The 72089-nt window shown below is 44.9% G+C and overlaps 1 pseudogene; it reads left to right on the top strand.

Moving 5' to 3' along the window:
- The first annotated feature begins 53562 nt into the window (after nucleotides 1-53562).
- Nucleotides 53563-60636, top strand: LOC147726852 (small ribosomal subunit protein uS8 pseudogene; annotated as a pseudogene).
- The last annotated feature ends 11453 nt before the right edge of the window (nucleotides 60637-72089 follow it).

The following is a 72089-nucleotide window of genomic DNA, read 5'->3' as shown; positions in this document are numbered from 1 at the left end:
TAGCGATGCAGGTTTGCATCAATTTTACAGCCGCAATGCAGGGACTTAGTTGGAGCGGGGTACCATGGATGTCGGTGACGCAGTGTTCGGGACTCACAATGTGTTGATTCTACAGCCACATAGAGGTGGTGCTGCGCCGATTCTTCAGATGGACTACAGGTGCTGTATCCATTCTTCAGCCGCACAGCGGTCTGCATCGGATAAATAGGTTCTGGGAGTCAGTGCATGGATTTTCTCACCAGATTCGCTTCCAAGAGCCCTTGAACTGGATTTGGCATCACTTGGCAAGTCAACATAAAAGCCCAGATACTTGTAGGTGAAGTCTTTAATGGCCCTGAGACTTCTTAACAGGAGGCAAGCATTCATAAGCCCTTAGAGAACCTTGGAAACTGAATGTAGAAAGCAAAGTCCAGTCCTTTCACTCCCAGGACAGAAGACCCTTTCTGCCTTTGAAGTAGGCAAACTTTGCAGTGCACAAGACTCTGCCTTGCCCTGACCTGGCTCCAGACACACTACAGGTTGGTGGAGACAGCTTTGTGTAAGGACAGCCACAGCCCTATTCAGGTGTCAGTGACAACTCCTCCCACCACTCTAGCTCAGGAAGGCCCATCATCTGGTAATGGCCTATCAAGATATACAAGGCACACCTCAGCTCCCTTTGTGTGACTGTCTAGAGTCAATGCACAAGAGCCCATCTATCAACCAAACTCAGACGTGGTTTTTGCAGACAGGCAGAATCACGGAATGGGAGAGGAAGACAGTGCCCACTTTCTAAAAGTGGCCTTTTCAAATATGCAATTTAAAAAACAACTTCACCAAAAGATGTATTTTTAAATTATGAGTTCAGAGACCCCAACCTCCAAACCTCTATCTGGCCCCAATTGGAAGATACACTTGTCAGATGTTACTAGGCTGCTCCAATGATAACCTATGGGAGAGATAGACCTTGCTGTAGCGAAAAACTAAATTAGCAGTATTTCCCTACCAGGACATGTAAAAAACAACAGTAAATGTCCTACCCTTTAAATAATTTTCAACCTTCCTATTAGGCTACCGTGGACCTACCTTAGGGTGACTTACATGTAGTAAAAGGGAGCGAAGGTTTGGGCATGACAAGTGGTAGCACTTGCCAGGTCGGTGTGGCAGTTTACAACTGCATTCACAGACACTGAAGAGGCAGGCCTGAGACATGTTTGTAGGGATACTCCTGTGGGTGGCACAATCAGTGCTGCAGGCCCCTAGTAGCATTTGATTTACATGCCCTTGACACACCTGGTGCACCGGACTAGTGACTTATTAGGTAATCAAATATGCCAATCATGGATAAACCAATCACATATACAATTTGCATAGGGAGCTCTTGCACATTAGCATCAGTCAGCAATGGTAAAGTGCCCAGAGTTATAAAACTAGCAAAAACTAAATGCAACACACAACCAAAAACAGGTCAGAAGTAAAAAGACAGGGAAAAACATACCAAAGATGCCAGGTATAACTCAAACCAAATCTGATATATTTCACTTTGATCCTGTACCATCCTCTCTTCTCCCCCAGCGTTACCTTCTTAACATATTTTTATTCAGTCTATTTTCTCTGGCTCTTTCCCTCAAACAATGTCATTCTGTGACTTCCTAAAAAACCTTCTCTTGATCTTTCAGTGCCCTCTAATATTTATTCTATATCACTTCTCTCTTTCCTTTCTAAACTTCCCAAATAGACTGTCCATCACAAACTATCTGCTTTCTTTACTCTGAGTCCTTGCTTCTTTGTCTACAGTCAAATATTTGTCCTAACTATTCAATAGAAACTGTACTTGTGGAGAAGTGTGGCTCAATGCTTAGAGCGGCAGACCTTGATGCAGAACGCTGGCCAGGGACCAGGGATCGATTCCCGCCTCGGCGGGTTTTGGGCTTAAATTCCTCTGACCGGATATTCTCGCCTCAGTGCCGATTCTAAGCATGGGTCCCACGCTGCAACTCTGGGCATTAGCTTGCTTAGTCTCCACAAAGGCCCCCTGATACACAAGGGATGCCTGGTTTCACCATGGGATGCCCAGGAGTGGACACCCCACAAGGAAAAGCCAGGAGGGGTTCCCTTGTGGTAGGAGTACAAGCGCTGGGATGCCTCCGGGTCACTGTTCGCGCTATACAAATACGCCACATTTACATTTACTTCTTTGTGCCTTTAACCACCATCTTTCCACTCGCTCTCTACTCCATAATACCCTCTCTTCTTGTTCTCTTGGACCTATTTATTCCTGTCAACCAGTTCCCCTTGCTCTACACTGTGTCTTCTCTCACTACTTCGAACACACCTTTTTCATTGTTCTCTTCCTATCACTCTGATTTTACATACCTATTTTTGGCCTAATTCTTCCTCACTGCAGTCTTCCCCTTCTAGATTGGTTTTCCTAGGGTATAAATTATTGTGTCATTCTGTTTTCTATGTATACCTCTTTTTTCTCTATGATCAACTCATTGTTTAATCTTTATTTGACTGTTCCCTCGTTTTTCAACTCCTTTTCATCTTATATGCTTTTTTTCATGATACCAAGGCTTTCCTATTTTCAGTTTCTATTATTGTTAAATTCTGGGAGTTTTTTTTCAGTTTTTCCAGTGATATCAATACCTTAACAAACCAGTGAGTATCAGTGGTTACACATTTTTGAGCCATTAAAACCAACAGAAACAATGTTTTTCCAGTGTTTATGGAACAATTTGCTTTTATTATTGCTTTCTGTCTGCATTGACAGTGCATGGTATATAGACAGTGCACGTACAGTGTATATGAGGTTCAAATATATTTTTACAAATCAAGCTTTTTATAGTACACCATACAATTCTCCTCCTGTAAGTCTTTGGTTATGCAATATCGCTCTTTCCTTCCCATGTAAACTTTTATTTGTGAAAAGGTCCTCTCAACATTGACACTGACATAGCGTTCTATGCCAATACTGGTGCACTTGAAAATTGCGATTCTCTGGATCAGATTCAGCAAAAAATACATTGAACTGGGCACATATGCCCTCAGAGTTAATGAAGTGGTCAAAAATTAAGCAGGTGTTCTCAAAGTACTGAGAAAATTCACCTTTACTGAAGGGATCTAGAACTTGTGCAGAGAACTACAGTGGGGCTTCAATGACTTCAAATGAAGGGACATTTCAGTGCATTGTTGCAAGCTATTTCTATTTCTGCATTGTAAAATACATTGCCTGAATTGCTCCTGAACATTTCTTTCCCTACCAAGTGGCAAGCATTCTAACAAGGAACATGTTGCAGTGCAAAAGTCACTAAAAGTGTTTCCCAGCATAATCTCAAGGAGAAAATGTGGCTGATGTATGAAAGGGTTTCTCCCATTCTCTGTCTGTGGGTAAATGTGATGATACATATTGGAAAACTTCTTATGAAACCAGCCCTTTTAACTATCAGTGAAAGAATCAAACGTAGCCAAAATATCAAATATGATTTTAATATTTCCTGACTCTCTACAGTTTATAAAAGTAATAAATAAGATCTAAAACATGCTTCTAACCCTGCATCTTTAGACCAAAGACAAAAAAACTGAAAAAAGCAAAAGGAAAAAGAAACAATATTTTAGTTACATTCCCAAAACAACAATTTTAGCCCAGTCTTTCTTGCTGCTGCCTTATATAACAAAGTTACATTGTATTGGTCTCTTTAGGAAGAAATAAAAAGGACTATTTCACTCTCCTTTTCCTTTCTTGGGTTTAATTTCAAATCAAATCAAATCAAAGATAGCTTTATTCGGTATTTGTTAAAATGACCATAAAAGCACATAAAAGAATTTAAAAGTTATTTCATCCACAAAATACAATGGTACAATTTGATACATTATTTTACATAAAAACATTACAAAATGGGACAATTTAACCTTCTTTAAAAAAAACTTGAAAAATCCAGGATAATTAATATATACTATTGAGTATCTTGATATACAGTACAATCATACAATCATTATGCCATCGAGCCTCTACATCTTACTACGTACTTCAAACATTTAATGGCTGCGACCATGGTAAGTTCATCTTGTAACATATATAGTCTGATCAAGGCTGGTTTACATTGTCTCAATCCCCACATCTTTAGGAGGGGCAACAGGTGCCTCTTTCTTCCCCACTCGTAGTATTTGCAAAAAAAGATGCAGTGGATGTTTGACTGAGTAGATGAATCATCACAAGGACAATTTATTAACGTGGCAGACCAGTCATTTGGAGCGGGAAAGGATATCAACCTGTAAAAACAATCAGTCCTCATCCTTGTTAGTAGCATTCTAGGGTAACTGGAAAGTACCGTGGCCAGGTATGGATGTAGACCTGGACCGTGTAGAATGCAACGATGAGCAATGATCGTAGACTTATTTCCATCCAGATACCACCGCCTATCTTCTAACAGCTCAAGGCAAATTTCCTTTAAAACTTTTTTCGACATTAGTGCACATGAGCTGGGGGTTACATAAAGTTCTGGGTGGCCAATGGAAGTTACAAATTTTTTAACATAATGAAGCCAGGTAAACTTCCTGGCCGCTGATTGATTCATACAATCTTGAATCACTTCCCTGCTAAAAGCTGTGTCCTTGGAGGTCCATATCTTATGCCTTAACATGACTGGTCTTATCTTGATTAGGTCTGTGATATGAACCCGATCTAGTTCTTTATGACATATGGTTGTAGAGATTGATCTTGGGACAGCTAACAAATACCTAAAAAAGGCATTTTCCGCTAATTGGATTTGTGTGCAATCTGCCGTGCCCCAAATACCAGCACCATAGGTCGCAGTAGAGACACATTTGGCTGCATAGATCTTAAGCAGAGTGTCTATGGGTTTTCCGCCCAATCTCTTAGAGAATTGTTTTACTGCGCCAATGGTGCGGGAGAAGGCCAGGTTGCGTGTAGTGATGGCTGTAGTCCAAGTTCCTCTATTATTAAAAGTGATGCCTAAATATGAAAAAGTTTTGGTCAAGCCTATCTTTGTCTGATTGACGAAGGTTTTGCAGTCTGTTTTGGAATTATTTTTTGACGTGCAACACATGGTAAAGGTTTTTCCCACGTTTATCTTCAAACCTCTAGAGCCCATAAAAGTTGAAAAGCCGGTTAATGCCTTTTGGAGGCCCACCTGGGTACGTGACATTATTACGGCATCATCGGCATAGAGTAGTATTGGTACCGCCGAGCCGTTAATTTTAGGGTAGTCAACTTCCAAATTATTCAAAAAGTCTGCCACTTCGTTAATATACAGATTAAAAAGAAAAGGTGCAAGGATGCAACCCTGTCGAACGCCCTTTTCGATAGGAAACTTCTTGGTGCATTCTCCATTTTTACCGTAGCGGACCGTTGCTCCTGCATCTCTGTAAAGTTCCTTTATAAAATTCAACACAAGTGGGTCTATCCCCATCTTGGTCAGGGTATTCCATAACACTTTGTAGTTTAAGCAATCGAAAGCCGAGCTTAAATCGACAAACGTCATGTATAAATTCCCTTTTTTAACCACCATATATTTACTAGTTACTAATGCCAGGTTGAGTCCCTGCTCGACTGTGCCCAGCCCACTCTTGAACCCATATTGGAATTTAGAAAGAACCTCTTCAGTTTTGGCCCAAGATTGTAATTTGGTAAGTAGAACTCTCCCTTCCACCTTCATCAAGGAGTCGAGCAGAGAGATTGGCCTATAGCATTTAGGGTCCTGTCTATCTCCTTTTTTGAAGATAGGAATTACAATGGCTTCCTGCCATGTGGTTGGAAAGCCTGTTTGGCTATAGGCATTTAAAACATTTGTGAAGTGCGGGGCCCAAAGATCCATGTTTTCTTTAAATAAGTCAATAGGGATACCATCTGGCCCTGGGGCTTTGGAATTGGCGCTCTCTCGAATGGCCTGCTCAACCCCTAGTGGGGAAAAGACTATGTTCAGTGGAAAGGTGTCTATAGTGTGTGATTCTTCAGACTGCGGGCAGTGGCGATATGTGAATATCGCAGGGCAGTTTATCGTAGGTAATTAATCATTTTTGTATAATGCCGTAAAATAACTCACCCTCACGTCCTCGGTTATGGCTACCTCCAAAGAGTCAGTCTTTCTCTCTGCAAAGAACGGGGCATTGACTTCTCTCCAAAACGAAATATTGTCCCGAAGGGCGCTAGCCTTTATTAACGCCTCCCAGGCAAGATCTTTGAGTTCTTTTTTCCTATTTAGGAGTGCCTGTTTGTAGTCCAGCCTGGCTGTTCTGACTAACTTAATATCTTTCGGCAGGGTCTTTACAGCCTGTAGGAGAGCTTTATGGGCTCTAGTGCAGGCAGAATTGAACCAGCCGTTGGATCTAACCAATTCACCATCTTTTCGTTTCCTGGTCAGTTTATCATTAATAGTGGCCACTATCTCATCATAGGCCGCTCTGATCTTATGGGGTTTGGGATATTGTTCCAGACATGTCATGAAGTGCTCACGGACTTCCATGATTACCTCCTTTAAAAAATTTTTAGGGTCGATCTTAGCCCATTTAATGGCGTACCCATTTCTTCTGGTCAGGGAAATTGAATGACGATAAAGTGTTTCAGACAGTCTTGGTGCATGGCTATCATGGTTGCCCGCATCCAGACTGATACTAATTGGAAAGTGGTCACTCATTACTAGATCTTCTATTTTAAAACCCTGTACAGATCCCTGATAGCTGTTAGACAGCAACATAAAATCTATAATGGTATCTGACCCTCGACCATGGAAGGTTGGTTGAAAATCAACCATAGGTTCACAAAGTTCGGTAGCATAACCTAGGTCCCAGTCATGCATTAATTGGTTTAGCAAATTACCAAAAATGGTGTGTTCAAAGTGCGTGCTGGGTTCTCCTTTTAAATTTGTTATGCCACAAATGTCTAAGCCACTATGGAGGCATAAGTGGCAGTTAAAGTCTCCCACTATCAGGATACAATCGGCCTCTCCCGTTCCCCTGTTTAAGATATGGGTTAGATCTTCTATAATTGCTTTGGTTTCTTCTTTCATGATGTTATTGTATAAATTCATCAGAAGAATGCTCGGCCTTTTCCCTTTAACATAAAAACCCTGCAGGGATTTACACTCTCTATTGTTGACTCATTCTCAAATCTCTTCACTGTCAAGTTTGCCAGATTAGAGACATACGTACAGAGGCCTCCAGAGCCCCTACCTCGATTGCCCTGAATAGACGGAGTAAAGAGGGTACTGAAACCTTCTATATGGGACTCCTCCTGATCCCAACACTCCTGGAGACATATTATATCAAATTTATCGACAAAGGATAGGAATGTTTGGTCCTTCGATTTCTTGGAGAGACCCGCAATGTTCCACGATGTTAAGGCCACACTGGCTCTCCTCGCTGTTTGTGTTAGATCGTTTTCCAGTGAATGTGAGCTCATGCTATTGTCTGCACTATGCCCTATCGTATCTAGAGTTCCTATGTTTGTTTCATCATGGAAGGCTGTGTCATTTTCCTCATTGGCGTCTATAACATCGGGCCCCACAGATGTGGAGCCCGTGGCTAGTTGGTATGAAGAAGATGATGCTAGTGATGCTGCTAGTGATGCTGGTACCCGAAGGAGGGCAAGATTGGTATTTGGCAGGGTTAAGCTAGTGTGACAAGGAGAGTATTGTTTGTTGCACGGGTTAGATGCTCTTCCTGAAGTTGAAGAAGCAGGAAAGATTCTATGGTCCTGTTTTACCCCGATTGGATTCCCTAGTGGGCAGTCGACCATATCTAGGCAATCGTATCTATTTCTTGTTGAAATTCCCCTCCAACCTTCCAAGTTAAACTGTTCTCTTCTAGGAAACCAAGACCGAGCTTCCCAGTCTCTAAACCTATTCCTGTTCCTGTTCCAGCGGCCCGCTTGGTTCCAGGACCAATCCGGACCTTCCTCCCAGCTTGGGATTTCTCCATATTCAAAGATGTTCGATGGTGGATAAAAAAAGGAGAGGCGATGGACATCAATCCCTCCCTTTTTTGCCAGGGTAGGCCAGGAGCAAATATAATCAACCGTGGCGGGATCGTCACAATTTATTATGACACAATCACCCTGTATGCTTTTTCTTAATTCACCAATCCACGGTACTCTTCGTACCGAGGAGATTCTACTGGAATTTTGTGGTTGAAGATGTCTATTTTTGCTCAACCACTGCAGCACCTTATTTCGAAGGGACCAGGAGGGTTCGTCTGTGTTTTCAGGCAGCTCTGGGACCCCAGTGAGAATGACAGTATATGGGGTCGCCTCAGGTGGTAAATGTGTGGGACTCCTGAGCCTCACTCCCTTCTTTCTAGCACCCGAAGGCTGCAGAGCCAGCCCTTTAGGAGGTATGAGTGGTGTGACTTTCAACTTGGCTGTCTGAGTTAGATCTTTTGACAAACCAGGGGTAGCCTGGGGGATGTCTTGAGTTATATTGGGCTTTGCCTGCCCCGCTCCCGACGGAGCCTGGGTGGTATCTTGTATTATTTTCCGCTCTGGTTGCGCATTTGCAACTTTTGCGGCTTGTATCGGTTTAGCGCTGGAGTCAAATTGAACTAATTGGGCTGGTGTAGTGATAACTTTGGGTCCCCCCCCCCCCCCCTGCATTGGATGGGCCTAATGGGTTCTGGGTGAAAGGTGGTGTATTCAGCTTCGCTAGTTGTTTTTCAATGTTCATTAGGCTTCGTTCCACTGGCTGTAAACGGCGTTTAAGAAGCTCACCCACACTCTTTAGTAGTTGAGTGTTAGATACGCATACTTTACATGTGCCCCCCACCACCCCCATGGTGTTTAGGTTTTCGGGCAGTCCAGAAATATTAATTAGAGGGATGTTGCTAACATTTAGAGGACACTGGATGGGCTGGTTTAAGCCCAGTGTGTGAATGTTTGGGGAAGATATAGATTTATTTGAGTTGGAATTAATCTTCTTTTTCTTCACCCGTTTTGCTATGGCGCCCTCCCTACTCCCCTTGGCATTTTTTTACTGAGGTTCTACTTGAGTTTGACATTGATGTAGATCAGGTATTTTTTCTAAATCGTCAGTTAAATGCGAGTCAGGGGACAACTGAGTGGCAGAGAGATCCACAGTGCTGGGAACAGTGTGGATCTCTGCTATAGTTTCAGATGGCAATAACAGCGGGGTGATCGGCCCTTGCTGAGTCGGGGTTTGGGCAGAAGCGAGAGGACCCATAGATGACCTTCTCGCTATTGCCAACTCTTGGGATACCCTATGCTCCAACATAATTATACTCTGGTCTATCGCCTCGTTTGTCCTAGTGATAAAAAGATCTATTGGGCCTGTTATCTGTGCAGCGCTCAGCGCCGTTTTACTTCTGGTCCCTCTGGTCATGACTAAACACAGGAGATGATAGATAGAGTTATGCTGTTGCAAAGTAACAAAAATAGAAGGGATATCAGGCTTTCAGACAGCAAAAAAGCGATCTGGGATGGAAAATGCAAATAACGTGGCCCAGTCCAGTCTTGCCAGTCTATAACGGGCTAAAACGGGCCCGCCCTTGGCCTGGGCTTCGCCCGGCATCCCGCGAGACGGTGGTAGTGACGCTTTTAAGCGCCTCCTGGCGCTGACAGGTGAGGTGGCTCACCGCTAGGGCTTCTGGAGATTGTAGTCCGCCCCTCGCCGGTCTCCGCTCTGCGGCCCCGCTCCAGATGGACAAAGACCGTCAGGGCAGCGGGAGACAAGCGGGTGGGTCCGCGCTACGCGCAGAGGGTCAATAAAAGATTTGTGGCTTCTGGCAACAACAAGGGCAAAGAAGAGTTAGTTTGTGGTAGTTCAGGTGTTTATCAGTGCTGATATGTTTACACTGGTGAGGGCTATTTCCCTTTCGGTGGGGTTTTATTAGGTATGATAGGTTTAAACCTAAAACAGGGTAGCCTAATGGTACCATTACCACCTGTGTATTATCCATAAACTAATGGATATCACCTCACATCTTACATGTCAACCAGTCTAAAAGTAAATTGTTTTCTTTCTTGCTCTCTTCTCATTCTACCCTCCCCCTTTTTTTATCTATTCCCCCTATGTCTTTCTCTTAAACATCAACATAATTTTTGATTCCAATATCTCCCCTGCACCTTGCATATTTGTACTGCTTCACACTCTTGTCGCATTCAACTTTATAACCTTTGCAAGACTTGCCTAGTCCTGACACTCCAGGCCACAAACACTCTCAGTCTTACATTTGTTTTATCTTCAATGGACTTTTCTTCTACCCTATTGATTGCCTTGCCAGCATAATAATTCAATTTGCTTCTCAAAATCTGTCTTTCCCTCTTCCTTCTTTCTAACTCCCTTCCCCTCCGTGCTGTTCAGTGCCCCCCCCCATCTTTCGGTGTTCACTCCCTTACTGTTTCTAATTCTGCTACCTATGTGCTAACAGCGTGCCCCCCATATATTACTTGTCCGACTGATCTATATTCTTTCTCACTCTCTAGGCTCTGTCTTGCTTCTCACTTCGTCTCTGGGCATCCCCTTGGATGAAATCTTTTGCACGTATTGCTCCTAATCTGGGAACCTTCCTGCTCATACCTCCCGGATAGGCGTACATCTCTTATCCACACAGCCATTTAGCCTCTTCTATTAATGTCTCCTGCCTGGGAGTCCAGGCAAAATGCAGCAAGGTTCAGTGATGCGTCCTGTTTTGCCTTTCCTGTTTGGGACTGGAGCGACTGAGGCCTGATGCTCGACAGTCATGCCATACTGATATAAGTCCCAAACCCATTCCCTGCTTCAGTTCACCTGCCCTAATAAATCACTTTCTTTCATTATCTTTTTCTTTACACTGCACTATCCTACTAACAACACTCCTGGTCCAAAAGCACACTAAGCCCACCACGTTGTTATCAACAGGTTATTATTTTGTCTCCATGAAGTTCCTCCTCTGGCCACCGGTATCCATTGTGCACCCTTGAGCTCTTCTCTCACTCCTGGATCGTGCCCTGCAGACTCTTTATTCAGGCCGTCAGCTGTTAGTCTGTTGCTCCTATTTGGAAACTTAGAAGCATTTATCCTAGCTTCCTATAACTGCTGCACACCATTGGACTGCTCCTGTCCAAGTTCTGGGTGATCACTAGCAACAAACATTTGGCCGCTCCTCTTCCACTTCCGATGGTCTCTACCAAGCAACATCTGATGTCTGCATAGTACTGGCATTGTCCATAACAAAGGGATTAATGGTATGGCATCATCTGGCTGAGCATGGCTGTCCTGATTTGTAATGTGTCCTCTTTGGGAACCAGCGGTTTCAACACGGGTGTTACCACACAGGTAGGTAACAATGTGTTCATTACAACGACCTCATTGTTACAACGCGTGGCTTTACGCAAGTTTGATTGCAACATCAGGGAATGTGTTGGATATTAAATCCAACACATTCCCTGCTGTTGCGCTAACTGGAGTAGGAATAGTCATTTATACTATTCCTAAATCCAGCGCGCCATCTAGCGCAAGTCGTAGAAACGACTTGCGATGTAAAGCCATGCGTGGTAACAAAGTGGTCTTTTCTGAAAAATCAGCACGAACTGCACCACGCAGCATGTCAGCTGCCATTGCTTCTCAAGTTCATTTTGCTGTCACTCTAGTAGATTTTCTACTCGAGCAGCAGCTTTCTCACCACGAACCATCACGACTGTCCATGACCACCGGCTTTGAGAAAATCTCACTGGGTGACCCCCCCTAATGTCGGAAAATTGTGCTGGGGGACTCCAATTCTCACTCGTGCTCACCATCCTTCCATTGGCAAGCCACACATGAGGAAAAACTCTGTCACACAGCAGTTGGCAGAATTTGGCCAGAACTCCATGTTGCATGCATGGATTGGGCAAAACTCTGCTAACTCTGCTGGCCGAGCGGAATTTATCACCCACCTCTAGTAAACAGAAATAAACATGCAAGAAGGATAAAACTCCTGGAAGAAGTGGCCAAATGCTTGCTAGAACTACCACACCTTCATGTACTTTCATAGGAAGGTGAAGCTCCATCTACCTAGCATGGTGCACTTCACCAGTGGGTTCTAGTTCTAGCCCTGAGAAGCATGCAGGCAATTTACTACAAATATTACCTGCAACAAACACAAATGCATACATTGTCCCATACCTTGCAAAACATCTATATAACTTGTCCTTACAAGTACAAAACTGCCACGATCTGCAAATGTGGGACACGTGTGTTGCTTTCTGATTCACTAATTGGGGCTCTTTTGTTCTGGTGCCTAGGCTTATTTTCTGTCCCTGTGTGAGTGGGTGAACTAAAAATGTTTTACTGGATTTTCTCCATATCACAAGATTAAAAACAGGGGGGATCGAGCAATCGAACGTACTTTCTTTTCTGTCAACATGTTTCAGAGCTCGCATACTGCCCCTATGGGGCCAGACTCCTTCCTCAGGACTGCAGGTATCGCTAATCAAATATTGAGAAAGAGTCCCACGTTCTTTGGGCATGTTATGTAAGTCCATTCAATATCTCCTTTGTTTTCTCGTAAAATGGGGCAAGGACATTAGAAATGCCCCTTCTGTATGGAACAGGCTCGCCTTGAGCAGAAAGTGTTAAAGTTTCCCTCCTTCCAAAGACAGATGCTTCTTTTGGTGGCAGCAGATCAAACTTTCTCAATTACACGACAGGTATAAATCAGGCAGCGTCAGTGGAAGCTTTGCCTTCTGATAGAACAGGTACATCATGGCAGTGTCCTTCTCTCAGAACACAGCAACTGCAGTCTTCCCTTCCCCGAAGAGCATGACCTGCATACAAGTGTGGAATGCTCACCGAACATGTACAGTTAAGACAGAAGTGGTGATATGTAGGTCACAGAGAGATCTCTGGAGCGGGTGCTTAACTCACTAAGAAGCATATATAGGCGGGTGAGTTAGGTAATCTGTGAGCTCTGACGCAATCCTCACTTATGTGATATTCCACATCAGCATCCTCATGGTAGGCTGCTGTCACTCGGACACCGGCGGTTGGTGTGGCTTCTTAGGTTTTCATGTATTGAGAAATAGCCCTGATGCCGTAGGCCATTGTAATTTGGAGCAGACTTGATAACTATGCTCTAGAAAGGCACCCAGGTGTAAACCTCTTCCAAAAGGCTCTGAGTGTGCGGACACCTGATGCTGTGCAATCCTAACCTCAGCCCTGCAGCTGTCCAAGGTGCTGAAGGCCACGCTGAGTCTCCGCTCAGTGTGCTTTCCCCATGGCGCGAGTCCTGTGCAGGCCTCGCAGTCACATGACACAAACATGATTTATCGCCTTGAAGTTCGGTGCTGCTCGAAGGGAGGGCACCAGAGGCCCACCGAACACACAATCTGCTACGCGTCGGTACTAGCCTCGGCAACGGGAGGTCAGCTGTGAAAGTGGTACATATTCTACGACCCATCCATTCCCCTTACGCCCTGGCCCGGCGCACACATCAGAATCCAAAGAAAACAGCTTCTCGTTAGGTTGACTGGAGCGGCAATGGATAATGTTAGGAGTGATCTATCCTCGCGCACAGGGGACATCTGCTCCCTGCGAGCCCGAGCATTCCAAACGCGCTCAGTGGTGTATGTACAGGGCGCCCCTCCCCCACCCTCTGTGCATGACAGCGGGAGTCATGTAACGCTGTCAGTAACGTGATAACACGGCACAACCCAAGCTCGTCTGTTCGTGGCTCCTGCTCGCGAGGCTGTACAACAGGAGTTAACGCGAGAGTGTCGAGAGATTCAGAAATAGCCTGCCCTGCCTGCATGGTGGGACACATTAAGCTCGTGCTCAGCCGTGCGCGTTTGCAGCCGAGCGAACGGGGGAACTTTACCTCCCGCTCGCCCGGGAGCTGCTGCTGACTAAATCATGAGGCTGCAGCGACCGGTGGCGGGGCGGGGAGGGGGATTCCGATGCTGATTAAGTCATGAGGCAGCACCTACCGGTGGGAGTGAAGATAGCGAGGGGTGGGGATTCCTTCGCGGGTCATTAGAGGCGGCCAAAGGGGTCTGGCAGGAGGCTTTCGCCTCCTCCGGATGAAAAGTGCAGTGCGGCCTTTCATGGTCGAAACTGAGTGCATGTGGACTATAAATGGATGCTGGTTCCTCGTTCCACTTCCTTTATATGTCAATGCGCCTCACGTGACAGCTACCTTTACGAGTAATGAGGGAGCTGTTTTAAGGCACAGCACGAGCATGTGAAGGGTTCGCCAGCAGGTGCCCTTATCAAGCAGAGACGTAAAACACCTTATCTCAAGTACGGTGAAGCAATCAAGACCACCCAACTCATCTTCACCAGTAATGAAGGCCCCTTTTATACATATTTCCCAGCACTTCCGGCCCCTCTGGTTCAGGGTTGAGCAGCACAACACATGAAGCACAGACTGACCCCTGGAGGTGGGGGAGGCAGGTTTTAGTTGTTGCAAGAGACGCCGTTTTTGACCGCTATGGGAACGAGTCAACCCAAGCACAGACATTTCAGGCCAAGCGTGGAGTCCAGACTATTTCAGGTTATGTCTCTGGATTTCAAACTCCCCAGCCCGCGCGCAGGTCCGGCTGCATCCGACAGCATTAAGGTGGCTGCTCACAGCTGCTTGCAGTGTGTGTGTGTTCAGAGCACGTGGCGGTGAGCGCAGAGAAGCTGGCGAGGGGAGTGTTTCTCGCCCAAGGCAGGTGCCGCTGAAAGGAGCGGTGTAAAACTTTGCGCCCACGAGGCGCTAGCGCCGTGAGTTCGCTGCGGTAGCGGGCAGGAGGGGCTCTGAGCCCAGGCACAGCGGAGCGCACAGCCCAGCAGCAGGAGCATCTGGCAGCCGGCTCTGAGCGCAGGGTGCCGGTAGCGGAGGGCGCCGGAGAGGCCTCCACGGCGGGGCTGCTGCACCCCTCCCGGTGCGCCGGGCTCACCACGCCGCTGCGGGGCTCTCTCCGCTTCTGCTGCTGTTCCAAGCCCCGCAGCAGCCCAAGCAGCGGACGCAGCCGCGGGAGGCGGAAGAGGCGGAGGGGCAGCCGAGCTGTAGCGGCGGCGCAGAGAGCCAGGATGGAGCCACCCTCGGGGTCCGAGACGCCCCCCTCCGCCTTCCAAGCCCGGCTCTGGAGGAACCTGCAGATGGGAAAGTCCCACAAGGGCAACGACGGACCGGAGCGCCGCACTGCGGACTCCCCACCGGTCCCGGCGACTGTGAAAGGGGTCCCCGGGTCCCTGCCCTTGCCCGGCCTGCCCCCGGGTCTTAACCCGCAGCTGCTGCGCCGCAGGAGGAACCACGTCCTGGACCGAGTCTTCTCCTCCTCTCAGCCCAACCTGTGCTGCTCGGGGCCCGAGCCCCTGGAGGGGGGAGGCGGGGGCACCCTGCGCCGCCTTTTCAGGGAGCACCTGCTGCCCCATGGCCGGTCCAAGACTCCGCCGCCCCCGAGGGAGTCGCCCGGAGTGCATTCTTCCACCCCGCCTGGAGGAGGCAGCACGGAGTCCATCGAGCCTCAGCGAGCCCCACAGCAGCCCCGCAAAAGCCCCGGAGGAGGGCACCTGGCTCACCAGAAGAGCTCCTCCCTGCCCGGGACACAGTGCCTACGGGAGCTGCTGGAGCCGGCACCCGCGATCAGTACCAAGGACAGCGCCCAGGGGAGCCAAGCCATAGCGGTGAGTGCAGTGGGCCGTGGCGCTGCCCCGGTCAGAGCCTCCCCGGACATGTGTGTAGTTGTGCGCCTGTCGGAGCTGTCCAGCCCACACCACCTGCCTACAGAGTGGTCTGACTCCTGTCCCACGCACACACTTCCGGGAGCTGCCATTACCCTTCTACATCTAGCTACACATTGTAATTGTATTGTATTGTCATTGCATTTATATAGGCCCGCGTACCTTCCACTTTTCAAACACAAAAGCATCAGTTTCAGAATAGATCAATATGCTCTTCACAATATTTTAGAGACAGCTCCGACAGCGTTCAGATGCAGCGCAGCAAGATGTTCACCACGCGGGTACTTTGTGAGCACGTGCAGATTATCCCATTAAACAATAAACTCCTCCCGCTTGTAAAAGTAATTACTTTATTGTAGGATGCAGTCCGGCCACATTGCTTTTTTTTATAACCAACCAGAACTTTTTAACATTGCTTTTCCGAATTACCAACAGTTTATAGTGTCAAGAATCCAATATTAATTACATTTTTCTACAGCTGAATTGAGGCGAGGTATGTCCCCCCCTTTACACAATTTATTATAAATGACCCCTCAACATGGCGCTTGATTGGTGCAAGTAAACTACAAGAACACGGCCCACAGGAGGCTCTGCAAACGTTAATTGACTCTTATCTTTATTTTCTTAAATATGTTGAAAGTAAGTGTTGGAGCAAAGTGTGAAGCGGCGGTGGAAAGTTAGATGACGTTAAAAGGCTCATAGTAGGAGGTTCCCTTCTGTGGTGGGACAGATTTCAGGAGGCCGCTCACGCTCACATTACTTGAACGGCTTGGGTTTGTTTACATTGTTGTGTTTGCATTTACCCGTGCGCTCTGCTGTTCTGCGGTTGCTGGTGGTCCTTGGCTCGTTTTACGGGTTCGGTGAATGCTGATGGCTTTTAGAGGCGGTTGGATCGACAGGCTGCTGGGTTTGTGTATTGGCATGCACAAGGCTCTCTTCACAGGGGCTAGCATTCTTAACATGTTTTGCTGGAGGTTCGGGGAAGCCCCTCGCCGTGCTTGCGTGCTTCTGCCTTACAGTGGCTTTCCTGACGGCCGCGGGGCACGGCTGGAAGGGAATGTGCAGCGGACGCGACATATACGGTGCCGGCGCTGCAGGGCTGGCATCCGTGCGCCCCAGACAGACACTGGACCCTCTTAGTTTTCCTCTTTTCACTTTCTCCCGCTGCTCAGTGATAGCTACAGGCTCCGGGACGCAACCAGATGGCCACAGTTGTTTTCAAACAGTGCGCGCAGTTCCAGAGGGAGTGGATTTTGACGAGCTTTTCATTACTATAAGTGGTGTGTAAGTCACAAAGCGGTGTCACAAGCCGAATGTCTGTTTTGGTTGTTGTTCATTTAGATGACATAGTTGTGTGTCTGAACTGTGTGTACTTGTTAACCTTCTGCAGTAAATCGCTATGTTGTCGATATGCGCAGCTGCCCTCAAAGTTGTATCACATGCATATAATCACAGTTTGAATATGTGTGTTTTCATTTCGACAGAGGGTGGACTTACATTGTTGTGCTCACATTATCGCCTGCTTGGCACAGCTTCTCGTGGCAATCTGTTCTTCCACGCATACAAACATGACAAAGCCCAGCAGTGAGCAGTTTGCAGTCCAGAGTTTTATTGTGATGATGCATTTGTGAACCCAGGAGGATAAAGAAGATTCCGGGGGAGGGGGGGAGTCTAGGGGGAGGGGGGGGGGGAGTCTAGGGGGCAGATCACGAGAGGGGCACCCAGCCACATGCAGAAGGAGGCAGTGGCGAAACGATGTGCCCCCCCGAAGAATGTTTAGGGGCCCCCTGAAGCTCCCACATGTCACGGATATTGAGTCCTGGGGTGAAGGGGAAGAGGGGAAGAGGGGCTGAAGGCGAGGGGCCCACGACTCCGCAGGGGCTCCAGGGGCCGGAGTTACTCCCTGGTAGAAGGACCATTCTCCAAGGTGTCCAGGGGTCTTCTAGCGCCTCCTTTGGAGGATAGCGCCAAGAAGGTGTATGGTGCAGTGTGTAGGGTGCATTCATGAAAAGTAAATCAAACGGGCAAGGTGTGGGCTGAACAGCCCAACTGAAATACTGAACCGTACTATTATATCGTTCCAGTAACAGGCCTGATGCGCTCTCCAGTGTGAAATGTTTCAAGCTACTCAGTCTCCTGTGGGCAAATTGCCTTTCGCTCTGTGAGCTGGTCCAAAAAGAGCAGGACATGTACGGAACACAGGTCTTATACATTACACATAAAACAGATACACGTGAAACTGAGGAAGCATGACCTTTTTTTTAGGAATGAGCTTTATGTAGACGATTATTTGAAGTGGAGGGCTAACACGCATGCAATTAATAGGATGAACTAAAAGTTGATGATGAGTTTACTTTTAAAGAGGGACCATTAAAAATCAATTTGCTGACAGCTGGTGTTATGTAGCCATTAAAGTGTCTGATCTGTGCTAATGAGAGTTCACTGAGAGATACCTTCAAATTTAAAAATCAAAAATAACACCTTGCAATGTATGGAACATTTGGGAAAACGAAAATTTGACTTCAGGCAAAGGACGAGCCTTGAACACAGTAGCATTCTTCCACCCGTCTTTACACCTGTTGTTTTTGCATTTGTCACCCCGAGTGGGCTGGGTATGCTCAGACGTGAGTCCCAGGCTCTCCACATCACTGGAGTCAAGCTATCCAGGCTGAAGACGGCTGATAGCCAGAAACCGGTCCTAGGATGCTTGATTCCGGTCCAGTAAAGACCTGGCTTGGCAGTTCGGGCTGGACTGTTCCCATGAGGCACAGGGTCAAGGCTGATTTGCATATGGCCATGTCTGAACTGGGGTGGTGTGGAGTGCAAAAAAAAAACCGATGGATTTAGGCCCAGATTTCTGTACTGGGGTGAATGTATGACATTGTTCTGCATTCTGTCCATCAACTGTAATTTTTGCACTTATACATACAACATCATTTTACTAAATGGCAGTCAGGGCGAGGAGAGCATGGGGAGCAAAGATGTGGTCCAATTAAAAAAAAAATGAGACCACAGTGACTGACCATCTTTTCTGCCACTCTAAGATACATGTAATTGCCAGAGTCTAGCATGGACTGAAATGCCTACAGTTATCAGATTAAGCGAGCCAATGAAGGGTGCAGACCTTCTAAATACCTTCATACAGAAGAAGCAGGAGCAAGAACTATAGGGTGTTTGAGCTTCAAGAGAAAGATTTTACCTAAGTAAAGGCTGAGTTTAGGCACGGTTACTTTTTTCTGGCTCTACTGGACAACCTGTTGTTGTCGGCCATTTAATAATTTGCCACAGTAAAAAGTTACAAATGTCAGTAGGACGATGGCCCAGTTGGGACTGAGTTTTAAAAATGCACCAGCATTTGACATTGTATTGTCACCAACAATGAGGTGAAGTGGGCAGACTAAAATTCCTTCCCTCCTTCACAAGGCTAAAGGCTAAAAATGAGCTGTGTTTCATCAGCATACCTATAAAAACATGCTCCCATTGACTACTGGCGGTACCACAAAGGCTACATGCCGATATTGAACCAAGAGGGGGTAATTTAGAGTCACGAGCAGCGGATGCGGGAGGTGGCATAGCCAATGCTTGCAACCTGGCCATGGAAAGACCTTCAGCCAATCCAAAGCAATCCATCAGCAGCCAGCGTTACTAAGTCTTGTATCTAACAGGAGCTGGTTGATAGCGTCGAAAGCCACAGACCGATCTGACACAGTAAAGCCCCCAAAACTGCTGACACCACTACTGCTGACACCACTACTACTGACACAACTGCTGGCACAACTACTGTTGACTTGACACCACGACTGCTGATACTACCGCTAACAGCAGTACCGTTGACACCACTACTTCTGACACAACTACTGTTGACCCCACTACTGCTGACACAACTTCTGCTGACACCACTACTGCTGACACTACTGCTAACAGCAGTACTGCTGACACCACTACTGCTGACACCACTACTGCTGACACAACTAATTCTAACACCACTACTGCTGACACTACTGCTAACAGCAGTACTGCTGACACCACTAATGCTGACACCACTACTGCTGACACCGCACCTGCTGATACTACTGCTAACAGCACTACTGCTGACACTACCGCTCACAGCAGTACTGCTGACACAACTACTGTTGACATCGGATGTATGACGGTACAACGCGTACCGTCACAACGCATCCCTTTACCACGCATCCCTTACAACGCAAGTCGTTACCACGACTTGCGTTGGGGGCGCGGATTTCAAATAGTATAATTTACTATTCTAACACCAGTCCCCGTGGACCCTAGGGAAGGTGTTGGGATAGTAAATTTACTATTTGTAATCCTTTAGCGCCCTCCAGCGCAAGTCGTGGTAATGACTTGCGTTGTAAGGGATGCGTGGTAAAGGTACCGCATTGTAAAAACTTCGTGGTAAATGATGTTTACCGTTGATATCACTAGTGCTGACACAACTACTGCTGAAACCACTACTGCTAATACTACCGCTAACAGCAGTACTGCTGACACCACTACTACTGAAATAACTACTGTTGACACCACTACTGCCAATACTACTGCTAACAGCGCTACTGCTGACATCAGTACTGCTGACACAACTACTGCTGACACCACTACTGCTAACACACCTGGTAACAGCAGTACTGCGGATATCACTACTGCTGACACAACTACTGATGACACCACTACTGCTAATACTACTGCTAACAGCAGTACTGCTGACACCACTACTGCTGACACAACTACTGCTGACACCATTACAGCTGACACTACTGCGAACAGCAGTACTGCTGACACCACTACTGCTGACACAACTACTGCTGACACAACTACTTCTTACACTACTGCTAACAAGACTACTGCGGACACCACTACTGCTAACACTTCTCCTGCTCACACCACTACTTCTGACACCACTACTGCTGACACCACTACTGCTAACAGCAGTACTGCTGACACCACTACTGCTGACACCACTACTGCTGACACTACTGCTAACAGCAGTACTGCTGACACCACTACTGCAAATACTACTATTGCTGACATCATTACTGCTGACACTACTACTGCTGATACCACTACTGCTAACACTGCTACTGCTAACACCACTACTGCTGAAACCACTACTGATAACACTACTATTGCTAACACCACTACTGCTGACATTACTACTGCCGCAGCCAAGGGAGTCTTAGACTTATTTATAGTACCATGCAGCTCTTTCGCGCATCAGGCGCTTATGAAGTGCGCACAGTTTTTGCCTTCTTAATATGTAGTGAATGTGCTCTGAGTTTTGCCTTATGTGCTGTTAGATCCATCAGTGACTAACCCTTCTTCTATGTTATCTAATGGCATTGTCAGCCTGCTGATATCCTGAGGGAAGATGAACATTATATTTTCACAGCTCCTAAACTGGGAAGATGCTTCTCTGCTCATTAATCTTCCAGGAGTGGTAAATGGAACATCATCAGTCTTGCAAACAGAGCATTAAATAGGATCAACAAACCTCAGCAAAGGCGGCCCTGCATTTCCATGCGGTATAAGAACAGTTCTTACGCTGTAAACATGACTGCCTCTAATTCCCATGTCTCCAGAAGAAGACTATTTCTGATTGCTTTTATTTTCATTTATCTATTTTCCTCCTTTTATGGCTGACGAAGAAATATTTTTAAACGTAAATAGATGCACCTCTTTACTGTTACATCTGAAAAAAATCTGGGAATATTCAACTGAGTGACATCCAATGGATAATGAGAGCAAAGCTTGCGTCATCCATAATGTCACTCCTGTCGCTCGAGTTGTCTATGATGTCACCATGAGGTGGAAAACATCTCAATTTAATATTACCCATTTACAGTGTTTGTATGCGCCTCTCAAATCACCAGGCCCTGCTTACAAAAACGATCCCAAAAAGCTATAGAGGTGTTGAGTCATGGTAACACAACACAACATGAGCTCACCTGTCTTTGCCCCTTACCCCGCTCTACACCTAGTTTCCTGTTATTTACCCCCACCATTCTCTGGCCATCCCTGTCCCTCCCAAAAAGCAAAAGATATGTGGCATCCTGCCACCTTTCCTCAACACCCTCAGCATTTACTTTCAAACCTCAAATATTTAAAAAAACATACCTAGGAACCCACTACCCACCCTCCATAGCTTCTGTATTTACAATCCCTGTAAATACACGTCCCTGTAGCCCCAAAGGGAAAAAAATGACCACACACCCCTGAGAAAAACACCAAGGTTGGTAGGGTACATTTGCTTTTATTTTAGAAAAAAGCTTCCTTTTAGGTAATTTGTTTTTGTAAAGTAAAAAGTTTGCTGAGCTGCTAAATGAAACATGGCGGCTACTCAGCAAACTTTAAACGCCTTCAGAGGAGCCACCATTTTGGCGACTCCTATGAGCCACAGAGATCTCCACCAGGCAGACAGGGATCTCAAAATACAGTGGGTGGTAGACAGCCTGGGCAGAGGAGGACATTACCTCTGCTGCCCCCTTAGTGGACGATGGGCTGCCCACTCCATTCTACATCGGCCGCTCACTACTGTAAAACAATATTGTGAATTCCTTGTCTTATGAATATATTTCTAACCAGTGTGATCAAGGTGTTTGGGTGCAGTTTTCTTTCTCAAGGTGGAATTGATAAAGTAGAAGGAGCAGTGGCGGCTAGTGAATTTTCAAACTAGTGGGGCTTAAATTGATGACCTGAACTGAAGTCGCTGAACCTAACGAGAAAGCCTAATTTTCCTCCAGGCTTTCTGCAGATGTTTTTTTCAAGAACGTTTTGAAACATGAGCCAAATTGTACTTTTTAGAATACAATTCGCAAATACATTTGTAAGAAAGCCAGAGGTTTTACAGACAGCCCTTAAGGGCACTTATCAAAATATTCACTGGACGGCTTCTACCAGTGCTTAATTTGTACACAGAAATTAAGTGCAGTGTCCAAAAATTTCTAAGAAGCCCACAGCAAAATGTCCGACCTCCAAACATAAAGATAATAAACACCATTGCGTAATCTGGTACACCAATAGGCCAACTGGAATTAAATAAATCTACAATACCCAGCATACTATAGCTGTTACATGAATGCTAATTATAGGTAAATCCATCTCACAAAGACATCCGCTAGCAGCTTTTTAATATGGACTCTCATTTTCTTCAGGTCAGACACATGGAAAGCAGAGTACCAGGATTTTGACTGTGATTTCAAAATAATAAACTGTTCTACACAGCAGGAGGTGAAACATCTGAACTACCCTGTCATATTGTATATCATTAGTGTGCAAAATAAGGTACGCAGTTCCTCTATGGTAAAATGCTGGAGAGGGGGAGAAAACAGGGGGTGTAGTGCGTCAATAGAGACCACTAAGTGTATGGCAGTAAGGGGAATTCCCCTTGTCGGAACTAGGGCTCTCACACACCCAGCAAGCTAGGTGTCATGCTTCACCATATGAGCCTGCCCCTCATCAGGTCGGCGCTGCAGTACCTGACGGGCACCCAAACCGGGGCTCTTTATCGGGAACTTTTGCTCCTGCTGGTAGGTGCAGTGGGGGTGAGGGGCCTAGTGAGTGTAGATGTGAAGTGTGCGGGTTTAAAATAGGTTAGTTAGTCTTAACAAACCTTTATTGGGAAGGTAAACTGCCTAGTTTAAAAGAGTCGATTTACAAAAGGGGGTGGTGATGAACAGAGTGTCTGAATTGAGCAGACCACTCTTACCCAGTCCAAAGATCAGGGCTTGATCCATCACCGTTATTTATCTCACTGCCCCATCCCAGCTCAGAACCTGGCTATATGCAAATCAGTCTGTCCCTGGCCCAGTGCATCATGGGAACAGGGCAGACTAAACTACCAAGCCAATTCTTTACCAGAAAGGAGACAAGCTACCGGGGACCGGTTTCTGGCATTTCAGCCTCTTCGGCCCGGCTTGCTTGAATCCTGATGGAGCAGTGAGAAAGGGACTCATGTCTGAGTATACCCTGCCACACCTATAGTGGCCAAAATCGATTTGCAAAAGGGGGTGGTGATGAACAGAGTGTCTGAATTGAGCAGACCACTCTTACCCAGTCCAAAGATCAGGGCTTGATCCATCACCGTTATTTATCTCACTGCCCCATCCCAGCTCAGAACCTGGCTATATGCAAATCAGTCTGTCCCTGGCCCAGTGCATCATGGGAACAGGGCAGACTAAACTACCAAGCCAATTCTTTACCAGAAAGGAGACAAGCTACCGGGGACCGGTTTCTGGCATTTCAGCCTCTTCGGCCCGGCTTGCTTGAATCCTGATGGAGCAGTGACAGGAACAGACTAATTTGCATACAGCCAGGTTCTGAAACTGGGATGGTGCAGTGAGCTAAAAAACGGTGTTGGATCTAGCCCTGATCTCTTGACTGGGTGAGAGCTTTCTGCTTAATTCAGAGACTCTGTTCCTCACCACCCCTTGTTGTAAATATTTTTGTCCACCCTAAGCGTGGAAGGGTATTCTCAGATGTGAGACCCTTGCTCGTTGCACCATCAGGATTCAAGCAAACCGGGCCGAAGACGGCTGTAATGCCAGAAACCGGTCCCCGGGAGCTTGTTTCCTTCCCAGTGTAAGAATTGGCTTTTGTAGTTTGGTTTGCCCTGTTCCCATCATGCACTGGGACAGGAACAGACTAATTTGCATACAGCCAGGTTCTGAAACTGGGATGGTGCAGTGAGCTAAAAAACGGTGTTGGATCTAGCCCTGATCTCTTGACTGGGTGAGAGCTTTCTGCTTAATTCAGAGACTCTGTTCCTCACCACCCCTTGTTGTAAATATTTTTGTCCACCCTAAGCGTGGAAGGGTATTCTCAGATGTGAGACCCTTGCTCATTGCACCATCAGGATTCAAGCAAACCGGGCCGAAGACGGCTGTAATGCCAGAAACCGGTCCCCGGGAGCTTGTTTCCTTCCCAGTGTAAGAATTGGCTTTTGTAGTTTGGTTTGCCCTGTTCCCATCATGCACTGGGACAGGAACAGACTAATTTGCATACAGCCAGGTTCTGAAACTGGGATGGTGCAGTGAGCTAAAAAACGGTGTTGGATCTAGCCCTGATCTCTTGACTGGGTGAGAGCTTTCTGCTTAATTCAGAGACTCTGTTCCTCACCACCCCTTGTTGTAAATAGTTTAAAAGAGTGGTAGGGGCAAGGGACTAGTAAAAATGTGTCTAGTAGTGTATGCCCTGCTCTCAAGTGATCAACATGTTTCGTGCCGTAGGAGTCATATAGATCAGGGCACTTCCTCAGGATCAAGTGGAATGCTAGCTACACTATAGAGGTAAGTAGTAAATAGAATCTACATACCCAATTCACAGGTTGATGACCTATAGGTAGAGCCAAGAGAAAAATGGGAGAGGTAAATAGTGACTTGTGTGAATACAAAATGTGTGAAGGCATACTGTTTCCCTATCAACCATACCTACACATTATGCTATTTAAGGGCCAAACATGCTTGTGGGTCGACCAAAGGGCACTAGATGTGGTCACTGAATCACACTGTGTGGGACAGTGAACTAGGTAAGGTTACCAATATCAAGTGCTCGTTGTGATTTAAGTACTATCCAAAATAAGGTTTAAAACAAGGAATGTGGTGAGAAGGAAACAACCTAGTCAGGACAATGCTGGGACTCACCTGTACTGCAAAGAAATTTTACTTGCAACAGTGAGCCAGCTGTATAAAAGGACACCGATTGGGTCCTAGGAATAAATATATATAAAGGTATTAACAGCGTTCAGGCCAGAGCAATGGTGCACGGACCATTTGTGAGCTTGAGACTCAGCCAGACCCCCGGAGGTTAGTGGAGCACTGAAGGGGTGTGGCAGCAGTCTCAGTCGGTCACTGGTGACCTTGAACCCCTGGAGGACCCCACCAGTAGTGTGGAGAGGGGAGGGAGGCAACCCCCCAGCGCCAGGCGAGTCCCTATGGAGAAACAGAGCCAAGGTCACTCAGCGGGACAAAGGAGGACAGTCGCCAACCCCACAGTCACAAACAAGTGCACGGAGTCACCGCAGGAGGGGGACAGGAAAATGAGGACGCGATCCAGAAGCATGCACTCACCTCCAATAGTATTCGAAGTCGCCGGGGGCTTGAGAGAGTGTGGAGTAACTCACTGGCGTTTGAACGCTCCTCGTGTTGGACCTACCTTGCCGCTGACACCGGGATGGTGGCGGGGAATGGGCAGGAAGTACAGAAATAGTGAAGGCCTCAGTGACGTCCCTTGGGTCCCGTTGCTATTGGTGATGTCATGTGGGAAAATGGTAGCGCATCATAGCTGGTCGCTCTGAATTACGTACTGGTAGTCTAGTGGGAGGTACGGAGGCCATATTAGAGTGTATCACGTGTGTGCTACTCAATAAGCACACCGCTTGTCGGAAGGAGCAATCACAGCGGTGAGGGGAATAAACGTACGGTGGGGGCCTGTAAAGTGAGGGTGATGTATAGCTAGGCGGGGTCATGATCGCTGACTAGATTGAGGGGCTGAATAGCAACAGGCGCGCTTTGTATATCATGTGTGCATCTATCCATTTCAAGGCATCGGAACTAGAGTCCAGCAGTATGATAATGATGATGGGTATCGGTGGCTTTGTATGGTCATATTGAATATCCACCAGTCTTACTGTGTGTAATTACCATGCATCATGAAGCCACCAGTTTTACTGTGTGTAGTTGCCATGCATACAAAAGTGACTCTACTCGTGGTGATGACCAGATGATCACATACACAAAGTCGGATAACATAGCGGCAGTCTGAGGAGTAAATCGTATCACGTTTTACTGCATAATGTATACAGGGTAAGTGGGGCCACTAATAATGGTGATTCAAGTCAGTGAGCCCATGGTATGTCGTCATTGAGTCCAGTGGTATGTGTGGAGAGTCTATGGACCCATCTTTGTTCAGCCTTTAACAGTGCAGTCTTGGTGGTCTGTGGATAGGTTTCCAACACTATCCAGTGTAGCATTTTAGAGGTGTGTTGTGCATCCTTGAAATGTGTATAAAGTTTTGTAGTGACCCTTTGGCACCGAATGTTGCTTTTATGTTTGGTGATTCAGGTCTTCACAGGTGGCATAGTCTTACCTATGTACTTAAGATCACAGAGGGAGGTCAACATGTAGATGCATTGCTTGGTGTTACAATTTGTGTGTCTCTTGAAGGTCCATATAAAATTGGACAACAGGAATATTTCTTTAGAGGTGATGGTAAGTGGACAGACCGTGCAGGAGCCACATGGGTAATGTCCAGTAACCGCCGGGAGGCCCCACAGGGTCCTCTGTGTGTCAGTGTCGGTTTTCCTTAGTCTTGTGTGTATCAAGGTGTCCTTGAGGTTGCGGGTTCTTTTTTTGCAAACCTAGGCTTCACTAATTCTAGTTCACCTGTGTTCAAAATGTGCCAATGTTTTAAGATGATTTTCTTGATGCATGGGGAATCTGTGGTGAATGATGTCACACAAGTCAGAGTGTAAGTGGCAGGGCTTTGCTGTACTTCAAGAAGAGCCTCTCTAGGGTTGTTCCTTTCTCTCTTTAATGAGTTACTCACTTGTTTCTGTGGGTAGCCCCTGGCTTTTAAGTTGGACGGCAAGGTGTCAGTTTCTCTTTTGTAGTCCGTGATCAGTTTGCAATTACGTCTGAGCCTCAAGACTTGCCAAAACGGCAGGTTGTCTCTTAAGGCTTTGGGGTGGTGACTTTTGTTTATGAGTAAGCTATTGCGATCAGTGTTTTTTTTTTGTATAGGGAGGTGTTGAGGGTACCCGAGTGTGATGTTAATTTCCAGGAAATGTACAGTGAAGTCAGAGATTGTGTGGGAGAATTTAAGGTTATAGTTCTGGTCATTGATCCACCTCATAAATTCCTCACAGGTTGATCTGGTACCATGCCAGAATACCAAAATATTGTCAATGAAGCGTTTCCATAATTTTAGATAATTGTGGCATGGATTAGTGGTGTTCTGGATTGTGTCCCTTTCAAATGCCGCCATGTAGAGGCACTCTAGTCTAGGAGCAAAAGTGCTCCCCACAGATGTACCCTGACTCTGATGAAATAGCTGTTGTTTGGATTCAAAGAAAATTTCAGAGCCAGGGTAGCGCATTCCATTATAAAGGCAATAGGGGATGGTGATGACCACTCCAGGGTGTTCAGAGCGGTTTCTACCACTGCTATGGTAGCTCTCTGGAATGTTTGTATATAGAGCCTCTAAGTAGAGGGTGACGAGGAGGTGGATCTCTCCAGTGTTAGATGTATCCTCAATGATTTTTACGATGTCAGTAGTGTCTCTTACAATGGAGGGTGTATCTCTCACAATCGGTTGTAGGAAGTGGTCACAGAAGGTGGAGAGTGGCTCATGGTTGGAGCCAATCCCAGAAACGATCGGGCGACCAGGCACCGGTGAGATGCCCTTATTTATTTTTGGAAGGGTGTAAAAGTAGGGTATTTTTGGTTCCTTTGCGATCAAGAAATCAGCTTCCTTGCAGCTAATCCAACCAATGGACTCCACCTCATAAATCAGTGTGGAAATACTGGTGGACAGACGTGTGGTGGGGTTGGTCATGATAGGAGTGTAGTATCTCTCATGAGAGAGTTGATGGATGCATTCTGCATCGCAGTCAACCGTGGATTGCACTATAGTAGCCCCTCCTTTGTCTGCTTGTTTTATAGTAATGGTCACATCTTCTGCTAAGGCTCTCACTGTGGTTTCCTCTATCTTGGAGAGGTTATGGAAAGGTGCCTGTCTGTGTGGTAGGTCTAACTCCTTCAGAACAGCTTGTTCAAAGGCTAGAACTTTTACCGGGAGCAAAATGTTGTGTGGTGTAAAAGATGAAGGATTTCTCAGTCCTGAGTCATCCTGCTCCCTTGGGATAGTGTCTTGAAAGAATGCTTTGAGTCGTATCGTGCAAAACCAATTATGAATTTCACATTGGTCTCTGAATTTGTCTACTTTGGGCATAGGCACGAATCCTAAGCCCATCTATAGTCCCATTTTCTAAGATTCAGTGAGGATTCGGTGAGAGAGATTGACCACTAGCTCTTCTTGTCCTTTGTCTTGATCTGAGTGTCCATGCCACTGGTCGGTTGGTCTTGCCAATGGACTTGTTTGTTTGCTCCTCTTCTGTTGCGTCCTCTACCTCCGCCCCAACCTCTGCCTAAAAAAGGCGTATTACTGTTATTAAAAAACTGGGGTGGGCCCTGGTGATATTGGGGGAATTGCCAGAAAGGAGGTGGTGGTCCATGGTATAGTGGAGGACCCTGGTAAGGTGGTCCTTGATAGTAATGGTTCGGGCGTTGGTTCCTTCAGGAGTATTGCTACCCCAACTGTTGGTGCTGGAGTTGCTGTCACTTGAGTCTCTCCAATCTGAGTTATCATCTGAAGAGTAGCTCATTTTCGATGAAATGTAGTCATCTCTCAGGTAGGGATATATGTTTTCTTTAGAAAATTTCTGGATATCTTTCTGAGGTTTTTTTGTTTGTTCCATAAGATAGTCTTTATGGTCAGAAATTTCTGTGTTAATCTCAGCGAGCCAGGTTTTTGTAGGTTGTAATTTGGATAGTGGTTTTTAGAGCCCCTTTCAGCTATCTGGATCCTCACTAGGAGGATCTCTGCCAATCTTCTAGCTGTGTTGATAATCGATACCAACCAGTCCCTAGTGCATTTCCAAGCAACTAGGGACCATTCTTTTTTGAAGGAGGCATTATCCAGGAACACTCTGGGGAAGTTGTTGACTATCAACCCTGATGGAGCAATATTAGCTCGTAGATATTCAGTCATGAGTGCACCGTGGAAAGTGATTTTGAGCCATTCTCTTTTTAGTGAGGCTAATGAGTTTCAATCATCAGAGTTGGAACCAGATGCCGTACTACCCTCAGTGCCCAAGATGGAAGGAGTTCTGTCTAAAATGTCAGTGACTGTGTCATCACCGAAGCTCAATCCTTGTTGATCCATTGCTCCTCGAAAGTGTAGAGAAAGCAAGAATGGGCCAGTCTAGATCCAAGGTGATCTGCTGGTAACCTAGTATAATGTCCCACGGGTATAAGCCGTGCTGACTCTTTTAAACAAAGCAAGGGACGGGGGCGAGTTTACCGAGGTCCAGCGCATATACCCCGCAAGGATATTGTATATCATGACATTAAATCTACAAATGCATACTGAACTAAAATTAGAATTTGTACCCTGCAGCCAATCTATAGCTACCAAGTTATCCCTGGCTTATGTGACAGCAGGCAATCCTGACTTGTTCTGACAACAGCTTTTTACATTATAAAATGTAATTTTGTTTTATCTTTTAAAGCATTGACTCTCAGTCCAGGCATGTAAATTGTATTGGCATAAAAGACAGATTTGTCTGTGAGAGTCATGCACCAGCCTCTGAAACTTCAAAATGTTCTTACAGTTTTGTGACAAAAAAAAGATTGTTGTGTCTGTAATGCAGAATGGTCTACGCATGTCAAAAATACTACATCTGAAATTCACCTTGTGCATCACAAACTGGCTTGTGAAAGTGGCCACATCATAAACGTGATTTCCTCAAAAGCATGAAAAATATATATGGATGCCCCTCAAATATGCTGGAAGCTGCACCCCTTTGGATAGCCCCTCACATATGCATCACATATGTCTAAAAAACACAACATGCTGAGTCCAAGATATACATCAGAAGGTCCCAACATTTGCTGCGGAGTTCCTGCAAATGCCACCATTATGCAGCAATCTTCCCTAGAACATGTGTATGAGACTGTACCCCAAGTGATCAGACTGTCTCCTAACCATGCAGACAAACACTCAAATATGCATCCGACTGTTGCCAAAAGATGAACTCCACAGCTTCACGAATGCGTAGTCTCCACTACCTAGTTTTTGCCTGAAAAATGCAGTCTTGGACTGGCCTTTCAGGCATTCCGGCACTGCCAGATGTGCCAGCTTGATAGGGCCAGTGTGCAGGCTGTGTTTTTGGGGTCTTGTCACAGCCTATAGGACCACAAAAATGACCCCACACTGGCCCTTTCAAGCTGGCCCATTTCGCAGTGCCAGAATGCCTGATATGTCAGTCCAGCAATAAAAAGAAATGCATAAATCCTTTCCCTAAATGAATACCAGGCCATTCAACACATCTGGATGAAAGGTTGCTAAATGAATACCAAAAAGTACAAACATTTTCCTGTTGAACATTCCACTCCTCTTCACAAACCTACATGTGTCTGCTTGTTTATTGGAGGTGTACCACACTTTCAATCAAGGGGCCCACTCAGACAGCACCAACTATGGAGTACACCTAAATAATGAGTATTCTTAAAACCCTCTCAGTGTTTCCAGTGTGAAAGGGCATGGAGTCAGGGGTGTTGACATACCCTTCCATTCACCTAAGGGTAGTTACTTACCCTCCTGCTGCCAAAAACAGTAAAAGCAGTAGCTCAGATGCAATCTGTACCACATATTGGAGAGCAGAGGCTTCTTCTTGTGCACCTTGTGGCGCGAAGATTGACTTTCTTACTATGGACACTGTGACTGCCCGCTGCTCGGCTAAGGGTGCCTGCCGATGCTGCGGCTACATGTTACGATGTAAAGTGTGAGACCACTGCTCTTTGCAACTCTGTGGTGGGAGCTGCAAACTGGCACAGTCAACTGCTGCTGGGCCTGACAGACTGCATGAACAGTGAGACTGGCTGTGGCCCAACAGCTACTCTGAGCTGATTTACAGCTAGTGTTGTTTCAGTGCAGGCTTCCGCTGCAGGGCTTTGCACTTCGCAGTCCACGAGCTCAGCTCATCTCCTTTCACAGAGCTGAGAACAAATAATACTTCGTGTATAGCCAGCAACTTGCTCAGTATGGACTCTGGTTCAACAGCGTCTGTCAGAGCAACATGTTTTGTTCCAGTGATTTTTTTGCTGCTGTATTGATTTACTGAATGACAGCAAATGCAGCGTGCAAGTGCCTGCAAAAAAACCTGCTAAGCTGTTTTTTCATTACTTATTTTTCTTGCTTCCTTGGTATCGTCTTCTAGACTGTCACTGATCAGGAAACCTTCTAGGTGGCACCAACACACGCCTGCAGACACGGGAGCTGGTGCTCAAGTGAATGGCTTCCACAGGGTTCTGGAATTTACAGCAGCGCGGGAAGCAGCCACCGAGAGTCTGCACGGTGTGTAATGACAAACTGCGCAGACTGGATTTCTCAGCGTGTCGCCCGCCTGCAGCTTCTACCCCACCCTTTCCCAACTCATCACATGACGGGACCCACCCCCCTGTGACGAGTTGGGAAAGGTTGGGATGATCATCCTCTCCACTCCCTGACTGGCATGAAGCCCCTGGGAATCAGGGCCTCAGGCTAAAACGCCCAAGGCAAATTTAATCCCCCGTCATCAGTGGGTGGAGATTGATCATTAAGGCTATGTCTTTGCCGAACTGATGACGTCACAAGCCTCAGGGCTGTGAGCTCATTGGCCCAGTAAATAATGTAGACATGGCCCCACTCACAGGCAGCAGGCTTAGGGACTGCATCAGCATCGCTGACTCACTGGCCCTATGTTATCATATGAGTAATCACAGCAACAACAACACAGGCCCAAGAAAGATGCGTGTGTACATTTTTTTTAAAGCAGATTTAAAGGCTTTGTTTTAACTTTGGTAATGGATGACCCTGGGGGTGAAAGAAAAGGGGGCAGAGTTCCGACGCCCTTGCTTAGAAACCGCCATTGAGAAGGCGGAAAGTTCAGTTATTTAAGCATAGCATTTAAATCAACGCGAACATGGCATTTACATTTGTAAAAAAAGAAATAGAGGATGGTAAATATGATTGCATTATATGTGCTTTGCTGTAGCATTTGGTGGCTCATTATTATGTTTCATGCTCCATGTCTACTATATTAAGGCTGTGTCTGTCTTACTATACCAGGTGCTGATTTGGTTTTAGTATGTGAATTTAGGGGCATATTATCAAGCAGGGAGTTAAAAATTATCGCAGTTTTAGCGGCAGAAAACTGCCGCTAAAGTGGAGATAGCGGGCTTGATAATATGGCCATGTGAATTGCAATAGAAAACCCATTTTCTGGTGTGAACATGGGCTTCTATTGGAATTCTCCAGGGCATATTATCAAGCCCATTATCGCCGCTTTAGCAGCAATTTTCTGCCGCTAATACTGCGATAATTTTAACGCCCGCTTGATAATATGCCCCTTAATAACCAAATTCCATAATGGTGACACAAAATGATGGAACGTATATATAGGCCCGGCGAAGTCAACCCTAGCAGCATTGATACAGCTGGTACTTGGTCTCTGGCCACAAAGAGTGATCTGGTTTCAGGCGAGTACAGCCTTCTTGGACGGCTGTACCAAGGACGCACTTTGCTAGGCTTGAGAGAGACAGAATGCTGTGAGAAAGGATCAATATAGTGAGTTTTAAAAACCCTTTTTAAATGTAGCATCCTTATTTATTGGCACCTCTGGAAGTCTAATTAAACCTATTTAATGAGGCACAGGTCGAAGGGGGACAGCTGGCCATTTAAGTCGGAGCACCTCCGCTGCTGTGTTTAGTTTCTTCCTCATCACCTTCCCCACACACTCTATTTAAACATTTTACAGACAATGGAGGATTGAGAAAAGATTGTAATCGATATGGCCACCTTCCAACATTCCTAGTCCACGCGTGATGGTTGGATATTCCTGGCGACAATCATACATGTTGCCCGCGTCACGCGTGTCATGAATCCGGTGAGCGCATGCTGTTGGTTCGCAGTGGTGCTCAGCTGTTAAGATTTCCATTTTCAATCCACATTAGGAGTCTTTGTATTTCAGCTAACAAGTGGAATTCATTGCACATTTGCTAAATGATGCTGACAAAATGAATGATTTGAGATATGTTTTTGAAGAAATTGAGAAATTAATTATTTATTCAGAGTGTCTTTATAATGTCGTGGTTTAATTGTGTAAACCTGATCGATGCGTTTGCGTTTCACCTGGCACAGTATTAAGTAGGTGTAAAGTGTATGGTATTATAGTCATAAAGTTAAAACAATGTCACAATTTTGCAAATCTCCACTGTTTGAAATTGGGCAACAAAGAGGCAATCAGGCGTTTGGTCTCATGCACAACAGAGGGACCAGCAGGGTTTTCAGCTAGGGAAGGCGTGATTGGATGGAGCAAGAGCTGTCAAGCTGGCAAAGTAACAATAGGGACATAGGAGGAAAGAATACAAGAAAGAAGCTACGTGTAGTGAGGTTCAAGAAAGGCGCGGGTGCTGCCTCAGGCGGAGGTGAATGCTCTCACTCCCTCTGTATCGTTTCATCAGGTCAAGCGAGGAAGGCCAAGTCTTCTTTGGAGGATATTACAGCAGTTGACTTTTCACACACATCTGTTTGATTTCAGGATACTTTTCGCAAGAGTTAACAGATTGAAGAGGAAAGCTCTAGATCGATGTCGCCATTAAATCTAATTGCCAGGTTCCAAGTAAATACGGACAAAAGGACTTATTCATCTGGAAGGCACAGGGGCGAGCAACGTTCTTCCCTCTGGTTAGTATTTCATTAAAACAACATGACACCAGTATAGACTCAGTGAATGTGTTTTCTAAAAGAAGCCAGCCACTCAAGTTTGCTTGAGCTGCGAGTCCTGGAGTCCGCCCTCATGTGCTATTCAACATTTCATGAATCATCCATCAGGAACAGCTGATTTCTTTGTTTAAAGTACTGCAGACAGAGGATCCTTCTGGAGAAAGCTCTTTATTATTTATTGTTAAACCTGGCCCTTTGACAGGTTTATCCCCAAACTTTTTTCCTTTTGCCTCCTATTTTTTTTACCCTGTTTTTGTTGGCTATAGGATTATGTGTACTTTACCACCGCTGATCAGTGATAAAGTGCATATGCTCTCTGCATAAATTGTGATATGATTGGTTATCCATGATTGGCATATTTGACTTACTAGGAAGCCCCTAGTAAAGTGCACGGTGTGTGCCAGGGCCTTTAAATCAGATACTACTAGTGGGCTTGCAGCACTGATTGTGCCACCCACAGCAGTAGCCCTGTAAATGTATCTCAGACCTACCACTGTAGCGTCTACGAGCACAGTTGCGTACTGCTATGTTGCTGTGGCAAGTGCACCCACTTGCCAGACCCAAGCTTTCCCTTCCCTTACATGTAAGGCACCCCTATGGTAGGCCCAATGTACCCTCATGGGCAGGGTGCAGTGTATGTGAAAGGTAGGACATGTACCAGTGAGTGAGACTTGTCCTGATAGTACAATATGGTGTATTTGGTTTTTCACTGTTGAAAGGCTATCTGTCCCATAGGCTTATAATGGGGATGCACTGTTCCATGTTTACATGTGTAACTTTCAGTAGGGACAACATAGGAAAACTCTGTTTGGACTCTCTGACCTCAGAATTTATAAACACTGCTTTCAGTTCCGGTGGCTTTTAAATCCTGTGTTTGAAAAGGCCACTTTTAGAAAGTGCAAAAACAACAGTTGATGGACAGAATGCATAACAATGTCATACATTCACCCCAGTACAGAGATCTGGGCCTAAATCCATCGTTTTTTTGCACTCCACACCACCCCAGTTCAGACATGGCCATATGCAAATCAGCCTTGACCCTGTGCCTCATGGGAACAATCCTGCCCGAACTGCCAAGCCATGTCTTTCCTGGACTGGAATCAAGCATCCTAGGACTGGTTTCTGGCTATAAGCCATCTTCAGCCAGGATAGCTTGACTCCAGTGGTGTGGAGAGCATGGGACTCACGTCTGAGCATACCCATCCCACTCGGGGTAACAAATGCAAAAACAACAGTTGATAGACAGAATGCAGAACAATGTCATACATTCACCCCAGTACAGAGATCTGGGCCTAAATCCATCGTTTTTTGCACTCCACACCACCCCAGTTCAGACATGGCCATATGCAAATCAGCCTTGACCCTGTGCCTCATGGGAACAGTCCAGCCCGAACTGCCAAGCCATGTCTTTCCTGGACTGGAATCAAACATCCTAGGACTGGTTTCTGGCTATCAGCCGTCTTCAGCCAGGATAGCTTGACTCCAGTGGTGTGGAGAGCATGGGACTCACGTCTGAGCATACCCATCCCACTCGGGGTGACAAATGCAAAAACAACAGTTGATGGACAGAATGCAGAACAATGTCATACATTCACCCCAGTACACAGATCTGGGCCTAAATCCATCGTTTTTGTGCACTCCACACCACCCCAGTTCAGACATGGCCATGTTTTGCTGTTCACCCTAAGTGGGAAGGGTATGCCCAGACGTGGGTCCCTTGCTCACTAAGCCACTGGAGTCAAGCTATCCTGGCTGAAGACGGCTGATAGCCAGAAACCGGTCCTAGGATGCTTGATTCTGGTCCACATAAGACATGGATTGGCAGTTCGATCTGGACTGTTCCCATGAGGCACAGGGTCAAGACTGATTTGCATATGGCCATGTCTGAACTGGGGTAGCTTGGTGAGCATAATAGCGATGGATTAAACCCAGATCTGTGACTGGGGTGAATGTTTTGCCATTGTGCAACATTCCGTCCATCATCTTGTGTGTTTTGCTGTTCACCCTAAGTGGGAAGGGTATGCCCAGACAAGGGTCCCTTGCTCACTAAGCCACTGGAGTCAAGCTATCCTGGATGAAGACGGCTGATAGCCAGAAACCGGTCCTAGGATGCTTGATTCCGGTCCACGAAAGACATGGCTTGGCAGTTCGGTCTGGACTGTTCCCATGAGGCACAGGGTCAAGACTGATTTGCATATGGCCATGCCTGAACTGGGGTGGCTTGGTGAGCAAAATACCGATGGATTAAACCTAGATCTGTGACTGGGGTGAATGTTTTGCCATTGTGCAACATTTACGTCCATCATCTTGTGTGTTTTACTTTTAGAAAGTGAACATTTTCTTATCTCACCATTCTGTGTGCCTCTGGCTGTTTGTGGATTCAGTGTCTGGGGTGTGGTTGACAGGAGCAGAGATTGGCATCCACTCTAGACAGTTACTGAGGGGGGTTGAGGTGTACCCTGCCCTGATTTGGTGACACAGGGCTGAATAGACCTGGTCTGAATTTAGAATGGTGGGAGGAGAGTTAATTACACCTGAATAGGCTGGGTCTCCTTTTGCTCAATGCTGTCTCTGCCACCTGTGGTCATGCTGCACCAGTGAATGCAGAACTAGTTTGGACTGGGTTAAGAGACCCTTGCTACAAAGTCATCAAATACATTTTGGGATATAAGTATGTGGCCTAAAACCCTAGTAAATTCGATTACTTCAATGAACAAGAGGAACCCTTGCCGAGGAGAAGAGCTGGAGAAACTGGAGGAGGAGTACTGCCCCTTTGCTGTGTGCTGTCTGGGGTTGGCATGCAGTAGCTGTTTCTGCCAAGGAAAGGAAAAGGACTTTGCTGTGTGCGGTGTCCCCCTGCGTGTGAAGACTCTCCAGGGGATTGTGCATGCTGGCCTCCTGTTAGAAGTCTCAGAGTTACAAAAGACTTTGTGTAAAGATCCTTGCCGGATCTCAAAAAGAAACCTGCAGGGGAAGGATGGAACTACTCTTCTCCCCTTATATGTTCCAAGCTGGAAGGAGTGTTTTGTGTTTTACAAGCTAGTGGTGAGAGCTGTACTTCTTCATTTCTAAACCAATGCCCCAGAAAAGTGTGCTTTCAGCACTTCATTTTCCTACTATCTTTTGAGGCCTGTGGTAGGGAGAGCACCTACTGTGTTTTCCTTGGTGAGCCTATACTCTTTTATGGTGATGGATCAGGGTACTGAGGCCAGCGTGCCTTGTGTCTGAAGCTGACACAGTGCTGTATGATTGCTGACTGTGAGCTTGGGGAGAGCCCTTGTTGTGAGCCCGCAGGAGGGAGCAGCCTGCCTGGGGCACAGCCCCAATCATCGCCTTTGGCCTGGGATGGGCACGAATCGTTGCCTCATTCATGCGGCTAATGCCAGGCAAACTGGAGCGTCTGCATTGGTTGCTCAGTAATTTTCAAAGCAGAAGGGTGCGGCCTCATCAGGAGCCTCCAGCTCACCCAGAGAAGGTGGAGAGAGGTCTGTGCATGCAGGTCTCCACAGCTTAGGTGGAGTTCTCCCCGAGGTCGCGGAGTGGACAAGCAATGGATTCCAGTATGGCCCGGGGCAGAGCGGGAAAGATAAGTGGAGGAGCTCCGCTCGTGTTCTGTTGGGGACGGGGCCAAAGAGGAATGCCGCGTCCAACCTTCCGAGCCGGGAAGGGAAGTCACCATCACCCGATGTCAGAGGCCCTGATCGCCAGAAGATCCAGGTGCTGTCGCTGCCCTGCGAGGTCATGGGCACCCAGTCTTTTCTTTGGTTACTAGGGAATGTCTGCCTGCCCTCGTGGGCGGAGCGGGCGCCTCCCCCTTGAATTTACATACCACAGGTAGCTGCAACCTCGAATACCTGTGGAGGATTGAGTTCCTCCCTCACAACCAGTCGCAGCTGCGCCGCTGTGGGGGGCATTTCTTTTCGATCAATCACTGCCTTTGCCTTTACAGGCGCACAAAGGCATTGAGACATACTGCACCATGATGCATGTCCTCATGTGGTGAATAGATTCCTGGTGACGGGTTAGAAAGTCCTGTGATAATGTTTTCTTTGGCAATGAGCATTTATTTTGATGCCAAGTTATTTATGAACTAGGGGATGTTGTGAGCTGTGCTACTTGTACTTGCTTCATTGCACTACATGTGTTGTTTTTATTGTTATGGCAGAACGATTTAGATGGTCTACCTGCATCCTGACGCATGCTTAGTTGTAAAGTGATGTTATGATCTTTGCCTTTTTATGACAAGGGCCTAGTGGCAGGGTAATTCACGTAATGGTGGCCTTATGAGGTTTGTGATGGATGCATTCTTATGACCAGTGCCTATTTTCACAGTAATTCATGTAACTGTGGTCTTAGGAAGTTTATGTGCACCTTTATGACAAGCGCCTGGTGGCACAGTGGTTTAGGTTATGTGGTCTAATGTGCTTTTCATGCTACAAAGTAAGTTATGGTTAAATGTGTTTTATGTGCAATACAAAGTATATTTGATATAACCTTTTGTGGAGTCTCTATTTGGGGTGTGTCTAGTGGGTCACTGGTGTGCGTGTGTTGCGCAAACGCTTTACACATTGCCTCTGGGATAAGCCTGACTGCTCTGCCAGGCTACTAAGGGGGTGAGCAGGAGCCATCTTAAGTGTGTAACTCCCTTGCCCTGACTAGAGTGGTGGGTCCTGCCTGGCTTAATGCATATAGTGCATACCCTAGCCAACCAGAAACCCAATTTCTAACATTTATGTTCTGTTCCTGAACTTCCAAATTCTTCTAAAGAGAGCAGAGAGAGAGAGACATTGTACACGCTAATGACATTTCCAGACAAGGCAGAATAATCTGTAGCCAACCCCAACACAAATTAAAGTAATTGCAAAGGCATGAAGTATTTTGTGGAGAAAAAAAAAGAATATGATTATCGCATAAAGTAATATATTTTAAAATTTTCATCTAGCACATTATGCCCCATTTATATCACCAATTAAATACCGTTTTACACTCCAGTAACTTTCACATCATCAAAGTAAAAATAGATTTTTATCGAATTCTTCTATGATGCAGAACTGTAGTACTAAGGACGAACGACCAACTGCTGAACTTCACAGGTGGATAACACTTTCTGCAAGAGAAAACTTTTTTTGCAGGATAATTTCCCCAAAAAAGATTTTGTAGGAACAATTTTCCAAGAGAGTAGTACATTTTACAGGGGTTCCTACTGCAAAACTTACCCTTTGCAATGTTTTTCAGCCATCATAGTTTTTTTCAAACTTGCCAACTTTGTAGAGTTTACAAGAGATGGAAACGATTTTTAAAAACTTTACAAAGCTGAGGAAGCCCAGTTTTGCCAGCTTCCCACACACCTGATGTATACCTTCTTGTGTAGTCTGGGGACCAAATGTCTTTGGTGAGGTTTAGGACTTGAACCAACATGCTCACAACAAATCAGGACCACCCGACATCATGGATACCATTAGCAATTTAACTAAAACATCCCCAATCTGACAAAACTGCTCATCCTGCTGGGACGGCAGTAAAACACATTTCCTTATTCAAACCACTCATTAAAATTCATTTTATTTCCAAGTAAAACGTTAAAACCCCGATGACTTCCTTACTTTCAGCCCCATACACCTGTGTATTGCAGTGCAGCATTTCACTCCCTTAAAGGATCTTCCTCATAGTGCCAAACTGTGGAACTTTGGTACCTTTTACCACTTAGAGACAGACTACTCCAAATCTTCACGGTGTGGGGATTGGCACATGGACGCTTTGGACTATATGTAGAGAGAAGAAGCCTGGTTGTAACACAGGGGCGTAACACAGGCCCACGCAGGCCCCGCAGTGCGGGGGGGCCCCAGGCTCCAGGGGCCCCCTCACTCTTAGCAGAGGAAGAAGGCTGCAACCATTGCAAGCAAGGCAGCAAGCCTAAATTAAACGAATGCGCACACGCCGTGGACGGTGACGCTTCTTTTTAAACATTAAATTACAGGAGCATATTAACACAGGCCCCCACAGGGGGCCCCCACGCTCCAGGGGCCCCCTCACTCTCACTCTCAGCAGAGGAAGATGCAGAAAGCAGGCCTATAAACTGCTTGCACGCCACGGACGGTGACGGGCCTCAACCTTTATTTTAAACATTCATTATGGTGCCATGCACCGCCCTGCCGGCCTGCCTGAGCCTTTTTAAATTAATTAAATAGTTGGTGCGCACTGACGGCCGCTCTTCATAATTAAAATGTTCTGCTGCCCACCCCACTCGTCTCCAAAGCTGCAGGCCAGCCAGGCCTAAGGTGAGTGAGTATGTCGTGTCCTGCTCAGGACTCGGATTCGGAGGTTCTAATGATTATGAAGCCGGCTGTGCATTCTCAGGCTCTGGTGGTATGGAGGGACGCAGAAGGGAGAAATGCCTTCTATTCCCAGTTTTCAGCAAAAAATCAAGACATAATTTACAGAATCGATTTTGAACACACCAAATTCCGTATGTTTGCATTTTTCTCCGGCATTTTCCACCCATACATTTCGGCAGGTGTGATAATTATAAAACAACTGGTAATTTCAATCCCTGTGTAAACGCACTTGCACGAGGTTCAAATTGTTGCCCTGGATTCGTGATAAGAGTTTGTGTTAAAAACGCATGCCTTGATGCAATCTCTGTGAGATTAGAGATAAACGTTGTTGAAGTAAGTTTTTCTAGCTCTTTGCTTGTTTAGTGTGTTCTGTGTAAAACTTTTAAGCATGCTTGCCCAACTATCAGGGCCCATAAAATATCCGCAATAGTTTATAATCTAATGCTCAACCAACATGCGAAAATGTGTAGTTGAAATTGGTTTTATTTCTGAACAGGCTGCTGTGGAACCGTTAAGGAAATATCCCTTAGCACTGGCAGGGCTGGATGTCGATGAGATTGGGGGAGGGAGCGGGAGCAGGGATGGAGGAAGGAACGAGTACCGGCAGTAGTGCTGAAAGCAGTAGAGTAGGTGGACCTGGGAGGGGAGGGGTCAGCGAAGCTTCAATGTTCCCCCTCAAGTGCCAAAGAGATGAGAGCCCCCCAGCGCGAGCGTAGGTATAAAACCGGGTGGGATCCAGATAGCCGAGGGCTGGTGCTGTCAGCTGCAATGGGAGGTGATGTGGAGACAGAATAAGAACAGCAGGGGGCAGGTAGAAGCCCCTAATAGATGGCGTAAAAAAGGGGGAACATGATACAGGATTGTCTTACAGTACCTCTGGCAGGTGCTAAGTGCAGGTGTCACAGTGAAGTTGGCTTGCTGGAATTCCACGTCTTGATGAAGGGGGAAAATCCCACCTAGAATAAGGTCTCCTTCTCTGGATAGACCAGTCACCTCATTGACGGGAAGTCGACATGCCTGCTCCATCATTTGGGCATCGCTCACCAGCAGCACAAAGTTTATCAAGACAGAGAGTGACCGATACATAGGCCTTCCTGGAGTCATGGACTCCTTGGTCCAGGTGGCCACATTGGCCTCAGCCCAGAGATGGTGCAGCCATTATAAGAGCGAAAAGTTGGTCTAAGCTTAGATAAATCAAGGGTGGACACCAGAGTTCCTTCCCTCTGAAGAATTACTACTGGTGCTGATGCTGTGTTTGGGCAATTAGATAAATATTACTGCAAATATCTGCAGCAGATCTGTGGGTTTCTATTGGTCTACTCACTCCAAGAAGTCATTAGCCTATGGATGATTAAGGGCTGGCCCCTATAGCGATCACACTAGTACGGAAAGGGCAAGCTCAATGTCCCTGGCAGTGCCCTATCACCACTGTACATCCCTATACAATATATTATGGTAGGACAAAGCATGCACTTAGTGTTTCCAACTAGTCCTGTCAACTACACTTCAGAAAGCAGGGACAGTGGATGTACAGATATTATCTGAACATCAGACTTGCTGTTTAAAGTGTGAGGGGGAGCAGAACTCCAGCCTGGGCGTCCCCTCCTGCAAGCAGAGTGCCTTCACTCTGTCAGCTGGGCCTAGGACCAGGTGTGGGTCAACCAGCAAATAATGTAGAAAGCCTCAGGTTTTATATACTTAGCCTGGCCTTTGTGTATGTGTGGGAGGGGTGAGATGAGAGGAGAAGAGTTGTTCACTTTAAGTGCATAATTGTAGAATATCTTAATTTCTTTCCTTGCTATTATCAGAACTTCACCTGGGAAAACGCCCTGTGACTAGGATACAGACTTTAGAGACTTGTTTTCATCTAACATGCCCCCCCACTCTACGTGATGTTGTGTACTGTGCAGGATGTAACACACATGAGCAGGTTGCGAGTCTGCTTCGATATTTCACTTCAGTGTTTTAAAAGCTGGTCACCACTGACCCTGTTTGCTCACGCATACCCAACTGCAATGTCTCACTATTCAATACAACCGGTCTTCTAAAATAACAATGTCCTATCAGTATTATCCACTACATAGTCTAGGTCCTGAATATGTAGTTCCATCGATAATATGCCGTAAAGAATTAGAGGACTCATTTACGAGGTTTTGGCGTTGGGCAGCGTTGCAAGGAATCTTGCACTGCTGCCCTGCTCCAAAATAAAAGTGTAGGAATGTGTTGTATCTATGAGATATGCTGCATTCCTGTTCTTTTCCCCTAAGCCCTAGAAGTGCTCCTCGGTCTCTTCCATCCGAGCATCTATTTATTCATCCTTTCACCCTCCCACCCACCTTCTGCTATCAATCATTTCACCTTTACATTCTGTCATCCATTTATTATTTCATCAAACTTTCAATCGTTCACCATTCCATCCATTGGCCATTTTATCAATCCATCCATCCATCCATCCTCTAAGATTTTCATTTACTCTACCATCTTTTCACCCTGCCTCAGATTTCCATTTACTCTGTCATCCATCCATCCTCTAAAATTTCTCTTTACTCCGTCATCCTTTCATCCACCCATGTATCTATCTTCTCACTTACTTATCCTCTCACATAATATATGCATTTGTAAAGCACATGTTCATTCACAAGGGTATCATGGCATTGAATAACAGATGTTTATTGTTACCCAACTCAATGGTATTCATTTTATCGACCCCAGAAGGATGAAACTCTGAGTGGACCTGCCGGGATTTTAATCTGTGACTATGAGGTCAAACACAAGCCCCTGCATTTGACGAATGAGTCCACTGATCTACCAGACCCACTCATTCACCTATCCTCTCACCAGTGACATAACAATAGCCCCTGCACACCCATTGGCGCATGGGGCCCAAGCTCCAGAGGGTCCCCTCCAGCACTGTGCATGTGTGGCTGGTCCCTGGCTTGAGAGTTCCTGAATGGGTCCAGAGTGTGGGGGGGGCCCCCTCCATGTACTTTGCAGGGGGGCCCCCTCAAGTTTCGTTACGTCACTGTTGTAACATCTACCTCTGTCTGAAAGGGGATATGTTGGTTGAGATTGCATCATTAGAACATGGGAAGCTACATCTATTCTAGTTGTGTCATCGGTCTGATGGTTGCAAGAGGAGGTGGTGCGTGTGGGTGGAGGTCTGTGCAGTGCTCTAGATTTCTGTTTAATGTTAGAGCTCCGGATCAATTTCCCAACTTTAAAAAAGTGTGTCAGTTGCATATGTAGGTAAGGTACAGAGGGTTTACAGTGTTTTGGCCTCAAATGCATTGCACGCAGTTTTTTTCCCTGTACTTCTGTGTGATAACGTTGCATGTATTACCTTCCTCGAATCTTCAGTGACTGTGGGCGGCTGTTTAACTTCCAATGTCCTCGACCCTTGTCTCTCTCTTTCCTGTGTGCCGTCCAGATAGTGGTACCAGTAGTTCTGCCTCTCTTTTCTGTGCTGAACAGTCAGGATCAAGAGGCACTAAAGCAGATGTACAGCCATAATACATTGTATCTTTAGTGAAGCATGCTTATCACACCCTTACTTATCCCTTAAAGTCCTGCAAACAACCTGAACCATAGAGGCATTGGAATATATGCATTTATCAAACTCACCTACTTTTGTCGCTGTCTAGGAAGATGCGCCAGTTCCTAGACAGTGCTCTAGTGTTTTGCGTATAAAAATATTTCTGAAGCGTGGAAGCGCTAGACACTCGACCGACACTGGAGGTTAGCTCCTTTACCTGAGGAATTGTTACTCACTAATATTGATAGAAATTCTGGAATTAGTATCACTTGATAGCCTTACGCACTGAAAATATACTGTATTAACTTGGGGGGACTTTTGATTTTTAATATTCACTGAAAAGCTGAATTGAATGCTAATGTTGCTCTGCTTCTGGGGGGGAATAGGTTGTAGATAAAGTTTGAAAACGTGTTTACAATTCACCGCTTTCTATCAAGCTCGCCCGCTTTTGTCGCAGTTTTGCACAGTTTTTGCTCCCCTTGCTTGTTCTCCATGCTGCAGCACCTTTAAGGTGGCTGGAGGGGGTGTGGCTTCGGAACACTGGAGGCACCAGTTCCAAGGAACCGCTCTAGGGTTTTGCGTAGAAAAATATGGCCACAGCGTAGACGAGCTAGGTACTTGGTCGACCATAGAGGTTAGCTCCTTTACCTGGGGAAATGTTACTGACAATTATTGATAGAAATGCTGGAATTAGTATCCCTCCTTAACCTTATGTACTGAAAATATACTGAATTGAATTGGGGAGAATTTGTTTTTAAATCGGTTTTAATATTCGCCAAAAACCTGAATTGAATGCTTATGTTCCACTGCTGCTAGGGGGTAATTGGTTTTAAGTAAAAGTTTGAAAACGTTTTTACATTTTGCCATGTTTTATCATGGTCACCTGCTTTTGTCGCAGTTTTGCAGTTTTTGCTCCCCCGCTTGTTCTCGGTGCTGCAGTGCCGTTGTGGTGGCTGGAGGGGGCGTGGCTTTTGAACACTGTGGGCGCCAGTTCCTAGGCAGCGATCTAGTGTTTTGCCTATAAAAATATGGCTGCAGACTGGATGCGCCCAGCAGGCACTCCGGAGATGCGCCTAAGGGCAAGTCCATCCACTTCCGCACTGTGGCCAGCGCCAGCTATAGTGTCGGATTCACATCGGAGGAGAGTCCCCATTTAATCTATACCTCTGCAGAACTTCACGAATTACATTCCTGGAGGAGGAACTGTGTTATCCCAGCCCTAGTGGACTGTGCGGGCCCTGTCACTTTCCTCTTCTGTAAACAGCACATTCTCCCTGTAAACCTAGGAATCAGGGAGAAGACAGGGAAGCAGACACCCCTCTAAGTCTGAAAACAGCCTTAATTAATGTTTGTTCACTCCCTAAGCATGCACTGGACGTATATAACCTGATTGAAGAAGAACATTTAGTCATTCTCTTTATGACCGAAACCTGGCGAATCCTGTCCAGATCTGCAATTAGCGCACTCCCCAAATTATGTCTGTGTACATCTGGCTAGAGAGGGGTGGAGGGGCAGAGGGTTGCCCTATTATTTAGAAAATCAATTATTTGCACTGCATTTCAGATAGAAAAACTAACAGGAGCCTTGGCCTTGGGCTTCTGCATTTCTCCTGCTTCTCACGGCTCCTTCACTGCGGCCGTTAAATAGCACCCGGGACATGCGGGTGACTTCACCAAAGCTATCACCTAAGCATTGGCTTTCAAAATCATTAATTATGCTAAGTTTACCATCCTTGGTGATGTCAGCATTCATTTAGACAATCCAGCTGACAGCTCTGCACACAAGCTGACAGTTACATCTGTGGCCTTCAGCCTATCGTTGACCCCATGGGACTGGCTCATAGAGCAGGGCACATAATCGACATTAAATTTTCCAATACACCAATTCATCCTGAAAAGCCCTGAGAGGTCCCTTGGTCTGACCATTTCTCACTTCCATTTTCCTGGCCTTGGTCCACTCCAGAGAATAAAAAGAGAACTGCCCCGCCCCCTGTAGAAACCGTTCCTGGAACAAGGTCGATATATCCTCGATGAAGGATATCTTAGCTTCTACTAAACCAAAACTAGGTGGAAACACTGTGTCAGATGTGGAGACAGTGCAAGACTGGTTATCTCAGGCTGCCATAATGGTTGCCCCGTATCTAGACCAGGAATCATCAGACAGCATCCCCCCACCCACTGTTTTACTACCGAACTAGCAGGAGAAAGGAAGGAATGTAAAAAGTTAGAACGACTATGGAGGAAATAATACTCTGAACAAACCCTGATACAAAGCTGCCTTGAGTACCTTTCACAACAATCTGAAGCTTGCTTGTCACACCTTTTATTCTAATCAAATGGTGGGAGCTAAGAGCAGCGCAAAAGACAATTCTAAAATCACTTTGCCCTCCCTCCCTTGAGACAAACGCCTCCCTATGTACAAAACGGAGTACTTTTTTGAAGAGGAAACTATAAAGAATCAGAACAATCACTAAGGATCGCAGGATAATGAGTTTATGGGTGGTGCCAAAAGTATAAGAATGCCCTCAGTTAATGGCAAGTTGTCCCAGTTCATACCACCAAATGAATCTGAACTAACAGGGTGTTTAGCCAAGTGCAAATCAGGCTCCCCTCTGGATCCCTCCCCCTCAGAGCGTGAGGCAAATAAGAAAATCCTAAACCCAATCAGCCAGGATCTCTTCACTGCCTCACTAAGCTCTGGGACAGTCCCCACTTCATGGAAAAGGACAAACATCATCCCCATCCTCAAAAAGCCTAATGCGAATCCTGAAGTGTTTGCTAACTTTAGACCAATCTCTTTGCTCCCGGGGGTCTTGAAGTTCATTGAGAAGATTGTAAATATCTAACTGCGGTCTTACCTGAGCACCTTCAATCTCCACCACCCCTCACAGTCTGGCTTCAAGGCTCTCCACACCACTAATGGAAATAACAGACTCCGTTAAATTTGCGCTGGACGCCAGCCCAAATGCAGTTCTACATTTTTTTAGATCTCTCCGCGGTGTTCAACATAATCTCCCATGAGATCCTGTTGCAACGCCTGGCAGCCATTGGGGTGGAGTGGCCTGCTCTAGCCTGAATGAGTTCTTACCTGGAGCACATAGAACAGGCAGTGTGGTTGAAACAGTTCTATTCCGAGGTCAAATCCCTCATGTGTGGAGTGCTTCAGGACTCGGCCCAGAGCCCCAAACTATTTAATATCTACATGACACCACTAGCGTCCCTTATTGAATCCTTAGATATCCAAGTGGTGACATGCGCAGATGACACCCAACTTCCGCTAACCGATGACAATATCATGACAGAATCTAGGTCAAAATTTGCAGCATGCATAGTAGCAGCACTGGGGGGTATTAAGACCAATTTGCTCCAATGCAACCTGGAGAAAACAGAGGTTTTATTGTTTGGTACCAACCCTCTGCCCAGCTGGTTAGGGTTATGGCAGGCAAGTTGCACCTCATTGCTCCTACCCAGGGAGGTAGCTAAAAATCTAGGGGTGTTCATTGACACGCTCCTATCTTTCAACCCAGATCACAACGGTGGTTAAAACCTCCTGCTGGATTCTGAGGATGTTGAGGAAATTCCTGAACCTCTTAACTTGGGATGCCCAGCAAAGAGTAGGCCAGGCCGTAATCCTTTCCAGACTGAAATACACAAACATACTGTACCTAGAGGAACCAGTTTATTTAAATCATCAACTACAAATGGTGCAGAATATGGCAATTCACCTCTTATTTAAGCTTCCCAAGTACACCTCCATCTCCCAATACCGTAACCTGCTGCATTGCCTACCAGTAAAAAAGAGGATCACTTCAAGCCACTGATGGTGGCACATGCCGCCTTTTATAAGACTGGACCCAAATACCCATCCAAAAGGATGATGGAATACTGCGCAAAAGAACTCTCCGCTCTTAGTCAGCAAAGGCTGCTGACGATTTCTTTCACCAAACAGAAAAATGGGGTGGTTCAGCCCTGTTGGTTCTTGCGGCCAAGTACCGAAACAAGCTCCTGCTTCCTCTCAGATGCATCCCTGAGAAGAAATCCTTCCACAAACTTCTGAAAACTCATCTGTTTAATCTATAGGGTATTCAACACCTCCTGCTGGTCATTTACCGGGACAATCTCACTGTGACAGTTGCACTTAAAAAAAAACCCTCATTCATTCATTCTTTTAATTGATGTGAAGTGCTCTAGTGCTCACCTGTGTGCCCAGGTGCTGTCAGACACAAAGAACAGAAGCAGAAACCCTGGGAAACAAGAGACTGAAGCTGTAAGCTTTCAGACGTTTTTAAACTGTTGTCAAGACACAATGTCACGATGGTGAAAAGGTAACATGTCCTAGGTGGTTGCTATGGGAGAGAATATAAGTCAAAGAAATATCCCTGGACTCCCTCCTAGGTATATACACTCACTCTACTCTACCGTAATCACTCTTCATTCACTCTAGTACCCAAACTAAAATGTAACGTTTACAGTCTTTTTTATTAAAAATCATACACAATTCTCCTTCCTAATAGGAGACAAGTTTATATTTAAAATTTTAGAAAAAATATTATTCTGAAAACATTGAACATGGGGATATCTCATACAGTACAATAACATAGATTAAATTAAAATACAGTCACAATCCTAATTGAACATCAACATTACACAAAAATATAAAAGCTTGTGACATAGTCTAATCAATGAACATAATAACATCATAGATAATCAGATACAAAAAGAAAAGCAAAAGAAACCCCCTTGTCTCTATTGACCAGATGATATTACAACAAGTTAATCAGATCCAATAGCCTTCCCACAATTTCACTGTGCCTTCCAGTATCCAAAATGTGTGTATATCTGGAGCCCACCGGGCTTTATTTGGATTCTACTTTACATGGTGCGTCAACGCGTTTCGGTGTTTGGGCCGTGGTTATGGTCACACATTCTTCAGGACAGGGTATATTCATACGGGGTCATCAAGTTCTTATTACTGGTATCCTAATGTGTGTTAAAGAGATAGGTATAAATGCATGCTCTCAGCTGTGTTTCGACTCTACAGTATGACATTCAGCTAGTCAGTTTCTGTTCTTACTCCATTTCATTTTCCTTCTTTATGGCTGTTTTTAAACTACAAGGCAATTTCTATTGTTTCTCTCATATTAGATAACTCACACAAATATGTACAAATGATAGTCTTACAGGCTGTAAATCTTTTTTGCGGTCCTCCGTTACATTGTAATGGTACACTATATTCGGGACATCTTGCATTCCACTCGGTAATACATTCCACTCAGTAATGCTATTTGTGTTGCACTACTAACCTCTGTTATTGATATTAGATGGTCTGGGTATCCTGTCAGGTAATTATGTTATATTTCTATTACCACATCAGGTAATGATCCTTAGTTGGACAGTGGTCCGTGGTTAGATCTGGGTTGGGTAAAGAATGACCGCTCGAATGAATTGCTATAGGTTGTAATTATTCCCATTATTATTATTTTTTTTTAAATTTTTTGAAAACCTTTATTGTGCATGAAGAATGGTACAAATACGGGCCTACAACCGTCAGGCCGGCCACAATACTGTTTAGCACATAAGCAAACAATACGGTCCCCCAGTGACATCAGGCAATATAGCAACAATTAACAGTAGTTACACTGAACGGAGTAGTGTCGCTAGGCAGAAGGAGCATTGAAGGTTAAGATTTTTTTTAAATTTTGGTCTAAAGATAAAGCAATGAAGAATAAACCAAGGAGAATCGAGTCCATATATTAACTACACCACATGGGCAGGCAGCATCAAGAAGTAACATCAGTAGTGAGGAGCCCCCCATCAAATCGGCGGTACAGTATAAATCAACAGGAGAGTCAGTTCGCATTTACGCACCACCCACAGTGCTACCCACTCCCTACTAATCCCTATCACAGACCCAAAACAGAAAGAAGAAAACATTATAAGAGAAGATCATACATAGGCACCATAGAAACTAACTAAAACTAAATATAACCCCCCACCCTACACACATGCAGAGGCTACGGCCTGCCCCCCCCCCCCCCAGCAGAGTGTCTGTCGCCCCAAAAACCCGGAATTTAGGAAGAAAGAGAAGTAAAGAAAGGAAGAGAAAGAGGAAGAAAAGAAAAATTAAGGAAAGAGAAGAGAAGAAAGTAAAAGTAGTATAATCCAGTGATATAGGGAGTAAGAACAGAGTCTATCCTTGAACTCCCACAAAATTATAAGAGGAGGGTCAATTCACAAGTCCCCCGGACTACCCCGATCTCAGCCCCCACTTCCCTTTAATCATCATAAGCAAGCAAGGAGTATCAAACACCGAATGAATAGGGAAGAACATCAAATAACACATCATCGCGCTGAGGAAGCACTCCAGTCCGAGTCTCAACCGGCCATTAAACACAGTTCGTTCGAGCAAGGGCACGTCTAACCCTGGCCAGATCGCAGACGCAGTCGCAAACATAGCTCCGATGGAAGCCCCACCTCAGGTGGAACAAAGGGAGAAGATGGCCGCATTCGGTGAAGAGATGATCTCCCAGGACAAAATGGCCACTTCCCGGCACACACAGTTTTGGCAGACCAGAAGGGCAACAGTCCAAAGCCCATCTGAAGTTGTGGAACACTGGGGGATGGAGTAGCATAGCGAGGCGTGCAGGTATTAAATAAAGCCAGGAGCTGTGCCTGCCGGTCCACACGGGAGGATAGCGATACCGCAGCCAGAGTGGAATTCTTAGACAGGATAGGAAACATTGTAGCGACGCCGGGACCGGCAGACGGCAGGGTTTCTGAAGCAGCAGGGTGAGAAATGTGTACAAGATCACAGGCGCGCTGCAACAATGTAGCCCGCACCCCACCGTGCGGGGGTCGGTCGGAGGGAAGATGTAAGCAGCCAGACATTACATCCTTAAGCCCAAGCGCAGCTTCATCCAGTTTCTGTCCCAATACTCTGGAGCACTCATACAAATCCACCTTCAGGGCAGTGAGAGCGCTCATAATAGAGGCGCAGGTATATTCAGGCGGGGAGCCCGCCGTGTCCACAGTATGAAGTGTAGCACCGCGTCCACCACTCCGCCCAAGTGCCTTCAATTCAGCAGATTCCGAAGCCGAGGTAGAGCCCATAACGATCACAGAGGGGAAGTCCGCCATGTTTGCGCTGCTAGGGGTTTCGCCGATCGAGGAGGCAAGCCAACAGTGGATAGACTGGGTGGTAGCACCGGATAGCCGGGTCCGTCTCCGCTGTGCAAGAATTAACAAGAAACCCCTTCACGTAACTGCTGGCAGGAGCGAGTGAAGCGGCTAATCATGGCCGCCGGCCGCCCGGACAGTAGAAAGGAGCAGCGCGTCTCACCTCTGTGTCGCATGGGAGCTGTGAGGCAGAGTGGATCCACAGTCGGGCGACATGCACTCTCGAGCGAGGGCAGAGACCAGCGCCCTCACAGCCCACAGTCCGCCTGGGAGCGTTCCGTACTGCGCCGCTCCAACAGCCCTCCGAGTCGCATCCCCTTTCGGCGCGCGCAGGGACACGGGGTCCCGGGTCCAGGGCGCAGTCACGGTCTGCAGAGAAGCATGCCCTTTCGTCGGATTGCAGATGGATAGAGACACCGGGGGAACACCTCCGGTGCCAGCGCGACGTCAGCTACCTCCCGCGACGACTCTGTGTCAGGATCTGGAGCAGGATGGTGCTGCAGGTAACAAAGGATCGGGGAGCCGGGCGACTACACGTCCGTCTCCGCCGCCATCTTGGCTCCTCCCCATTATTCCCATTATTAATAATAAGAACACTTATTACCTCTTCGACGTTCTGTAAGTAAGTCTCTGTAAAAATTCTGTACCGGTTGGTATCCCTCTGATCTTGAATACATGCGGATATTCTCTTATTCCGGGGAACTCTCTTCTACAAATGTAATAGGGGCACTCCTATTTTATGTTGCTACAGAGTTTTGGGTTAACCCCTTCCCTAATCCTATTCTAATGTGCCTCTTACCTTTTGTCATTTGGTATTGATTATTCGCTGAGGCTTCACTTTAGGTGCAGACTCTCTGATGAGTCCTTCTGTACACTTTTAAGAACTGGATATGTTCTGCAAGGGAAGCAACATTCGCTGATTCAGTGCTTTGCCTCTAGATTCTATCATGTCTCCCTACAAGCCTCCACTCGGGGTATGTCATTACTCGTACTAGGATTGTATTGTTTAAAGTTCCTATCCAGTACTTCGATACAGAGGACCGCCCCCTCACTCTCCTATATTGCTCGGGCGAATCCCCCCACTGATATATATACGCATAGATTTATGCCCCTTCGTGGTACTGCTCTTTACCAATTGTTTGCATGGGGAGAGGCTACCTAGCAAACCTTCCCTATCCGCACTTAATCCGTGGTGCACATGCTTGCACATTTGCTTTTCCTACTAGGCATACTAGTCTGGCTCGTTTATCCTTTTAGTGGGTGGCCCCCTCGACTGTTTTCCCTCTCTGCCCATCGAGCGGGAACATGCCTGCTCGTGTTTCACCGCCGTCTTGGCCTCGGGTACGTCTCGTTCTCCTACAAGCGAGTCAGTGCGCCTGCTTCCTTTTAACTCACACCGTTGATAGATAACAGCTGTGAAAAAACCCGGCACACTATCTTTACGCGCATGCGTACTCGGTGCCTCCGGTGCGGTAGAACTCGCGGCCATATTGGAACGGGACTCAAGTTAGCGTTGTACAAAGTAATTATTGACAGGATCGTTGAATAATAGTTACTTTTTGGCATTACATGAATCTTAAATTATGTTGCGCATATGTACTCAGTTTATACGTCACGGCACACATCATAATTGTTTTAATTGATATATATGGCGACATGGTGATTTTCTTTACCTAATATTTGCTATAGGCTCTATTACGTTTATTAGGCTGGTACTACGGAAGGTCACTATGGAGAACTATCCCCTCTGCATTATCTGATCCCAGTATTCTCCTTTTGTCTCGTATTAGTTTATTATTAAGATGGAGCTCGCCTATACGTGCCACCAGTGACATATGGTACTGTCTGTCTGATATTAAATGTACCATATTAACCGGGTTGACTTATTTCTGACTCATATTTTCGGAGATATTGCACCTCATCACTTAGAGAGATAACTCCCTATCTAGATGTATCTACCATATGGACTACTTTCCCATACTCTACCATATTTGATATCTTTAACATTAGATTTGAAAGAAGTTAACAAGACTGCCTTAGATCAGTCTGTAAGAAAGAATTCAAGCCAATCAGGGGCATGGTCTCCAAAACCTGCCCCAGCAAGATGAATTAACAGGGTGTTGAGGGAGACCATACCAAAGCAGCCAACAGATCAAAGAGTATAAGCAAGGCAGAATGCCCTGAGTCAAGACACACTCTGATTTCATTGAGGCTAGCAGTTAGTAACAATTCAATTGCTAGTTTACAAGAAAGCAGAGAGTTCAGAATTCACATGAGTTTCAAGAATCTTCACTATACCTTACTTGGAAAGACTTTTCTTTAGAATCAGGATGATCAAGCCTGATTCCCCTCCTGGTGGACTATGTCGGTCACAAGTACTTGATTTAAGGTGGGACTACGATGTGAGGTAATTAGCGGAGCTCATGACCTTAGATATTCAGCTTGGGCGAGGGTCAAGAGATGACCCTGATATAAAGGCCAACATTTTTAGTCAGGACTCAAGATTCCTTTGTAGGGTCCAAGCAGGACAGTGGGGTAGACGTAACTTGTGGCCCAGCTTCTTGGATAGAAACAGGTGGAACTTTTACCCTTGTATAACATCTAATCCTGAAATAAATTGGATAAATTGTCACAGGGTGGAGGGACGTGTAAATGGAAGCACAAAATTCCCAAGGTAGAAACTCCTATTAATATTAAAGACTTCTTTTTTTATTTGGCACTTCTAAAATGTGATGGCCATAAAAGTCCATTCTTGCGTGCCCAATTGGTTTTTTATCTTACAAAAGGCCTGAAGATGAGTTAATTTACCATTTGTTTACTAGTAATCACCTTCTCTGTTCAGGTTGCCTGAGATGATGCATTACACCTTTTAAAGAGTGGGATAAGTCAAGCCACTGAAGGGCGCGTGCGCCTATGTTTGACTTTTTTCAACGGGATGGATTGATCAAGTGCTGAGGTAATCCATGTTTAAAAGTAAACACATTATAGTCGAAGTCAATTGCAGGAGTAGGTGGTTCTGTCCTAAGATTTGTTGCAACCACATTTGCTGGCAGTGTATGTAATGATCTTCTAAGCTAAGGGAGTTTCTATTAAATGAGTGGGGGGAGTTCCTGTAAAAGAAAATGCAATGGTGGAGTAGTCGGTTCAAACTAATGGATAACAGGAACCAATAGTAACTGGGGCTGAAGACGAAAAAATGAGGGCCAAATATGTCCTTTAATGTCATTAAAAGTTAGGACTAAGTAGGTAAGAGCAAAGTCTTCAGTGAGGGTGCATGACACCGTGTCTACACGGGAATCCACATGAACATTAAAATCAACAAGAATTATACAAGAATTAGCGGACTCTTTGCAGAAACAGATAAAGAAGCAGAGGTCCAAAATCTTTGTAATAAAAGTGCAGTTTAAGGTAAAGGGGCGATAAACAAAAAGTATTTGAACTAAACTGGGCGGCGAGATGCAAAATTCTACAAAGAAAAGTTCAGCTTTGCTAAAATCATGAAATGGCTAAGTCAAGTTCTCTTTGTAAACAACAGCAACTCCACCCCCAACCCGTTGGAGATAATCCTGCTTTAGAGTTTTGTAAGGAAAGGTATATGTCGGGGTTATTTCTGCTTTCTTCTACCCGCCCTTCCTGTCTCTGGATAACCCTTCTCTTTTCCATCGATCCAGCCCCTCGGTTCACCTGTGCTTATTCTACAGTGAGCATCAATCAATCAATCAATCAATCAATCAAGGTTCTTATAGAGCCCGGCTAATCCCCGATAGGGTCTCAAGGCGCTGGGGGTTCTGCAGTTCAGTCGAAGAGCCAGGTCTTGGGGACCTTCCCGAATTGAGGCCCTGGAGGGGATTGCCTGAGACCTAGAACCAGTCAGACACTATGTGACGGTATAGCACTCTCTGCCATGCACAGGATGGGGCTGTCAGTGCTGTGGCGCCCTTCTTCTGCAGGCCAAGCATGCATGTATGAATGTATGTATGCATGTATGTGCTTGCATTTATATTGCGCGAAATTAGCTGCAAAGGCAGCAGAGGCTGCAGGGGATCAAGGATCAGCAGCCCTCTCCCCGCAGCAATCAAGGCATTACAATTACAAAGTGGTTGCAATTCCAGATTCCCATACGATCGATTTTTATAGTGATGTTTGATTTTATTTTGTATTTTACTTTATTGTGATGGGTACACGGGCGGCTATTTATAGCGACATTGTCTTTTATTATGTTACAGTGATTTTATGTCCTTTTCCCTTTTCTTTGAGGTCACCATGCGCAAAGTAGGAACTTTCGTATTTGATTAAAATGTCACTTTCATACAGGTATGCATTACATGTCTGTATATATAAATGCATCTTGTAAATAGATGACATGTCCTGAAATGCACTGTGAGAACATCTTTGCTTCCTGGGCTCTGCTGCAGCATAAACTCCTAGCCCTTCGGCTTCAGCAGTTTATGGCAGCACGGCTACCACATGGAGCAGAAGCTTGCATTGCTGCATGGCAGGCGCGCGTCATGCACACGCCATCTCATCTCGCCTCTCTGATACTCATTCGTTCTCTCGCTCTCTTATTCTGTCTCACTCTCATTTGACTTCTCTCTCTGTCTCTCTCTCTCTCTCTCTCTCTCTCTCTCTCTCTCTCTCTCTCTCTCTCCCCATCTTTCTGTGGTTGTCCTTCTCTTTCCCTCACTCGTTATCACTGTGTGCGTCTCATTCTGTATGGCCTGTATTTCTAAAACTCTTTCTTTTTTTTATCCTTTTCTGCATATCATCCTCTGCATTCTGAAGTTTGTCTCTTTCGAATCCCATTCTCGCCTTTAATCTCCATTTCCTTCTCTCTTTTGCTCACTCAATCCCATTTTTATGTAAGATTTCTTCTTCACATGCTGTCATCTTGTCCCCGCCCCCTCTGTTTCTCTTCGCTCCTGCTCCCTCTCACTCCCCGACGCCTCCTTCCCACATCCCTCCCTCCCCAGTCTATATCTCTTACTCTTTCTTTGCCTCTTCTTCTCCCTCTCTGCTTTCTTCTCCGTTGTTCCTCCTCCCTCTCCATCTCTCTCGTTCTCACGCTCTCAGGATGCAATTATATTTCACAAGTTTCAATCACAGCCAAGCTGTTTCTCCCTGCATTATGGAATCTGCGCTTCAAACTATTAGAGCTTTTTGGCAAGCAGCTTCCATTTCACTGAGCCCAGAGCAAAGGGAGGTGATGTGCCCTTCCTTACTGCTATTTGGCTGAAAACTGGGAATAAGAACAGTCTGTGAGCCTTGATCAAGCACACCACAGAGTCACATCTACCCCAGTGTTGCCAATGCCTCATGGTCTTTTCGGATGCAGCCATTGTAATGAGGGCGGTGATTCATCACATTACAGACACATAGAGGTGTTCGGGACAGTTCGAACACAACCCGAAACACCCAGATGACATCCATATATTGAATCTCTTAGTATAATAATGATTTAATATTATTTTCCAAATCGAATACAGGATTGTAATTGTTTAATGAAAAATAGACCCGGGGCTGTAATATCACTAAAAATAATATATAGGCTCATAACACTGATGTTTTTCATTAAACCTGGATATATCATACTTATTTTATGTGAGAAAGAATGTTTGCCTGGCTTCTTAACTGGTGTCTTTATAATGGGGGACACTAGTTGTGATTCCTTGCACTTTTCTTTCAATGTTTTGTACATTATGAATTTGTTCATTCTCTTACTCTTCCCAAATTTGTTTTCTGCCTTATTGTGATATTAGAACCCCAGACTCGGCCTCACCGTACCCTTGTTGGTCAGCAAAAAAACACACACACATTATTGTGATGTTTAATTACGTAATAGGTAAAGTAAAGCACTGTAGCATACAGATTTAGAGCTTGGCGGATGAAGTACAGTCCGTCAGGCGGGCGGAGGACATTACATGCACCACCATGAAGGTCTACTGCCCTGCAAATGTAGAGATCACTGCCTGGCCAGGAGTAATCTGTGTACCTTGAGAGGAACCGCCATCATGGTGGTTTCTGTCAAGGTCGAAAAAGTTTGGTTAATGTCTGCTCTCAGTTCTCATGCTCAATCAACAAACAGCAAATACCCCTAATGGCTCCCACACCAAGGAAGTCCCTGGGTGTCGGGTCATTTGTTTGTTTTTTAGGTCCTCACCACCAAATACTACCTGGAAGTGACAGACAGAAAAAACATCATTACACCATCCACCCTAAATAGTGCGGGCTGTGTAATGACCTTCCTTTGAGGAAGCTTTCCATCAACTGAGCCAACAGGGTTGCCATCGATGGATAGCCGGCAGTCCTCCCATCCTAAGTAGGGTGGGTCGACGTTGCTTTGGCAAAGAGGGTATTCTGTCACATTTGTGATGGAGTACCCCGTCCGGCAAACTATAAATCTGCTCCTACGTTTTTTCATGCTTTTACTGTTAATATTTTCCTTTTTTTTTATAATTTTTGACATAATCTCCAAAAGTTAAGATCGCATGATGAAGCCAAATTGGAGTTGAAAGTGTCAGTAAAGCATGTGGTTCTATTAGATCTGTAGGAAATACTTTTATGCTGCTTTTCAGTATTTTGCAATATTTACTTTCCATATTTCTAACTAAGCAGTAAGACAATCAACAAGGGATGGATTCTTGAATTTAAAATGGTGTCCTAGTGTCTAAGAACATAGAGTATTCACTGATTAAGGGTGAGATTGTATGTTTCAAATGTGATGTCATACATGTGAAAAAATGCACTCATATGCTTTCATTATGAAAAGCTATTTTTAGAAACCTAAAACGTAAGAAGTGCCATTAGCAAAAAAGGAAAAAACTAGAATCTTGGTTTGTAAAATTGTCAAAAAACATTTCATCCTTCAATATTTTGTCATTTTGTGGAAATATTTGAAAGAAAGCCTCAAAATCTGGATGGCTCTTCATTTTTTATGTTTAAAAAAACATTCTTCTTATCACTGATGAAATACCTCTTCCCCCTACAACTTGGACGTTTTCAACGTTCTTATGTCTGCATGTGCCATGTGTCATGCAACAGTCTCTACAGTAAAGTCTTTTTGTTTCCCTCTTGATTCTTCTTACAATATAGATACATTTTCAGCCATCATAGTTCGGTCAGTTGTCTCGAAAAAGATCAAAGTCACTCACTCCAGCTCACTTTGGCATCTTAACAACTAACCAACCCTTTGTTCTTTCAAAGCCGCATAGCGGCAACGCTTTTCTCACTGATGGCCTTTCTGCTGATCACTATTGAATCTCTTGTTCACACTGCTGTCTGATTTCTGGTTCTCCTAAGAGTGAGCCCTGTTCTTCAATTTGCAAGTGTAAGGCATGCTTACATATGTAAACATGCCTTATCTATGGAAAAAAATGATAAAGCACACTGGCTTCTGGCGTAAGACACAAGTACTCAAAGAAAATGCTTGTTCATTCAGGCCTGGAATTCAAGAGTAATTCACCCCTAAGACATGATAAGACACAACTACTTACAGAAAAAGCTTTGTGAACAGTCACCATAGTGCATTTTCTTGGTATGGCTGTGACTGGATCTCAAAGCTTTTGCTGTAGTTGAGTTCTATTCGTTCCTTACATTCACCTGATTTGCAGTCCTGGAGGACTGTCTAATTCCAGATTTAGTAATGAATTCCTCATGCATTTCCAGGAGTAAGACATTTCAATCAAACTTTTTATTAAAAGTGTCAGCATGTCTTATTCCAGGTTATTTATGAGTAATCACACGTCTGGGGTGAGACAAAATTACTCTCAGAAAATAGTTTTTAAATTAAGCCTAAAAATGCATGAGAAAGTCATTTATGGAAATGTTTGTTTGAAAAGCCAAGTTTTCATTTTTTTTTCGAAAAGACAGTAGGTCTGGTTCATGGCGGATGTAATCTGGAAATGAATTCCGGCTGCTGTGTCCTTCAGCACAAAGCTGCATCCTCCAGCTCTGCTCTTTCTGTATCTAGGAATGATTACGAGACCACAAAGAGCTGATCTCAAAGGTTTTGATGTTATATATCTAGTTATCTTGTTAATCAGGAAGAGAAAAGCAAAGTTTTTTATGCTTCTAAATGCAAGGTACCAAGTTTTCAAATGAATGCGCTGAGTCAGAGGGAGACAATGTACATTTTGTAGTTATCGGATTGCATGAGTGCGTCTTGTGAGTTAAAAAATCAGTCTTGCTGCTTCATTCTGTATGACCTGAAGCATTAGGAGATCATTTTTAACCCTTGAAAGAGGGCATTGGCTTTATCTAGTTTTGTATTAACAACTGCAGTAATAATGGGTTTAGGTTCTTCTAATGAGGGAATATGTAGTATTTTCAGAAGTATTTTCATAAAAAATATACATTGAGTGACTACCATGCCCATTGATGGTTTTAGGGTAAGGTTGGAGTCACTAAAACTCCTATGCTTTTTGCCCGTTACATTGGGTAAAGGTGCTGGTCTCATTTCTGAGGGGTAAGTAAGGATGGTTCCAGAAATACACCTTGTTATTAATAATTACAATCTCAGTTTTATCCGTGTTGAGTTTGAACTGATGACAATTCATCCAATTGACTATAAAGTGCATTGTGTCTTGAAATTCTAATTGGGATGCAGATGTTCCATCTAGACAAAGTAAGAGCTGTGAAACATTTGCATGGTTATATAGCCTGCATCCCCTGGAGGCCAGCTATTGTGTTAGGGGGTTGGCATATGTGTTAGGCGTAAATGAACAATTAGGGCGATAGGGGTGAATGCCACATTCCAAGCCAACAAGTTTTGACACTATGTAGCGGGACAACTAGAAATGGCCCAGACAGGAAGGATTTGAACAGGCTCAGTGTGGACCTCCGCAATAAAGCCTCCTCCACACTGTCGATCAAAATCCCATGGCCAATCTTGTCAAAGGCAGCAGATAAATAAATGAAGTCCAGGGTGGAAAGTAGTCCCTGGTTGTCATCCCATCTTAAGTCATCGACTATTGAAAAGATGACTGTCTCTATGCTATTTTCCACCATATTGCAGAACCGGCACCAAGGTGTGCATTAATGTTCTTGCAGATGTTCTGAAAAGCATCAACAATTCACAAAAACATGGGAAATGCCAGGTTGTGAACAGGCCATGCTCCAGAGAGATTTGGGGTTTCTTTACTGTGATGATGAAACATGGTTACATTGGTGAATTTGAAATCATTGAGGATCACAGAGCTGGAAAAATTGTTGTGAACCTCACTTGCAGAATAAACAAGTGCGGTGTAGTAAGTCCACGGTTTGATGTGTAACTGAAGGATGCGGAAAAGGGGCACTACAATCTGTTCCCATCCTGTTCGTTTGCATACATTGTTCTCACAACATCAGCCAGCATCATGGGCCACGAAGAAGATAGCAAAAAACATACAGGAGGCAAAATCTTTTTCTAAAATGAAAAAAGGCAGACCATACTGTTAGTAACAGCAACCTAGGTATCATTTTATTTGGAAATCAGGTCAGTTGACCACATCACCCTAGTGCAGTGCTACGTTTTACTTTTCACTCAATTCAGTTTAATCTCTTCTTCACAGGCTTTAAATCACTATCTTAGTAAAGCATGTATATCTGTTTGATAACCTTTACAACGCTACCGGAGATATTTGTGTATGTGCAATAAAACTATGTATTTACTGAAATTCCAGAATAACTCTGAGCGTGTTTTGTATGCAATAAAGTTCTGTATCTGCACAATATCCCTAAAAAGTTTTCCTTCAAACGCCTGTCTGTTTTTAGATATTTCAGTCTTTTGCAGAATGTTACCAACTCACTATTTAAACGGTTCCCTCCTTCATAACATTTTCCAGTGAACTGTTTTAGAAATGATGCAATAATACGTGTATTTACTATTTGCTCATTTTTTCTCTTACATTTTTTTTGTAGGCGATTGTATTACCTTTCGCTACCATTTGTTCATTCCAGTATTTTAGGAGATTTGTGGTGCAAAATTATCAAAATGTTTGCAATGCATTACTTTCTTGTTACTTTTTGCTCAACACCACATCAACTTGTGGTGTTTGGCTGCGTTTTAATACATTCTCGAAATGCATGAATACATAACTAAAAATTCTGGGTACCACGTTCATAGTCATTCTTTGTGGAACATTATGGAAAGTGTTCCAGGTTATCTTTCAAAATAATCTCCTTGAGCAATGAATATAAAACGTTTGTTATGAGCTTAGCAATACAGCAAAATGTCTCAGAACTTAAGGTTTTAAAATAGATGCTCATGAGCAAAAGATAATTTATACATAAAACAGTCTCCTTTAAAGATGTGACCTGATGTTCAGACAGGCAAATTAGAAGCTTTCAAATATGCTACTCAGAAAGGATGCTGTACAAGGGTACTGAATACTGCTTTACACTGCAGTATGTACATGCACTGCACTCCAATAAAAGTTTTTTTTTTTGCTGAGCAGAGCAGGGAACAAAAAATAACAGCATTGGCCATCAGGAAACAGCAACACTCATACATCCAAATTTGACACGCTTATCTAATATATACATTTAACAGCTGAATCCCTTCAAACAGGGTTGGACACATCCTCAAATCAAATAAAACAGATAGTCCGAAACACCGCATATCAAGAAAGCTATTACGCCTTCCACATCCTAAACTACACTAAAGTGACTAGTGCCTAATGTACATCAAGAAGACGAGAACAATCAGTTTGATTATCTACAACTTTTTTCATATGCAAAATCTTGGCATTATTACAATACAAAACTTTTTCCCCTATTGGAGATTTAAAGTGCAATGCCTTAAAGTGCTTAGTTTTCTAAAGTGCAGGGTGCTAAAGTGTTAAAATTTCTATAATACTACCAAATTGTCAAAGAACTTCCAAACCACTGCAAACTTTTTTGTTGCACCAACGCGTTTAGCATACACTTCCTCAAATTTCCTTATCCTTGACATTTTATTTACACATTTAGGGTAAGATGAAATCTCTTCCGACCTCGAATTTTGGAGAACTAATGAACGTGCTACTGTAGAGCAGATTGAGATGTACGTCTCTTTGGCTTTGGTCAGATCTGACCTAACTTTAGAGAGCCCGAAGAAAACCACTTCTGTCTTGGGGTTGATCTTTTTTTTTATTGACTGGCTTATTGCTAAACAAATCTTTTTCCAAAAGACTTCAAGCTTCAGACATGTAAAAAATATATGGAGCCAGTTTCCCTCACCATGGGAGAGACATCGAAAGCATTTATTATCCACTTCCAGATTACATTTATTTAGATTTTTGGGAGTATAATAAGCCAGCCACAGGGACAAGAAGGCCATCCTTTTAAAATTAGCTGCTCTAAGGGCCTTGCTTTCTAGCTGGGCTATAGCCTGCCATTCCAAATGAGAGAAGGAACAATTTGTCTCCCGAGTTATTTTTCCCAAAATTTCATCCACCAAGGGAAGTACCATGTGTTTCATAATTAAGGATTACCAATTTCTCACTCCTTTGAATTTTACTTTGTATAGAGTATTAACCAGGTCGATTGGAGCCCACTTAACAGGAGATTATATTTTTTAATAAAGTTTATGATCTGCATATACTCCAAGAACCCTGGCTGAATTCGGTTCCCTGCTCTAGCTAGTACTCCTTCCCAAGAAATCACTGTATTTACAATGAAAAAATGGCTCAGATTCTCGAAGCCAATATCTTTCCATCTCCCTAGACAACTGGAATGAATATTCAGGCTGAACCCCCTGCACTCCTCCAATTTTAAAAAGGCGAACCCGGAAAAGTTTGCCTGTGTAAAAAAAGACTGGAGTCAGTCGGAATAGTCATGAACAGTCTTATAACAGGACTTTTTCGGTAGTTTAGATGTTTTTAGAAAAACTGGAATTTGTGTGCCAGCCTCATCAATCATTTTTTCAAAAAAATATGTGTCCTTCTGGTCATTAGGTTCCAATTGGCGAGCCGTAAGATCTAATAATGCAGCCTCGTAGTAGGTACGGATGCTTGGTAAAGATAAACCCCCTTGATTTGTCTCTAATTGTAGTATGGGCAATTTAACCCTTGACGCCTTTTTGTTCCAAACAAATTCCCTGAGCATAGAGTCAATTTCCTTGAAATACTTAGCATTAATTTTTAAGGGGACATTAACAGACACAAATATTAAAAGTGGAGTGTAGGGTTGGAGGGGGGTAAAAGCATTTGTAAAATGAGCAGTAGCAGGGCTTTGATTGGAAAAAGGGTCAGGAGTATGCGAAGTATTGATATAGTTGGTAAGGTTTATAGACATAACATCATAAATGATGAGTAAGTGCAGTATTGTTTCGCTCAACGTAAATGGGTAGGGTCAGGAGTATGCGAAGTATTGATATAGTTGGTAAGGTTTATAGACATAGGATCATAAATGATGAGTAAGTGCAGTATTCTTTCGCTCAACGTAAATGGGATTTTGAACAAACGAAAATATGGAGCTTTAATTAGATGGCTAGCTTCCTTTTTTCCCCAAGTACTATTTCTAAAGGAGACACATTTAAAAATTAATTCTCCTAGAATATTCCTCCTAAGACGGTATTTGAATGCCTTTTTTGCCTCTGGAGGATTGGCTAAAAGAGGAGTAGTGATATATTTCTGCAGGGGGCTCTCATGGGAGTTTGGCCAGATGAAGAGAGATCCTCAGGGGAGATGGATATGGGTTGAGGCTAAATTAAATGGTACGATATTGCATTTCAATAACTACTACGGCCCTGTTGTGGATGACACCACTGCCCGGTGCAGAATTAGTGAATTATTAAGGGGGGGTACCCGGGAAAATACTTATGGGAGGTGATTTTAATTTTATTCAGGATTTAAAGAAAGATACCTCGAATAAAAATAAAAAAGAGCTGAAACCTAAAACTAAAAAGGTGATTTAGCTTTTAAAACAAGAGCATAGTTTGATAGATCCCTGGCGTATTGCCAATCCATCGAAATTGGAATTTTCATGCTATTCGAATCAATTTCATAAGGCTACTCAAATTGATTTTTTTTAAATATCACAATCCCTGGGCGGTACTACCTCAGATATAGTTATCAATCCATTCTCCGACCATTCTCTTATTAAACTTAAAATAGAAATAGGATTAAGCAGGAGGCCAAGATCCAGGTGGCAGATGGATCGGCTCCTGCTGCAGGACCATCAATGGGTAGCTGATACAAAAGATTGGATTGTTGAATTCTTTAAGATCAATGAGAATACAGCAGAAATTTTTTCAGTTGGGGGGGGTTTAAGGCTGCCCTTCGTGGGCGATTGATTGCACTATCCACGTCTCAAGTTAAATCGAGGAAAGAGAAAGCTTTTAAACTCCAGCAGGCCGTAGTACAAGCAACAAAATTTAGAGATGCACAGTCCACAGGTTTGGGGGACGCTAAGGCAAAGCTAGATAGGGCAAAATACGAGTTAAAGGAGTTTTTCATTCTGGAAGAGATTGCCAGCTGCAGAACTTTTCAACAGCGAGTATATGAGGAGAGTCAGATGGTTGGCAAGATGCTCGCGGGTAGCACTAAAACCAAACAGGAGGCAGCCATCATCACAGAAATTATAGACCCCAAAACTAAAGTGACTTTAATGGGTAAAGAGGAGATAGCTCAAGTTAGATCATTACTCCCAGTTATACACCACTAGATATGAAGCTGGAGCCTCCTAATGAGAGTGTTTTTTAGTTTTTCACAGACAAAACATTTTTGTCTCGGACCACAGAGGCTTATAAAACGTGTTTAATCGTGACCGACAAGTTCCTCACTTCCTTGAGAGTCACCCTCAATGTATATAATGAAGATCCATTTGACACAACATCAGATAATTCTGACTTTGGGGCATTCGAAGTTTAAAAATATTGAGGTATTACTATAGGCAGCTTTAGCTGTGTGCCACAGACACAAATGTGACAAATACCTTAACAAATAGTGGATTTTTCGGTCTTCCCCTTGTGCATGGCTGGCTTTCTTGCCTCTTTTAAGTCATCCCTGCTCCTTATTACAAGGCTTTCCTCGCTATTCTTCTTTTTGTTCCGCACCTGAAGAATTTTGGTTTCACTACGTTTTTGATTGATTAATTTGAGTCCTTCCTCTGCTGATGTCAGGGAGCTTTTCTTCGTTGTACATGTTTATACACCATTTGACTTTAGGCACTTGATGGGAGTGCAAGGACCATAGTCTTGCTCTCTCTCATTCGTCTCTTTTTCATTGTGCCTCTACTTTCTCTTCTTTCAGGTCTCAATGTCCCGCTCCCTCTCTTCTGCCACCACCTCTCCTACTGTTACAAGTTGTATTTTTTGCCTTTTCTGGGAATTTTTTTGGGTCATACCTAACTTCCCTGACAGTGCCAAGGGTACCACGGTCAGGGGCCGCTCCTCCTCAATGGCAGAGGAGCGTCCCCCCACTGCTTTCACGCAGTGTGAGAAGCCAAAACATAAAATGGTAATCACTTTTAGTCATTACCATTTTAAGTTTGCTTTGTGGGCGGGCAGGTAGGCAGGGCTGCTCACCTCTCCGAGCAGTGCAAAAATAACAGTTGATGGACAGAATGCAGAACATACCGTCACCCCGAGTGGGACGGGTATGCTCAGACATGAGTCCCGTTCTCTCCACGCCACTGGAGTCAAGCTATCCTGGCTGATGACCGGTCCTAGGATGCTTGATTCCAGTCCAGAGAAGACATGGCTTGGCAGTTCGGGCTGGACTGTTCCCATGAGGCACAGGGTCAAGGCTGATTTGCATATGGCCATGTCTGAACTGGGGTGGTGTGGTGAGCAAAAAAACTATGGATTTAGGCCCAGATCTCTGTACTTGGGTGAATGTATGACATTGTTCTGCATTCTGTCCATCAACTGTTGTTTTTGCACTCCTCTCCGAGCAGGGCAGGGGAGGAGGGGTTTGCACACCCCGCCAGCCTCTGGCGGAGTGACGTGTCAAGGCACTCCAGACAAATCGCAACGCTGCATGCAGCATTGTGATTTGGCTTGGGGAGGGAGCCTGGGTGCTTACTTCCTGTCGGAGGCAGGAGAGCAGGAGAAGAGCAGGAACAGTGAAAACACGGAACCCGGCAGAAACGTAGGTTTAAAAAAACATTTTACATTATGAAGCCCCTGAGTGACCCGTCACCCGCGCGAACCCCCACGCAGGCCAGCCCACCCTCGTGCCATGCTGGCCACTACTGACCACAGTTTTTACATTTGGCCATTCCAGTATGGCTGCCAGGCATGTGAGGTCAGGAACTTGAATGTTCTGTTTTGATTTGCAACCCTACCTACTCTACCTCCTGGGAAAGCAGCCTGATGTGCCTGTGTACATTGTATCTTGGTCAGTTCTTCCAAAAAAGCCTGGAACTTGTGAAAGCAATGGAAGGTAAACAGAAAAAACAGCAAACCTCTCAAGTGTTGTCTGCATGTGTGCTGGTAATGGTCTGGTTCTACCTCGGGAAATCCAACAACAGCAACTCCACAATCCTGATCGACAACCTAGTCAACCTTGGACTCAAACAGCTCGTCACAACATCCATCCACTCCGCCGGACACACGCTCGACCCCATCTTCTCCGCCAGCAACCACGTCACCTTCAGCCAAACCACCAAACTCCACTGGACCGACCACCACGGCATCCACTTCCCCTTCAAGAAACACATCGCGCATATCCAACAGCAACAAATCCCACACCACAGCTGGAACAAAGTCACAGAATACCAGCTCCTCACCACACTTGCCCAAAACCCTCCAACCGAGCCCTCTGACACCCATGCAATGGCCCACAACTTCAGACAATGGATCGACGACTGCGCCAACACCCTCGCCCCGATCAGGAAACTCTCTAACAGGCGCACCGACACGAGAGCCATCTGGTTCAACGTCGACCTCCAAACTTCCAAACAAACCTGCAGAAGACTCGAAAAGCAGTGGCGCCAAAACCAGACACCAGACAACCACTCAGCTCTCAAGAACGTCAGACGCAAGCATCACCAACTCATCCGATCCGCCAAAAAGACCACCTTCAAGGAATGCATCGACAACAACGCAGGCAACAGGACAGAACTCTTCAACACCGTGAAAGAACTCCCCTCCCCCAGTTCCAGTACGAATGACATCCCTCCGTCACAAGTGCTCTGCGACTCCCTGTCCACCTTCTTCTACTGCAAGATCGCGGACATCCACAACAGCTTCGACACCCAAACACCCGACGAAAGACACTGACACCCTGACTCAACACCCACCAAACACACCGACCTCCTGCTCTCCTGGAACCACATCAACAATGAAGACACCATCAAAATCATGAGCACCATCCACTCCGGCTCCCCTACCGACCCCTGCCCCTACCACATCTTCAACAAAGCAAGCGCCGTCATCGCACTCCAACTCCGAAAGATCATCAACAGCTCCTTCGAGACAGCCACCTTCCCAGAGAGCTGGAAACATGCTGAGATCAACGTCATTCTCAAGAAACCTAAGGCCGGCCCAAAGGACCTCAAGAACGTTCGACCCATCTACCTGCTCCTGTTCCCAGCGAAAGTCATTGAGAAGACCGCCAACAAACAACTAACCCACTTCTTGGAGGAGAACAACATCCTGGACTCCTCCCAATCCGGCTTCTGCAGCAATCACAGCACTGAAAACGCCCACATCATCGCCACGGACCACATCAGGACCCTGCTGGACAACGACGAAACCGCAGCCCTCATCCTCCTGGACCTTTCAGCCATCTTTGACACTGTCTGCCACCACACCCTATGCACCCTCCTCCATGACACAGGGATCTGCGACAAAACCCTAAACTGGATCACCTCCTTCCTCACCGGTAGAACCCAGATAGTCCGTCTCCCCCCATTCAGATCCGAAGCCACCACGATCACCTGCGGTGTACCCCAAGGATCATCCCTTAGCCCAACCCTTTCAACATCTACATGGCACCACTCTTCAATATTGTTCGTGCGCACCACCTCAACATCATCTCGTACGCCGACGACACCCAGCTGATCCTCTCCATCACAAAGGACCCGGCCACCACCAAATCCAACCTCCACGAGGGAATGAAGACCGTCGCAGAGTGGATGAAGGCTAGCTGTCTGAAACTGAACTCTGACAAGACAGAGATTCTCATACTCGACTCCACCCCCTCCGCATGGGACGACTCTTGGTTGCCAACAACGTTGGGAGCTACCCCGACACCCACCAACCATGCACGCAATGTGGGCTTCATCCTGGACTCAACGCTCTCCATGACCCAACAATTCAATGCTGTCTCCTCCTGCTTCAACACCCTCCGCATGCTCTGCAAGATCTTCAGATGGATACCCTCTGAAACCAGAAGGACGGTCACCCAAGCCCTCATCAGCAGCAGGCTAGACTACGGCAACGCCCTCTATGCGGGAACCACGGCCAAAGTCCAGAACAGACTCCAACGCATACAAAACGCCTCTGCACACCTCATCCTAGGAATCCCTTGCCACAGCCACATCACCGCCCACCTGAGAGACCTGTTCTGGCTCCCGGTCAACAAGAGGATCACCTTCAAGCTCCTGACCCATGCCCACAAAGAACTCCACAATGCCGGACCAGCATACCTCAATGAACGACTCACCTTCTACATCCCGAACCACCAGATTCGCTCAGGTGACCTCGCCCTTGCCACTGCCCCCACATCTGAAGTGCGACCGCCAGCGACAGATCATTTTCCCACCTCGCCACCAAGACACATAACACCCTCCCCACCCACCTGCGGCAGACCCAGGACATGCTGACGTTCAGGAGACTTCTCAAGGCCTGGCTGTTCGAGCAGTGGCAGCACCCCCACCCTCCAGCGCCTTGAGACCCTCATGGGTGAGTTGTGCGCTTTACAAATGCATGATTGATTGATTGTGTGTAGGAGTGCGTATATAAGCATGTTTGTGAGTATGTGTGTGTGTTTGTGCGTGAGGTAATGGAGACCTTGTGTTTGTGAGAAAGATTGTGCGTGAGTCGTGTGTCTGTTTGTGAGTTTGAGTGCATGCAAGTGTGCTAACAGCCGGCTAACTCTGGCACTTTCAGATGGAATTACTGACACATCATGTTACATTCTAGGTCTTCAAATAGGTAAGTGGCATTTTTTGTATAGCCCATACTGTGAACTATATAGTATAAAGGTGGATGTCTATACACCAGTTGGTAAAGAGGACACATGTTAGTGATCTTGAGCCTGCCGTTCTGCAAAGTGTGCTTGCTTCTTGCAGTTTAAGATCTAGTTTTCATGCTGATTCTGGTCTTCTTGGCATCTCCTAAGATACTGCCAATTTTTGGTGCTAAATCTGATGGGTTTGGAAATGTATTGTGCATGTAGTAAATACGTTTTAGAATATACATCGCTCCTGATATGATGTTTTATATGAACTAGATTTGGGCCAATGAAGAGGCGTACTCTGCTGCCTGGAAGGTGTTGATCTAGGCTTATAAAGGAATCAAAACCAATTTGCTAGTGTCCTAAAACATCACTTTTTTCACTGGATTTAGGGCAAAGTAGTGAATATATTCTGTGTGAAAGCCCCAGTTCAAGAGGAACCTACTTGATGGGTTTGACCTTGTGACCTGATACATCAACCATTAGGGCTCCATTCCTGTGCTCTTCACTTCCGGTGCTTAATTGTAACTGTGTCATGTTTGATCTTGGGCATCTACCGAAGGTCACACAGTAACAATAATTGATCCCCTGATATGGAGCACAGAAAGCAATGCTTATGCATATCCTTAGAGAGGGGGTTGGGGCTAGCCACTAGCACATGACTATACGGCTGTTTTTCATGAATTTGAAATGTGTGCTCCATGGATTATAAAGTCAGACTAACTGGCTTTGCCAATAGTTGTTTAAATTTGATTCAAAGTAAGCCTGCCATTTCTAATTATTGGGTGCGGTATTGACTGCATAATGTTCCCACAAATAGAGCCTACAAAAGGTTCTATAATTTGGTATTAGAGTAACATAAAATTCTAGTTTTTTATTATAGTAGAACAATATTAGGTACATATGATGGAGACATTGCAAATATTTAGAAACTATTATTTAATCTGTAAAAAATGTAATTAAAAAACCACAAATACTAATACATTGAAAGCATAGTTGAGTTATTAGGATGATTATAGTCTTCTCTTGAACTACAGCAATCTCATTCGATGTCCACTTATATCAGAAAACAGGCAACACAGGTTTCACAGTATTTCATTGAAGTGACTGCTTCATCAGGGCGGTAGGAGCTACACATGACAAAAAATATTTAAATCAGATATCATTTCCAGTTCTATGACACTGAAACACATTTCAACAAGTATAATTCATAAACCATACATATTGGAATCTGTGATATAGATATTTTGTGTAATATGCATAATCAAAATTTAATGACAAAACAATCAGTGCATTAATAACATTCATTTGTATATCAGTTGAAATCATGTATATGTTTTCTGAGATGTTACATCTCATAACCTCTAAAATGTAAACATGCATGTATATAGAGTAATACATATCTAAATAACAGCAACATGCACAATTTACTTTATTTTAGGATAGCATAATGATTAAAGATTTTATAGCAGCAACCCTGGCCTCTTCAAGTATTCAGCATAAAACATGACACTATTACTCGAGAATACATGATTCAGTATGTTGTTGTGCATATAATAAGAAGAACACTAAGCTAGCCACACAATCATCAATTGAGATGGCAAACTTTAGTTCAAATTCATCATCATATTGACGGTTGAGTCTTAATTCTTTTCTTTATAAAGTAGCCACATTTTCTGTCTAATAAACTTAAACCCACAAGGTGGAACCAATTCTGGTAACCTAAAACTGTTTAAATTTGTAGAGAAAGCCTACAACTTTTGTTTTGTTCAGATATATTCACTGTACTCGCCAAAATCATGATCTTGTACTAACACATAATCCACATTTAAAGATCACTAATCAAAAAGCAAAATGTATCTACAGCATATAAAACAGAGATAACATGTGGGAGTAGAGTCAGTTTCCGAAGTAACACACATTAAAATTCAGTCAATATAAGAGAATCTCCTCTCAAGCAAATAATATTAAAATCACTATTCATTCATACTTCTTGTACACATATGCTTTTTTATCACTAACACTTCATGTGCAAAGCCGCCTTAATAAAAATCTGTTCTTAACCACAATGGTTCAAAGGTGAATTTTTTAATCCCAAAATATTTTAAACAATGCTTTCAAATACACCCATGGGTTCACTTCCTCCAATAAAATGAATGCAAAACAATATAGAAATATATTTCCTCATTAATGTCAGTGAAAAACAATAAGAAACCATAACAGAGGAAATAATGCTTAGAAGCTACATTTGTTGTCCTTAATATATAAGAGAATAGGAGTTAAATATATAGCAGCACATCATACAAACAGTCACAAGATTTCTCCCCATTATGACTAAATATTTATTCTTTATAGACTATATTAAATTTGATGTATATTTATAATAACAGTTTTTACGAAACCAACATCAAACCCTATTGTTAAAGAAGAAAGAGACGTTTATATCCCTTTGTTTCTGATTTTAAGAGTATATGCTGCTGGAGAATCACTCTTCAAAAATAAACATATTTTAAAAAGTTATCCCCTACAACATAGGAGCACTCTCACATGCTAGCTTTACACTCTGCTTACCTGTCACATTGAGCTGTATTTTTGGGAAACAGCCTTTACAACGTGGTTTATACCATGTTGTATCATTACAACACATTTTTTACCACGCTTGTTTTTAGGATGCATATACTTTTCCAGCATGCCTTTACCACACATTTAACCCCTTTGCTGCTAGGCCCTTTTCCCCCTTGTGCTAAGCCATTTTTTGGCTATTTGGGGTTGTTTGC

This window comes from Lissotriton vulgaris, chromosome 3_1 (genome assembly GCF_964263255.1).
Source record: "Lissotriton vulgaris chromosome 3_1, aLisVul1.2, whole genome shotgun sequence".
In the NCBI taxonomy this organism is placed as follows: Eukaryota; Metazoa; Chordata; class Amphibia; order Caudata; family Salamandridae; genus Lissotriton; species Lissotriton vulgaris.
The sequence above is the reverse complement of the archived record's forward strand: the minus strand, read 5'-3'. Positions and strand labels throughout refer to the sequence as shown.